Source organism: Urocitellus parryii, chromosome 11 (assembly GCF_045843805.1).
Source record: "Urocitellus parryii isolate mUroPar1 chromosome 11, mUroPar1.hap1, whole genome shotgun sequence".
Taxonomy (NCBI): domain Eukaryota; kingdom Metazoa; phylum Chordata; class Mammalia; order Rodentia; family Sciuridae; genus Urocitellus; species Urocitellus parryii.
Window position 1 is genome coordinate 20374456 of NC_135541.1, and position 62331 is coordinate 20436786.

General features: G+C 45.4%; 1 protein-coding gene and 1 long non-coding RNA gene across 7 annotated transcripts; one reads left to right on the plus strand and one right to left on the minus strand.

Annotated features, from left to right (window-relative positions):
* The first annotated feature begins 6055 nt into the window (after positions 1-6055).
* On the plus strand, positions 6056-37527 carry Azin2 (antizyme inhibitor 2). Of its 4 annotated transcripts, XM_026406829.2 has the most exons (12): positions 6056-6167; positions 6261-6381; positions 7063-7227; positions 8590-8619; positions 8709-8882; positions 16784-16956; positions 17898-18032; positions 18607-18772; positions 20246-20408; positions 21652-21764; positions 33894-34105; positions 37204-37527. In XM_026406829.2, the coding sequence occupies exons 3-12, from the start codon at positions 7123-7125 to the stop codon at positions 37340-37342; spliced, it is 1410 nt and encodes a 469-aa protein (XP_026262614.2). In that variant the 5' UTR covers positions 6056-6167; positions 6261-6381; positions 7063-7122; the 3' UTR covers positions 37343-37527. The 4 variants fall into 4 exon arrangements, with proteins under 4 accessions (XP_026262614.2, XP_026262616.2, XP_077647295.1 ...); XM_026406831.2 differs by lacking the exons at positions 7063-7227; positions 8590-8619; XM_077791169.1 differs by lacking the exon at positions 8590-8619 and having other exon boundaries at positions 6084-6381.
* On the minus strand, positions 22510-42594 carry LOC113195332 (uncharacterized). Of its 3 annotated transcripts, XR_003302384.2 has the most exons (6): positions 42443-42594; positions 42215-42343; positions 40727-40876; positions 37521-37642; positions 27451-27596; positions 22510-22990 (listed from the first exon to the last, which is right to left on the minus strand). It is a non-coding gene; the product is annotated as an uncharacterized LOC113195332 (long non-coding RNA). The 3 variants fall into 3 exon arrangements; XR_013342151.1 differs by lacking the exons at positions 42215-42343; positions 42443-42594 and adding an exon at positions 42157-42213; XR_003302385.2 differs by lacking the exons at positions 42215-42343; positions 42443-42594 and adding an exon at positions 42012-42139.
* Positions 42595-62331: the final 19737 nt, after the last annotated feature.

Sequence of the window (62331 nt, forward strand, 5' to 3'; positions counted from 1 at the left end):
GGGCCAGAGAGCAGAGAGACGGGTGAGTGGGGTGGGGCCGCAGGAAAGATGCACCCTTCCAAGGCAGCCCGCAGTGACCCACCTCCTATGGCCACATCCTACCCATAGTCCATTTAAACTAGGATGGGCTGGTAGGTTACAATTCTCATCACTTAATCATTTCATTCTTGCATTAACAGGAGTTTTTGGACCCCTCATGTCCAAATTGTAATATACATCAATCTTAAAATGACTCTGCACAATAAAAATCACTCTACGCATGTTAGTTACTATTATTATGCACATAGCACGGTGCCTGGGATACAGCCAAAGCTCAAAAAGTGTGGCTACTCATATGGGTTTCCATCCTTAACCTTGCAAGAAGCCCCAACCTCAGACAGTAATGAGGCTGTTGTTCCCGGTTTCTAGATGCTTCAGAGAATCCACCTCACTGATGCCTTCAAGGAGTTTGCAGTCCTGGCTTTGGGTTTGAGCTCTTTCTGCCAGTTCATTTTGTGTCTGACTTTGAGTTTCAACAGCCGCTCAGGTCTTCTGCTCTTTGCTTTTGATCTGTTCTCAGAATTTTTTAAAAAATATTTATGTCTTAGATGTAGTTGGACACAATACCTTCATTTTATTTGTTTTTATGTGGTGTTGAGGATCGGACCCAGGGCCTCGAACATGCTAGGCGAGTGCTCTACTGCTGAGCCACAACCCTAGCCCATGTTCTCAGCATTTTTGTTCTGGCTTCATGCCTTATTCCCAGGGCAGATCTCACTGGCATTAAGTCACACAGACCAGAGTCAAGTGCCTGCTCTATTACTCAGTAGCCATGTAATCTTAACAAAGGATTTAATAGATTTTTCTCATCTGTAAAATGGGACTAGTAAAATGCTTATCTTGCAGGGTTGCTTAAAGATTATATGCAGTCATTTGTTTGTAAACATTCAGCCCAATAAATGGTGCTCAATAAATGCTTATTTTCTTGTATCTACTTCTTCCATAATCATCTGAAGTTAGTATATTGATATTTGTTTGTTATTTTTGACAAATGTGCTTCAGCCCTGAGGCACATTCCAAACCTTTTTAAAAAAAATTGTTTTGAGCCAGGGTCTCATTAAGTGGCTTAGGGCCTCACCAAATTGCTGAGATTGGCTTTGGACTTGTGATCCTCCTGCCTCAGTTTCCCAAGCCATTGGCATCGCAGGCATGCATCATGGTACCTGGCTGGTATATTGATATTTAAAAGGGAATGTAATCTTCCCTACTTGTGGCTGAGACTACCAGTCACCACACAATACCCAAGAATACTTCCTTAGTATTTTGACCTTATTGCAATGTGGGAGGCACAGGAATATACCCAACTAAAGACTAGGTCTTGCCACCTCCCTTCCCTTGAAGCCAGATGTTATCATGAATCTATTTCATGGCAATGACTTGATAAGAAGTGTTCAGCTGTGGTATGGGCTAAATTGTGCCTCCCCCAAAAAGATGTGTTAAAAGTCCTGACCCCAGTACTGCAATATGGGAGGTGGGACAATGTCCAGGGGGGCTCATTAAAGGGTCTTTCTTTCTGCCTAGGATAATCCAAGCCACCCTGAAACTTAGAATCTCAAATAATTAGTAAATAACAAGGCACAAATACTCAGAAATATATTTACAGAAAGTGAAGCCCATGCTAGATCTAGTCCACATGGGTTCTAGAAGTAGACAAAAGACAACATGGCTCTGATGGTTTATTTAAGGGGGTGCATCAAAGGCAGGGATAAGGTTTCAAGGATGGAGTCTTACTTCCGGATGTCTTGCAGTCCTCAGGTTGATTGACATCTTGGCAGGTCACACCCATCTCAGGTGCTGTGTGGGCCATTGGCAGAGCGGGGATAGAGATTCACATTGTCCCTGGGTAACTGACCAGAGGAAATGTCCACTGCTCATTCCCAGTCACCAGATGTCTCTTTCCATGAGGCTTCTATGCACAGTGACCCACATGCAACCCATGGACGGCTCCCGATACCAATCTTATTTAGAAATGAGGTTTCTAAATAAGATGCAATCTTATTTAGAAATGAGGTTTCCCCCTCTCCAGAGGTAAGCAAATTAAAATAAGATCATTAGGGTAGGTTAGGATACAACTAGTACCCTTCTTTAAAGGGGACATTTGGATTCAGAGACAGACATGTGCAGTGAGGATGACATGAATACAGATGCGGAAAAGACAGCCATGTGACTGGAGTGATGTACCCACACACCATGACCCGTAAGATCGCTGGCAAACACCAGAGGACGGAAGAAGCAAGGAAGGATTCTCCCTAGAGGCAGCAGAGAGAGAGCACGAGCCTGCCAACACTTTGACTGCAGACTTCTGGCCTCCAGAACTGCTCGACAATACATTTCTGTGGTTTACACCATCCGTGGTTGGTATTTTCTTTCTGGGAGCCCTAGGACATTAATACAGGTAGAATTTTAGGAAGCCTGAATAAACACTGAACAGGAAAGTATTTTGCAATTCAATGCATCTTTAGGCATTTTGATTATTGCAATGTTCATATATGACTGATTTAAGAGGAATGGGTTGAAATTGGATGAGACGATCAAAGGCTCTTTGTTCTGCTTTAGCTCTGAGTTCTTGAGGGCCCCGCAGAGCAACCAGGGAGGGTCAGATTTTAGTGATATGAGAGACTTCAGGAGAGGAACCTTTGGGAGGAATGCTATCAGGGTGACTGGGTAGCTTTTATTGAGCTGGGGCCAGAATTCTCAGCTACTCATTGGCAGTCACAGGTATAAAGGTTAAGGGTCAGGACAGATTTGAATTTTTTTTTTTTCTGTGTTGAGGATTGAACCCAGGGTCTTACACATGCTAAGTCTCTCAGTCAGCTTTTTGTCCCTGTGACAATATACCTGAGGAAAACAAAGGAGCAGCTCACCTTGTGGCCTACAAGGAGAGAGGAAGGGAGGGAGGGAGGAAAAGAGTGGTGGGGATAGAAGGAGAGAGAGGTGGCACACACCTGTAATCTCATTGACTCTGGAGGCTGAGGTAGGAAGATTGCAAATTTAAGGCCAGCCTCAAATTTAGTGAAGCTCTAAGCAACCTTGCCAGACCCTGTCTCAATTGAGGGCTGGGGCTGTAGCTCAGTGACAGAGTACTTGCCTAGCATGTATGAGGCACTGGGTTTGATCCTTAGGACCACATGAAAATAAACAAATAAAATAAAGGCATTCTGTCCATGTATAACTACAATTTTTTTTAATTGAATGGACTGAGTGGGTGGTAAAGGCCTCCTGGGTTTAATCCCTAGTACAGAAGGTGGGGGGAGAGGAAGGGCTAGGGATAAGATTTACTAGTCCCACCTTCTAAAAGTTTTCACTATTTCCTAATAGTGTCATCAAATTATGAATCCATCAATGGATTAATCCGTAATGAGGTCAGAGCCTTCATGATCCAATCACTTTCCTTTGAACTTTGCTGCATTGGAGACCAAGCCTTCAACACATGAGCCCTTGGGGGGGGCATTCTAGATCTGAACTATAGCACTAGGCAAGCACTTTACCATTGGGCCACATACCCCTCAGACCAGACTTGCATTTAAATCTGGGCTTCACCCTTACTTGCTGTGTGATCCTGGGCAAGCTACTGAATTACTCTGAGCTTCGGATTCCTTATTTATAAAATGGAACAATTATAGCTCCTATGACATAGGGTTCTCATGGCGATTCAATGACGTAACATGTCCAGTAGAAAAAAAAGATAAAGACACATCCTATCTTTACCCAATCCAGGATGTAGATTTTTCTGCTCTGATTACCTACTCTTACAGATTACAAGTGGACAGACTGGATTCTGTCCAGTTTGTTTGTTCCTTCTTACCTATGTGGACTCATTCAGTAAACATGCTAAATGTACCTACTATGTGTCTACTACATAACAGGTGATGAGAAAATGTGGTGAGCCAGACAATAGCATCCAAACACAGACAACTCAAAGGATGATTAAAAAGTAGAGGCAAAGTTGTTTGGGTGCCCTTCCCCTCCTCTCAATATCATATTTTGAGATTTCTGCTATGGCTGTCCTGTTCTACTGAGTCTCAGTAGATGCGTCTTCTCAGGAGGACTTTGCTCTTCTTTTTAGAATTTTTTTTGTGTACATATACATGACAGTAGAGTGTATTTTAACACACATACATGGAATATAAATTACGATACCATTTTGTGGGTGCACATGAGAACTTGCTCTATTGAGAGAGGATAAAGATGTTGAATGTTCTCGGGGCTGGGATTGTGGCTCAGCGGTAGAACGCTTGCCCAGCACGTGCGAGACCCTGGGTTTGATCCTCTGTACCACATAAAAATAAATAAAATAAAGGTCTTGTGTTCAACTACAACTAAAATATTTTTTTAAAGATGCTTGTTCTCATACTATAGAGTAAATAACTACTAATCTCTTGAAGGAGGAACCTGCAACTGAGCCTCCGGTAAAGCTGCTTGCTTCCAGGAAGGTTCTTCCTATGCATGGAAAGCACCAAGTTTCCAGGCAGGAAGGCCCAGAGAAATCTGTCTGAACTCTGAATCCACAGCAGGGAATCTAGCCATGCAGAAGTGACCTAGGTCCAGGCAGTGACTCACCAAGGATACTCAGTTGTCCTGTGTGGCTTGGTTGAGTAGGGAGCAGAAAATGGCCCTCCCTGTCTCCATGGTCACTACCCTGCCTCATCTGTGTACCAAGCATGTTCTGATTAGGTTTCACAGAATGTCCTAGGGAGATACTGAGGCAGGACAAAATTATAGCCTGAATGGGGACATGATCACACATGGTAGACTACCAGATCTTTTCCCTACTGATTGTAAATGCTGCATTCATTGTGTATCAAGTTCCCCAATGTATACAGAACTGTTCTAGACTCTGTTCTATCCTTCTGTTGTCTCTTCCTGCTCTAGCATCAGGCTGTTTTAAAGACTGTCACCTAATAAAAATATTTTTTGATATCTAGTAGAGAAAATTCTCTCTCTTCTTTTGCAAGAATGTGTTGACTATTCTTCAATGACTGTTCCAGATGAACTTTTGAAATTAGCCTTCGAGCTATCAGAGCATCTTGTTGAACACCTGCATATGCCAGGTGCTGAGCACTCTGCAAAGCCAAGCTCTGGATCCCTGTCCTTGGGGCTCAAAAACTAGCTGAGAAATGTTGCCAGACAAATGGAAAGTAACAACAGGAATTTCAGTTACAGATAACAAGAGTCAAATGAGTGGGAAGTCGGGGTAGACAGAAGTAGTGGAAGTTCCATTGTCCCTTAGGTAAGTCATGGAAGGCTCAACAGAGGAGGTGACGTTGGACTGGACTCTGATGAATAAGCAGGAGTTTGTTGGTACAGGAGTCAAGAAATGCTTTGTTTTGAGGAAGTCAGAGAAAGCTTCTTGGAGGAGACACATTTCACTTGAGGACCACGAGTTTGCTAGATTCGGAGGGTGAAGGAGGGAGGGACCACTTGAGCCTGGAATGTCACAAAAAAAGGCTTTCTGAACACATTTGACTTGGGTTTCGATTTGGTGGAGTCAGAAAAAATCTCTGGAAGAGGCAATTTAATAAAAAAGATTTTATTTGAAAGTAATATAAGGAGATGACATTTATCCTGGCTTTAGTGGGTGAGCGAACACTTCACAAGGGGGAGAAAAGAAGAGAAAGGCACCAGGGAGTTCGACCAGACTCAGAAAAGGCTTCTTGGAGCCACTTCAAGGGTGGGCTTTCTGCCCACCCTCCAAGACCCAAGACGTAGGATCTAAAGGTGCTACCTGTGTAGACGCTGTGAATTCCGAGGTGGTGGCTCTGCCGTTCCGACTTCCCAGCTTGGGTAACCTCTGAGAAGGATCCGCGAGGGACTGCGGCGCAGGTTTGCGGAGCCCACAAGCAGAGCTGAATGCTTTATGTCCGAATCGACCAATGGGCTAGCGGCACCCGGTTGCCAGGGCGACGGAGCTAGCAGGGGCGGAGTTAGGACCCTAGGGGCGGGGCCTGGGCGGGGCTTATATAAGCGGACAGCAGGCGGAAGGCGGGGCGTGGGGTCGGTGGCTGCTGGGCGCGCGGGGCGCAGGCCGCGGGGCCGGAGCCGGGGGGAGCGAGCGAGCGGAGGCGCCGAGGATCCGATTCACTCGCTAGGGAGACCTATGGGCCGAAGCCGTGTAAATGCGTTTTAAGGCGAGTGCAGGGAGTGGCTTGGGGAGCCTCGGGGAGCGGGCGCCCTCCGCTTCGGTGCTGACCTGCCTCCTGGCCCCTCTTGCCTCCTCTCAGCAGGGGCCTCGGCTCCGCAACTGCCACTCCTTCTCGGGGTGTTGCACAAGTTTCGAGGTCACCGGCGACCCCCCCTAGCAGCGCGCCTGGCTCTGGCCCCCGCGAAGGAGGACGGGGCTTGGTAAGGGGGTATGGGGGTTGGGACGGAACCTCAGCCCTGCTCTCGAGAGGGGTCAGTCGGGCAGAATCCCGGCTTTAGATTCGCGCCCCAGAGCCCGCGGACCCCGCCCACCATGTGGCACCTTCATGCTTGCTTAGAATTCTAGCATGACAGGACCAACCATTTACAAACGGGGAAACCGAGCTCTGAGAGGGGTCGGAAAGTACCCAAGGTCACTTAGCAGAGAGCGGACTCGAATCTAAGCTGCTGTTTTCAGGCTGAGAATCTTTGGCTTGACCGAAGGCATCCTCTCTAGGTGGGCGTGGTCAGGATTGGGGGCGCCTTGGAAACTTCCCCACCCAGATGTCTTAGATTTCCTGCCCTCTTGTTATTTACCTCTTTCCAAACCCAGAATTTGGGAACTGGAAATGGTCTCCAAAACAATCCATCCATTTTACAAGTGGGGCAACTGAGGCTGACAGACATGACATTTAGGCATACAATGTTTTGTCCCATCCAGAATTCCTGATCGTCCCCAACGTTCCCAGTGAACCCAAACTCCCAAGCTTGTCCTGGGGGCGGGGCGTGACGGAATTTGGAAGGCGAGGGGCGCAGCGGATCATGCCTCTTAGCTGTGCCCTCCATCTCTCCTCCTCCTCCTCCTCCTCCTCCTCCTCCTCCTCCGCCCCCCCCCCCCCGCAGTGTGTTGCATACTTTCTAAGGCGGAGGCGGCGGCGGCAGCGGCGGCTGTTCCTGCTCAGTATGGCTGGCTACCTGAGTGAATCGGACTTTGTGATGGTGGAGGAGGGCTTCAGTACCAAAGACCTGCTGGAGGAACTCACTTTGGGGGCCTCACAGGCCACCACGGTGAGAGGCTGGGAGTGGGGGATGGGTCCCCTGTCCTCTCCTCTGGAGGGGCTCCTAGGGCCCTCATATTATTCTTCCACTTATTTGGTATTCAGTCCTAAATATTTGCCAGAGACTGGCTCATTTTATCTCCAGTTTCCAAATCTGCCCCTCCTGTGTTCTCTGCCTTGATGAACAAACAGTATCAATGCCTTGTACCCAGCCTTTCAGTACAGCAGACTGGGAGTTCTCTACTTTTCCTCCTTTACCTCCCACATGTAAACATCACCCATCTCTGTGAGGTCTGCCTCCTTAAATAACCCTCCAGGGATTCAGTCCTCATCATGTAGTTCAGTCCTCATCTCTCTAAAGGCCTCCTGAGCAACAACCCCCTGTTTCATCCCACCTTTCTAACTATATCATAGCCCTGCTCAAAATCAGAATTCTGTTGCTACAGGATCAAGTCTGTTTCCATTGCCCCATTTCTGCCTTTATATTCCCACAGTATGTATTATGCTCCATCAGAGCTGAACTACTCTATTCATATTTCCCAGTGATGCCTTATGTTCTATTGCCCTGACTTTACCCAGGCTGTCCTCTCTGTCTGGAACATCCAGACAGAGAACATCCAGAAAGCCTCTCCCCTTTACCCATTTCTAGTATTCCTTTCTTTTCATCTGTGTTGCTTTTTCCTGATTGCCCCAAGCACAGATTTTATTTCCTTCTCTGTGGCCCCCAATACATTTTGTGGAAACATACTGCTAGCACTCACTGAAGGGGTCTCTTCTGACCGAAGCCCCTTTAGGGCTAGAGACCTGTCTGATCATCTCTGTCCCTTAGCAGCCTATCTAATACGAAAAATGGGCATGAGGAAAAAAATGTTGCAGGAAAAGGAAAATGAGTCTCAAGGAAGGTCTAAATAATGTATCTTACCCAGGCTCATACATGTTCAGCCTTCAAGCCAGTTTGTGATAACCAGTTGTCCATAGGTGTTGCTTGTGGTGGCGGTGGGACAACCTCAAGGCTTCATGAGCAACTGTGTGTGGAAGATGGTGGGCTGTAGGCCACAGCATCTGCCTTTCCTGGTGCAGACTGATGTATATGCAGTTCTGTTACTTTGGAAGCACATGCAAAATGCAGCAGCAGCATTCAAGGCTAAGTTGCTTCACAGGTTTGGGGTAGGTGGCATTTGGAAGGAGACCTGAAGGTAGATTGGGATTTTGCTAAATCCAGTGGAGGAGTCGGTGGGAACAAAGGCTTGGAGGTAGAAAAATGATCCAGCCTATAGTTGGCATTTTAGCTGTGTTGAGGGGAGGGGTGAGAGCTGGATCACAGGGCCTTGAATGCCAGGCTAAGGAGTTTGCCTTCCATCCTACACAACAGGGTAACTTTGTGGCCAGAACTGAACTGGAGGTAGGTATTTGGAATGATTATGGATGGCTTGCATCGGGAGGGAGCTGGGTATTGTAGTGTCTCACATCCATCCACCTCTTGTTGTGCAGGGCGAGGTTGCTGCCTTCTTCGTGGCAGACCTGGGTGCCGTGGTGAGAAAGCACTTTTGCTTTCTGAAGTGCCTGCCTCGAGTCCGGCCTTTTTATGCTGTCAAGTGCAACAGCAGCCTGGGTGTGCTGAAGGTCCTAGCTGAGCTGGGGCTGGGCTTCAGCTGTGCTAACAAGGTGAGCTCCTGCCCTCACCTGGGCACTGATCTTTGATGCCTACTGATTGTGGCCCTGATGGGTGGTTGGGCCCTGGGAAAGAGTGATCTGCAGTTGGTCCCTACCTTCTGGGAAAGCCATCCACTCAGGAGGAGGCTCCAGGGATGAGGGAGGAAGAAATGAGCATGAAATTTATTAGATTTGAAATTCCAAATTGGAACATTGTGTGTCCCTGGGTAGATGGGTCTCTTTTTTAACGGAGGTTTTTAAATGTCTTGGCATAGAGCTATATGTGGTATTCTTCCAATTAAAACAAAACAAAACACATCTACATTGTTGGTTTTATTTTTTCTTTTATAATATTAATGTGTGAATGTGCTTTTCTTTAATCCTTTTACAATTTTGTTGTTGCTGCCAATTTTACTGGCTTTCTAATTTGATTTCTGCTGTTATCTTAATTCCTCCTACTGGCTTTTGATCAACTTTGCTTATGTACTGTCACTCAATAGTCATTGAACCACAATTGTGACTGCTTGGTAGAGCTAGAGGTATAGCATTGCACAAGACAAACTCTGTTGTCCTTGAGTAGAATGCCTACTTCATCTATTTTCATTCTGTTCTGACTAGATTAAAAAGCCTTTAAGCTATAAAGTATCCTCAGGGTATGGTTTTGAACATATCTCATTTATTTAGCAAATATTTATTGAGCAGCTAGAGTGGGGCCAAATATTATTCTAGGTGGGTATTTAGCCATGAATCAAACAAAACAAAAAAGCCCTTCCTTCATGGAGCTTGCTTTTTAAAAAAATAAACAAAGGAAACTGTGAAAACAGAGTGTTTTAGGTTGTAAACGCTGGGGTGAAGAAGCAGGAAAGAGAAGTAGGGAATGCTGGGCGAGAGCATTGCATTGTTTTGGCCAGGGAAGGCTGTGCTGAAATTTGAATGCAGATCTGAAGGAGGCAGGGGATCAAGCCAGGTGGATAGCTAGGGGAAGAGCATTCCAGACAGAGGGAACAGCAGGTGCAAAGCTCTGAGATAGGAACAGGCCTGCTGAGCATTGTTTTGGGATATTGTTGCTGTTCTCAGTTTCTAGATGGTTAATAATGGTTGTTTTGAGGGAACTCCCTTTTAAACCCTGATGGGCAAGGTGGCTGGATGTTGTGAGGAGAGTTCTAGAAAGGACTGCTGGAATAGACAGGAAGAGATCCAGCCTGGGCAGGATGGTGGGGAGAGGTGTGCATGGGGGTGGAGTGATCCGAACAAGGTCCTTTGCTGGGGAGTGAATGTTAATACTCCTGCTCTTCTTGGTGGTGAGTCTCTTGCTCTTGCTTTGCACATCTCATGTTATGTGTGTCTTACATAAAGCCCTGTGAAGCTCGTGGCAAGAAATCCAGAGCCAAGACTTTTGTCCTCCCAGCCACCTCCTGCAGCACACTGGGCCTCCACTTGGGGCGAGAAGGAACAGGATCCCTTGGTTCCCCTAGTCTAGAGGTGAAGGATAGGACAAAACCTCACTGACTGAAGTGCTGTGCTTCTGGAAACCCAGGGAGGAGGTGCCTGGCTTTTTAGTCTCTGGGGCTGGCCTCCAAAGGGCAGAAATGCTAGGTGCTAGGGTATAGGAGACCTTGAAGATAGTAGAAATTTCTACTGTTTGCTGAGGGCATCTGCTGTGCCAGGCACTTTGCCAAGAAGTTTCTGTACATGATCTCATTTTTTTCTCGCAACAGCTCTCTGAGGTCATTATTTTATCAGGATTCTGACAACAGTCTTGTGGAGACACATTACACATATAAGGAAATGAAGCACAGAGGTTGAGGGATTTGCTCAGGGTCATGCATTGTGAGGTGACAGCTTGAGTCTAGCAATGTGATCTTCAACTCCATTGCTGTTGTCTTTTCCAAGGTCCTTGGAAAAGGAGGTGGCTGAGCTGGTACTTGACTAGTGTTGTCTGCCCTCATTTCCCTATAAGGGCAAGTAGAGGTCTGAGCTCCCTCCTGTGGTTCGGATCATTCAGACCCTTTGGGGCATCATTTACAGAGAGGTGGCTCCTGGGAATTAAAAGGTTTTTTTTTTTTTTTCTTTGCAGCACTGGAGATGGCCTCCTACTTGTTAGACAAGCACTTTCTCTTAAGCTCCATTCTCAGCCCGACTTAGAATTTTTCTTAAAGGGGAGAGGCTGCCCTCTTCTGGTTGATATTAGTGGGTGGCCATGCTTAATGGCACCATGCCATAGTGGACATTGACCAAGGGAAGGGCCTGGCATAAGCTAGGGCTGGATGTATAGACAGACACCCATTCGACATGTTCCAGAGCCAGGAGCACAGGCCATGGCTAGCACAGGGCTCAGGTCCATCTGGCTTCTTCCCATGGACCTTATATCATTGTTCCAAACCCATCCCTTGTCCTTAGCTGACTCCCTTAGCTTCCTTGTATCCTTAGAAGCCTTCCTTGGACACTACATCCTCCTCCAGCCCAGTGCCTTGCTCCCCCACGATGGTCAAATCAGCAGGGTTGTCTGCATGCTTGCCTGTCCCCACTCAATGCCTTGTCCCCCAATACCGCTCCTCAGGCCACTGCTGCCCAGCCTTCACTCTCACTGCTGGAAAGAATTTCCTGTTATCAAGGTACCCAAGGACCTTCAAGATCCAATGAGCACTTTATTTGAAGCAGTAATTTGTGAGTTATTCAGATAATACATTGATTCATTCACCCAAAGATAAAGTAGGGCATCAGTTTTATGTCTCCATAGATAATGACCATTATGGGTTTGGTGGATATATAGCATCTACAAAACACATCAGCGAGTCACAGAGAGTATATAAAATATGTTGCAATTTTCTAACAGTATATAAAAAGCACTCGTGGTAATACTGTTCCACACAACTTTAAACTCAGTAGGTATTGGAGATATGTCCATGTTGACACATCTGGACCTGGTCTGAAGATACTCCTTGCTCCTCTTTTTATCTGACATCTTTTATTATTTATTTATTTGGTATCAGGGATTGAACTTTGGGGGATGGGGGCTTAATTACTGAGCCACATCTCCAGCCCTTTTTATTGTTTATTAGAGACAGTTTTTTTCCAAGTTGCTTAGGGCCTCGCTAAGTTGCTGAGGGTGGCTTTGAACTTGTGATCCTTCTGCCTCAGCCTCCCGAGTTGCTGAGATTACAGATGTGTGCCACCCCCCAGGCACTATCTGACCTCTTAACTGCATTCTACTCAGCAACATATTCTTAAAAATAACATTCACGTGTGCCCTAGAGAGTTCAGAGATACGTAAGAGGACAGAGTGTGCTGCAGGGCCGCCCCACCTTCGCTAGGCGCTGCTGCTCATTGAGAATGGCATTATCATCTGTGGATTTGTCTCCCTCTTCTCTTCTCCTGAGTCCTTGGGCCAGGCTTCTCCCATCATCTACTGCTTTCCAAATGGTAGCATTCCTCCTTGTTCTGTCTTAGACCCCCTCTCTTGTAAAGTCTTCCTCCTCTTAGAGAATTTCATCTCGTCTCAATGCTTAAATACCATCAGTATGCCAGAGCCTCCCACATATTAACCTCCAGCTCCTACCTGTCTGTCTAGCTGACTGGCCAGCAGAGGCCTGGACCAGGTTGCTCACACACACCCCTGATCTCCCCCTCTTCTTCTCATGAGGATGCCTAGGTCTGCTGGGAGTGTGTGCGCCTCTCACATATCTTCACCCCTCATTCCTACATGCTGTCCATCATCAGCTTAGTAGCCAGCCTCTGGAACACATCTCCCAGTCTTTCCAGAGCTGGTTATATCATCTCTCCCAGGGCAATTATGACAGCCAGTGACCACTCTCCCCAGAATCCCCTCAGGCCCCTCCTCAGGTGACAGAATAATAAACACTTAGACCTTGTGTTTAAAATATAGTTCTGACTGTGTCATTTCCCTTCTTGAAACTCTTAAAATTCTTTCCATCATCTTCAGGGTAAACTATAAACCTACCAGCAGTTCCTTGGTTTTTCTCGGGAGCTCTGCCCACCTCCTGACCTCATCTTCCTCACTACATGTACCCTGCCCAAGCCAAGCCAACAGCCTCTGTTCTTTGGTTTGCCTGAGCACCTTCTTGCCCCAGAATCTCTGTCCAGGTTGCTTTGTCTCCTGGAAACCTTCTTTTCTTCCTTCTTGGTCTGGCAGAGGCCCGCTGCAGGCTTTGCTTCAATTCCTGACCCCCAGAAAGGCTGTCCTTTATCCCTCACATCCAGGTCTCTTGGTCCAGCATTCTCTAGCATACTGTACTTTTTCTTCAACCTTTTAATAATTTATAATTCCACCATTATTCAGTATTCATCTGTGACTGCCTGTCTTTCCCAGCAGCTTGAAAGCTCCATGGGGTCAGACGTGCTGCCTGACTTGTTTTCATTAGCACCCATCAGAGAGCCTTAGAACTCAATAAATTCACAAGAGACTCCTGTCAGTGCAGGTTGAAGTATGGCAGTTGCAGTCCCAGCTGTGTCTTCATTATAAACTCTGTGACTTTGGACAAGTCACCTAACCTCTTTTGAGTCTCTTACTTACAAGAGTATTATGAAGGTTAATTGAGAATGCATTTAAAATTCAAACTAAATGCAATGGCTGGCATATAGCGAGCCTTTATAAATGATAATATTTAAGTATTTATAATAAAAGCTAAATCACAGGTGTTATCATTGTTTCTTCCCCTCACCTCATGTGGCAAGGCAGGGAGCAAAAACACACTTTCACATGCACTTGACCTCATGGTGGAGGCCACATCCACCTCTGGGAAGCAAGCTGTGGGGGGACTGAGTCTGGCTCTGGAGCTGGACCTTTGTGTCCTACTCTGCTACTTACTGACAGTATCTTCATAGGCAGGTGCACCTCTCTGAACTCAATTTTGTACTCTGTGAAATGTGGCCAGTAAATACTTCATAGGATAGGTATAGGCACTATATGAAATAATGCATATAAATACCTAGTGCTAAAAATTTGCTAAATAAAAAATTAGAGTTTAATTACAAACTCAGATGGTTACAAATGGCTCTTATGTCTCCTGCCATATTTCAAAACTGGCTCGCTCTTGACTTCTTTCACTTATTCATGAAGAGTCAGACTTGAATTTGAAAATTGGTTTTGCCATCTATGGGTTCCATAGCCTCTTTGAGCACCAGTTTCCTTCTGTGTAGAATGGAGCTAATACCCGCCTGAATGGGTTATTGTAAGGACTGAATAAACTGATGCATTTAAAGCAGGGGTCAGCAAACTATGGACAGTGGTCCAAAGCCAGCTTACTACCTGACTGCATCAAGTTTTACTGGATCACAGCCATACTCTTTCATTTATGCATTGTCTCTGGCTGCTCTGGTGCCACAATGGCAACTGAATAGTGTGACAGAGATCACATGATGTGCAGAGCTTGAAATATGATTCAGACCTTCTACAAAAAAAGGTCTACCAACACTTCATATCAAGCACCTCTGTCAGGGCAGCTTGTGGCAGGTGCTCAATGAACATGGCTACTCCCACAGCCGCCACCACTGCCTCCACCACCAGCCATCATTGTCTGTACCATTAATGCAGCAATCAAGTAGTGCTGTATTAATAAAGGTGAGGAAGAGCTGGGGGTGTAGCTCAGGGCAGAGCATTTGCCTAGCATGCTCAAAGCTCTCCGGTTCCCTCCTCAGCCTTGCAAAAAAACCCCCCAGAAAAACCAAATAAATAAACAAAAGGTGAGGAAGAGGAGGCCTTAGGGGAGAGGGGCTGAGTTGGAGTCACCCAGCATGGTACCCTGCATAGCATAGACCTTTGGGGCTGGGTGATCTCCCAGAAATCTACTCAGTCTTTTTTTGGGAGGTACCAGGGATTGAACTCAGGGTCACTCGACCACTGAGCCATATCCTCAGTCCTATTTTTTTTTGTACTTTATTTAGAGACAAGGTCTCACTGAGTTGCTTAGCACCCCACTTTGGCTGAGGCTGGCTTTGAACTCATGATCCTCCTGCCTCAGCCTTCTGAGCTGCTAGGATTACAGGCGTGTACCACTGTGTCCAGCTAGGTGCTCAGTCTTATAGACTTTTTAATACACAAAGTAATGGTCTTATTTATCAAGTGGACAAAGTTATATATATTTATAAGATACAACATAATTTTTTGGGGGGTGGTACTGGGGACTGAGCCCAGGGGTGCTCTACTGCTGAGTTGCATCTCAGCCCTTTTCTTTTTCTTTTTTGGAGACAGGTTCTCACTCAGTTGCCAAAGCTGTCTTCAAACTTGCAATTCTCTTGCCTCAGCCTCCCAAACTGCTAGGATTATAGGCATGTGCCACCACACCTGGCTGCAACATAATATTTTGATATATATTTACATTGTGGGATGGCTAAATCAAACTGACATAACACATTGATGCACATATTCATTTTTTTTGTGATGAGAACACCTAATCTACTCTTAGCAATTTCCAGGCATACAGTACACTGTTCTTGGTTACAGTCACCAAGACATACAAGAGATCTCTTGGACTTATCTTTGACACTGTATCCTTTGACAACTTCTCCCCACAGCTCCTCTACCTTGCTGGCCAACACTATTCTATTCTCTGCTTCTTTTAAATTTGAGTTTTTTAGACTCTACATACAAGTGTGATCATATGGTATTTGTCCTTCTGTCTCTGGTTTATTTTAATTAACATAATGTCCCCCAGGTTCATTCATGTCATCAAAAATGACCAATTTCCAGGCACTGGGGATGTGGCTCTGTGGTAGTATGCTTGCCTAGTATGTATGCAGCCCCTGGGATCAATTACCAGCATCACAAGAGAAAAAAATTATAAATGACAAGACATCTTTCCTTTTTTAAGGCTAAAGAGTATTCCATTGTGTGTGTGTGTGTGTGTGTGTGTGTGTGTGTGTGTGTGTATAACATTTTCTTTATCTGATCATCCATCAATGAATGTTTAGGTTGATTCTATAACTTGGCTAATTATGAATGATGCTGGAATGAACATGAAAGTGTAGAAGACATGTCTTTGACATACTGATTTCAATTTCGTTCTCCTCCTTTTTTTTTTTTTTTTGGTACTAGGGATCGAACTCAGGGGTGCTTTATCATTGAGCCACATCCCCAGCCCTGTTTTGTATTTTATTTAGAGACAGATTAGATTTTACTCCCTTTTGCTGAGGCTGGCTTTGAACTCATGGTCCTCCTGCCTCAGCCTCCTGAGCTGCTGGGATTATAGGCATGCACCACCCCTTTTTATTTTTATTTAGAGACCAGGTCTTGCTAAGTTGCTTAGGTCCTCGCTAAGTTTCTGAGGCTGGCCTCAAACTTGCGATCCTCCTGCCTCAGCTTCTCAGGTCACTGGGATTACAGGTTTGTGCCACTGTGCCTGGCTCTGATTTCAGTTTCTTTGGATATATACCCAGTATGGGATTTCTGGATCCTAATAGCTCTACTTTTAATTTTTTGAGGAACTTCCATACTGTTTTCCAAGTAATATTCATTTAACATTTAAATTTGCCAGAAAAATGTATCAGAAGCCTGTCATCAGGACCATCATGAGTCCCTATAGGGCCTTCATGTGAATTAGAAAATGTACCCCTTAAGAGACTTAATTGTTATAATAAATATGCTGATTTTATAAGAATTAGATGATTTACTACCAGTGAGTTATAATAAATGTATGAAAAACCCCTCTAATTGCTGTGAATGGGACTCCTCAGGATTGTGCAGCGCACCATGGGATGGCTGTATGCAGCAGCGCAGAGTGAGTGAATCAGCATAAAGTCCTGATTTTTGTTTATCTGTTGTCTTAAAGGGATGGCCCACTTGTTATGGACCTCCCCATGAATAGCTAAGACTTTGCCCCTCACCTGTGCTTCCTTGGCTCCCATGGGCCAGCAGGCCCTGGTGCCTCCTCACCACCACCTTTGGGACCCCACAGGCAGAGATGGAGTTGGTCCAGCGCATTGGTGTCCCTGCCAGTAAGATCATCTATGCCAACCCCTGTAAGCAAATCGCACAGATCAAGTATGCTGCTAAGCATGGGGTGCGGCTACTGAGCTTCGACAATGAGATGGAGCTGGCAAAGGTGGTCAAGAGCCACCCCAGTGCCAAGTAAGCTAAGAGTCACTCATGCAGGGAGGCTGGGCTGCTGGGTGTGGGCAGGAAGGGTGGGAGGTGTGGGGAGCTGGGAGAAGACCCCGTCCTGGACCTGGCCACACTTACAGGAGGTTGAGGTGGCTGCTCTCTGACTGGGCCCAGGATGCCAGGGTCTGATTAGATCAAAGGCACTGGTTACAAGCCAGGCAGAAAAGACCCACGGTATTGGAGGTCAAGTCTCAGGCTTGAGAGAACCTGGGCGGGGGTGGGGGTGGTCAGGAAAGCTTCAAGAGGAGATGGCACATGAATTGGGCCCTGAGGAATGAATAAAATTTGGGAAGGGCACATAGTGAACTACATGAGCAAACAGACTGGTGTTGGAAACAGTATGGGTTATCCAAGGAATCTGCAGCAATGTGATGCAGCTGGAATACGCCATGATGGGCAGAGCACACAGTGAATGACATGCAGACGTGGATTCTGGAAGGGGCCAGGGCTGGACATTTTGCTCTGGCTGTGGCTTTTACAGGTTACTAGGTACCCTGGGGATCCAGGAAGGAGCCCTGGGTGAAGAGCAGGTTGAGTGGCAGGCCACTCTGGTTTACCCAAAGCGGCTTCCATCGTGTTACTAGGGTTCTTCATAAGGCTTTTTCAGCAAAATGTTTCCCCTCATGCTTGAAATGTCTGAAAACTCTGCCAGGTGTGGAGGCTGAGTTGGAAGGATGGGAGCTGCCCAGGGGAGGTAGACCAGGAATGTAGGAATGGGTCCTAGGACACTTAGAGAGTGGGTTATCCAAGACTCAGAGGTTGATGGCTGAGCAGGAGAGGAGGGGTATGGGAGGCTGTGGACTCAGTTGGCTCTGAGCCACGAGTCCCCAGCTCTGGGTTCAGAGGAGACCTGGTTGGGGAGGCGAAGGCAGGATTCACCCAGCAGGGTGCACTGCTTGTTTCCTTAGGATGGTGCTGTGCATTGCCACCGACGACTCCCACTCCCTGAGCCGCCTAAGCCTGAAGTTTGGAGCGTCGCTGAAATCCTGCAGACATCTGCTTGAAAATGCCAAGAAGAGCCACATGGAGGTGGTGGGTGTGAGGTGTGCACCAGGATCCCCACCACCCCCACCCATGCTCAGTCCTCTGCCTGTTTCCCAGGAATTAATCATCCTGTATGAGACTTTGCCCAGAGCTTCCAAGCATGGCCTACCCCTGGGCCTGGAATTTTGCCAGTTGAGAATTTCCTCTCTCTGAAAAGAAGGTTTGGAATGTCCCCTTCCCTAACTCCACAATCTCCAGAAGGTCTTATTCCAGAAGGTTCTTCTCAGGGACCTGGCCTTGGGGAAATTAAAGTAAGGCAGGCTGAATAACTTGTCCAGGCCACATAGCTGAGGGGCAGGCATGTCTGGATCTGGGTTTCTTGGGGCCCTAGTTCTTATCCCTTAATGTTCCTCTCCAGGGGCAGCATGGGGGCATGGGAGGAGCACTAAGTGCCTCCTGTCTAGTCCTTACTTGCCACATGGCCCTTTGCAACCCATTTAACGGTTCAGGCCTTCAGTCATTGTACCTTTAACATGGGTACACTGTCCCACGTGTCTGCCCAAGGCTGTTCCTCACTGGAACTGGGGCGGGGGGGCTCTTCATGTAAGCTGAGTCTCTTCCTTCCTTTCCCAGTTTTCATGTTGGCAGTGGCTGTCCTGACCCTCAGGCCTATGCTCAGTCCATCGCAGATGCCCGCCTTGTGTTTGAAATGGGTGCCGAGTTGGGCCACACAATGCACATTCTGGACCTTGGTGGAGGCTTCCCTGGCATAGAGGGAGCCAAAGTGAGATTTGAAGAGGTAACCCTGGCGCTAGTAGTGTCTTGCTGGGCCCTCTGGGTAGGGAGCAGGGGGACACAGTGGAGGGATACAGTGATCACAAGGATACTGTGAGTGGGTCCTGTGTGACACATGCTGTTCTCGTTGCTTTCCCTGGATCATCTCACTACTGTTAACCTCATGCTAAGGCTGAGCAAACCAAGTCTCAGAGGTTTTGACATTTCCTGAGTCCACAGCAGAGCTGGCTGCATACCAGGCTCAGCCTGGTTCCAGAACCCGCTTACCAAACCTGTGTGAGGCTTAGCCAAAACCTAGTTGCATGTCATAAGACTCTTTGAGGGTCTGAGTATGCCCTGTCCACCCTCAGGTGAGCTGACAAAAAATAAGGTGGGAAGGCAGGGGAAGGAAAAACAACCTTGGATCCACTCCCAGTCTGTGTCTCCTTCCACCTGTGAGATGAAGGCAGGAAAATGTCATTGCAATCCTTATTCTTACCACTAGGAGTCACTTTTTCTTAGAAAGAGGCCTTTTCCGGAATCTCCACAGCTAGGAATTGACCCAGAGGAGCTAATACCAAATGGACCCAAAGAATTAGCCTCATAGACCAGAGTTGCAGCTTTGCATATAATCAAAATTGAGTGCATTTACCTAGACCATCTAATACTTGGGATTGGTTAGATTATAAATCTTTTTTTTTGGCACTGGGATTTGAACCCAGGGGCACTTTACCACTGAGTGACATCCATAGCCATTTATTTTCAGACAAGGATTCGCTAAGTTGCTTAGGGCCTGCCTCACTAAGTTGCTGAGGCTGGCCTTAAATGTGAGATCCTCTTACCTCAGCCTCTGGAATTGCTGGGATTACAGGCATACACCACCACGCCTTGGCATGGAACATTCTTACGATGAAAATATTCACTCACGTGAACATATTCTCAATCTACTGAGTAAAACAGGCAATCAGAACATATACACAGACCCATCTTGTTTATAATAAAAAATGTTTGCATAAAAAGAATTAAAGGAGTTTCTCTAGAAAGCTCACAATGATTAGGTTCCTTGACATGATAAAATTAGGATGTCTTTTATCTTCTTTTTCCTCCTTGGTTGTTTTAAAAATTTTTTTCTCTAATTTAATGTATTATTTAATGAACTGGTTATTTATGAAAGAAAGATCCATCCACATCAGGGCTTCTGGATTTGAGCACCTAGCAAAAAGGATGCTCCTCCCCTTTATGAGGGCACTGAACAGGGTGATTTATATAAGCACGAGGGTCGTGATTCAGCCCTGTCCCCCTCCCACCTGTCTAGCTGCCCCAAATTACTAGCTGGGGCCTTAGCAGCTGCCAAATCCTTCTTCCTGAAATCAAAGCAGCTTTCAAGAAACAGACTTGGACCTGTAGCAGATCTTTAGCATAAACCTCACCTTGCAAACCAGAATAGGCTTCCAGTCTATTTTGAACACATAATTGTCCCCTCATCCCCTCTCACCAGATTGCTTCTGTGATCAACTCAGCCTTGGACCTGTACTTCCCAGAGGGCTGTGGTGTGGACATCCTTGCTGAGCTGGGGCGCTACTATGTGACCTCCGCCTTCACCGTGGCAGTCAGCATCATTGCCAAGAAGGAGGTTCTTCTGGACCAGCCTGGCAGGGAGGGTAGGTGCCAGATGGATAGCAGAGCCCCATTCTTCCCTAAAGCTGGGGACAGTGGCTGGCTGAGCAGCGTCTAGATTTAGGCCTAGAGGTGGGGGTGGGGGAGTCTGGAGAATGGGTGCTTGCTGTAGGGAAAATTACAATTGGGTCCACTCACCCCAAGACACTTGTTTAGCATCCTTTTTCCAAGGCATGTTCATATTTTGTGCAGATTGAGATCAAGATGGACATAGAATAGATTCTTTACTGACTCCATTTTTGTTTGATGAGGAAACAGAGTTAAAGGGAACACAAGTGAATTGCTTAATAGCTTGTAAAGAGGTAAAGCCTGTGTTTGACCCATGTCTGTCTCCTCCTCATGTCTTGTTCATTCATCCTCATAATTTAATAAAATAATTAACAACAACTTATATTTGTTAAAGTCCCCTTTATGGATGAAAGAATGAAGGCAAGGAGAGGTTGGGTTAGCAGCCTAAGGTCACACAACTGACAAGAGGCAGTGCTGGAATTCAAGTTCAGGCTGGGCTGATTCAGCTTGTGTGTCCATACCACCAGTGTAAACATTCTTCTCTGCCCTTCCAGATCGACAAATCAGGCCTCCTCGGCACCTCTCTTTGCTCTTTGAGGGAGAGGTGTCAGAGACTCTGATCTTGGGCTTTGCCGTTTCTCTGTCCTTCCAGGACTCTAGGGAGAGCTTCAGGGATGATTCACATGGCAGGGTGGTGGGTTCCAGGTAGAGATGTTGCATGTGTATGTGTGTGTGTGTATGTGTGTATATGTGTGTACGCACGCGCACGTGTGCAGGAATGACATTCTGGCCTCTGTCACAGATCTGGGGGGATTAGCCTACCTAGTCCAGTCAGAAGACCTGGCTTCTCATTCCAGCTCATCCACCACCCTGTTATGTGCTTCTGAACAAGAGGCTTAACTTCTTGGGGCCTTGAATTTGGGTGGGCTACTCTTCTGCTTTTGCTAGGACACCTAGGGGCTCAGCTGCAGGCTGGTAATGTGTCCCAGGCAGGAACGCTGCAAGGGTGGGTGTTCCCAACACAACCGTGAACCCATGTCATCAGAAGGATGGCTGTTGGTAGCTCCAATTGCAGGACCCACCCCATAGTTGAGGAAGAGGCAGCCCTCTGGCTTCACAGACCTGTCATGCTTGCTGGGCCCACCATGGTACCAACTCCCCACTCTCAGGCCCCTTACATTCTGCTTGTGTTGCCCCTGACCCTTCCCCTCCCTGCAGAGGAAAATGGTTCCGCCCCCAAGACCATCGTGTACCATCTTGATGACGGTGTGTATGGGATCTTCAACTCAGTCCTGTTTGACAACATCTGCCCCACCCCCATCCTGCAGAAGGTGAGCCTACCCCTTGTGGGCCTGTTTTCACCTGTGTGTGTTTCAGTAACCTGTTGTGTTTTTACCTAATTTTTCTTTTTTGTGGTGCTGGGGATTGAACCCAGGACCCTTGAGCATTCTAGGCAGTTGCTCTATCACTGAGCTATATCCCCAGTCCTTTATCTAATTTTTAAAAAGAAAAACACATTCATTGTAGAAAATATACAAGGACAAAATTATTGCCCATAACCTCACTATACTAAGATAGACTTCTTGTGCATTATATTTATTTCTGTTCTTTTAAAAAATGCATTGTAGGGGCTGGGAGTTGTGGCTCAGTGCTGGAGCCCTTGCCTAGCATGTGTGGGGCACTGGGTTCGATCCCTAGCACCACTTAAAAATGAAAACAAAATAAAAGTATTGTGTTTACCTACAACTAAAAAAGATATTTTAAAAGAAATGCATTGTAGCCTGGAGCAATGGCACACATCTGTAATCCCAGCGACTAGGGAGGCTGAGGTAGGAAGATTGCAAGTTTAAGGCCAGCCTCAGCAATTTAGTGAGCATCTAAGCAACACAGTGAGACCCTGTCTCAAAATAAAAAGGGCTGGGGATATATCCCAGTGGTTAAGCATCCCTGGATTAAATCTCTAGTACCAAAAAAAAAAAAAACCCCAAAACAAACAAACAAACAAACAAAAAAAACCCAAAAGTAATGTACTCTGTTTTCATTGAGTTAAAATCATATTATCATGGGGCATAGTTATTTCCATACCATTAGTTAATTTTTATTGTAGTTATAGATGGATACAATACCTTTATTTTATTTATCTTTTTTAAAAAATATGGACACAATATCTTTTCTTTCTTTATTTATTTTTATGTGGTGCTGAGGATCAAACCAAGTGCCTCACATGTGCAAGGCCAAGTACTCTGCCGCTGAGCTACAACCCCAGCCTCATATTTTATTTATCTTTATATGGTGTGGAGGATTGAACCCAGGGCCCCACACTAGCTAGGCTAGCACTCTACCACTGAGCTACAACCCTAGCCCCCCATTAATTAATTTTTGATAACATGTTTTTTGATGACTACATAGTATTTCAACACATCTAACTCCAATGGGTGGCCATGTAGTTTCCTGTATTTTTTTTTTTTTCTTGTACTGGGGGTTAAATGGCTTCTTGTTTTGAGCATTGTGAATGTATCTTGGCACACACCCCTGTTTATTGCTCTGGGGTAGATTCCTAGAAGTAAAAAGAAACAGTTCATCTGTAATGAGTTTTTTATATCAACAGGGGAACAAGAATAGAAAACACTTCAGGCTCCAGCAGCTTTACTGGGTATCAGACACATCATTGTATTTTCGTGTCTCTGGGACTTTGTGCATGTGGTTCCTCTTCTGTTCAGATCAGTCTTGAAAGATCCTATTGGGAGCTCTTCCTACCCTTATGCCACTGCAGGCAGAGGGAACCCCCACCATCTCCCAGGGGCCCCTGCACTGTGTGGGGCTTAGGGTGTTCTCATTTTGTAGTTATATATGGCTATGTCTGCTCAGCTGAGTCAGCTCCCCTACTGTGCTGAGGAATTCAATTTTCTACTCACATTAGCATTGCCTGCATTTCTGTGGTAGCCCACATCCTTCTGCATGGAGAAGGGACCAGGCTGAACCTTGGCCAGCCAAGCCCAAATGGCAGTCAGGCAGGGCCCTCTTCTTCCAGTCCCCCTTTTCCTGTTGCATTTCATCGCTGACCCACTCTCCAGTCCCTTCATTGGCTCCTCAAAATAACAGGACTGTGGTCCCTGCCCACTGACTTGTAGATGTGCCAGGGTCTCTGCTTTGACAGATCCTTAATTGGCATTTCTGACTTGGCCACCAGGATGTGACCTACTCTTTGTGGTCTATGCTCTTCCCTCTCTGGAGGGTGCCTCCGTTTCCTCCTTCAACCATTTACCCAGGGTGGCCCTGTGGGAAGAGAGCCAGGGCATGGCCCAGTTTGGTGCTGGAGACCTTGCTATATGTAATTTAGATCCAGCCATGTGGGGAGGGTATCAGGGGGACTTAGCCCAGCCAGGGTTGTCTCCACCTTGTTCTCCAAGAAATGCACTCCTCATGAGTTGTTAAGACAGCTTTGTGTCCCTACTCTTCCTTTCCAGGGACTTTGGTTTTAGACTTCGGGTATAAAAAGTTGTAGGGAATAAGGATTTACTTCTGCTTAGCCCTCTGATTTTACATTTCCTCTTTTTTTAATTCAACAAAGTATTGTGCTGAGGTTGGCAGATGATAGTAGGTAAGAATCTTTTGTGTCTTGGAAATACAGTCCTGTTGGATTGTGTGTGTGAGTGTGTGTGTGTGTGTGTGTGTGTGTGTGTGTGTGTGTGAGAGAGAGAGATTAGCACACAAATTAGAATGTCATGAGGAAAGTATAGGACAAGTATTACTAGATTTTTAAAAAAATTTTAGTTACATCTCTAAGAGTTAGACTTTGAGAAAAATTACAGTTCCATCATCAAATTAAAAAACTAACAATTTAATAGTGTCCTTCATTAGTTTTCAAAATGTCTTATAAGTGTTTTTTTTTTTTTAATAGTTGACTTGCTGGAATCAGGAGCCAAAGAAACTCCATATAGTACATTTGGTTTCTCTCTCTCTTTGGTGCTGGAGATTGAGCCTAAGGCCTCATACATGCTAGGCAAGCACTCTACCACTGAACTACACCCCCAGCCCCACCACATCTCTTTTAACCTATTGGTTTCCCCACTCTCTTTTAACATTTCAAATGTTTTTCATAATTTACTTGTTGATGAAACGGAGCTGTTTGCCCTATAGTGTTCTGCATCCTGCATTCTGGATTTTCCTGATTGGTGGATTTTCTGGATTTCCCTTTGGTGCTGCTGAACATGTTTTTTTTTTTTTTTTTTAATTTAAATGTAACTATTTACATTTCATGGTTAGATAGATTCCAAGTTTTTTGAATAAAAATACTTCATAGGAGGCCTTGTCTTTGTTTCCTTGAGTGTAATAAGCATCCTTATCATTTTACGGCCTTATCCCTTTGTCACCTCCCATGCAAAGTAACACTATCTGACTCATGCATTACCAGTCTCCTGCTTTCTTAAGTATAGTTCATTACATACAAATCTATTCCTGAAAAGTATTTAACATTTATTACACTTGTTTTTTACTTTATAAAAATGGCATTATGATGTATGCAACCTTCCTGGGCCTTTTCTCCCTTCATATCACAGTTCAGGAGTCATCAACACTGAGCACAGATCTGGAGTCCATCCATTTCTCTGCTACACAGCATTCACTGATGGTAGAAATGCCACAGATTATTCATCTGTTCTCTTGAGGCATTTGAACTTTTCCTAGGTTTTTACCTCTGTGAATGCTATGAATTCTTGCACATAGCTGTGTCACATTATCAAGGAGTGAAAAGGCAGGGGATAAGGTATGTGAATGCTAATTTCATGTGACAGTGTGGAACTGTTTTCCAAAGTGGCTGTATTAATGGACAATCCCATCATCTGTGTAAGAGAGTCTGGTGGATCCACATTCCCCCAACACTTGGTATCTTGTTATCAGATTTCAAATGTTTGCCCAATGTAACTCTATAAAATAGTATCACATTGTGTCTTAATTTGCATTCCCCCCCCATCACTAAGGAAGCCGGACATCTCTTTGTATATTTATTGGCCATACATTTCCTTTCTTCCAGGGACTCTGTAAGGTGGCTGCTGCCCTTCATGTCCGACCTTCTCTACCACATGGCCTGCATTTGCTGCCTCTCCACTCAGCTCCCACTCACCCTCCAAACTTCTTCCATCTAGTGTCTGTTCAGCACTCTACACAGGACGCTTTTGAGAGTCACATCTGCATTGCTAGGTCTTCCATGTGGCCCTTCTGTCCTCAGCAGACCATCCTCCTCTGGTTTCACACCTGACTCTCTCTGGGCTTCTGTGGCAAAGTCCTGGGCTCTGCCCTGTCCTTGTCTTTCTGGTACTTACTTCTTCCACAGCCTACTCTCTCAATTCTCTCTCAGGCCTCAGTCTTGGGTCCTCTTCCTTGTCTACATGCACTTCTTAGGCAAACATGTCCAGATGGAGGCTTTCAATATAATTCCTTCTCTTGTCACTCCAAAATTTATATCTCTAATCTGGATCACACACCCGGGCTCCAGACCTGACTATCTAGCTTTGAGGGCCAAGGCTTAGTTGGACAATGCATGGCATTTTGCCAGAAGGGAGTGGTTGAGAGGTGATGCCAGGGAGCCATTGAGATGATGATGGTTATGTTAAGCTGTGTATTCAATTATATATTAGACCTTTACTGGCAGCTCAGGCTGCTACTTGGGAGTTCCCGGGTTCGAGGGAGGGAGTGCGCGCATGCGCATGCGGAGCCCGGGAGAAGAGGGAGAGTTCCCAGGGAGTGTGCATGGAGTGTGCTGGTGGAGTTCGGCCATAAAGAGTTGCTGTTTTGAACCTACAAGTGCTTCGGGGCAGCACAGTTATTTGTGCCGAGCCAGACTGCGGCATCTAGCTACCCACAAGATGGTTCTCCTGATATCCCACATCTCGGATCTAATCTGATCAGAACTGAATTCTTGATTTCCAAACCAAAACTCCTCTGAGTAAACAGCACTTCCACTAGCTAATTGTTTAAATTTAAAAAGTTGGCATTTTTCTTGATTTTCCTCTTCCCACAGGGAATCCACCTGCAGTTCTTCAGTCTAGTTTCAAAATACATTTTGAGTTCATTTCATTCTTTCTCTGACACCATCCTAAATGAAAATCACTAACTCCACCTGCCTGGACCATCAGATAACCACTAATTGCTCTTCTGGCCCTTCTTCCTGCCATCTTACAAACCATTCTCCACAATGCAGACAAAATGATCTTTTAAACATCCAAAGATCATATTCCTTCTTGGCTTAAAGCCTTCCATGGGCTTCCCATTACTCTCCAAATAAAATTCTGACTGTTCACCCTAGTTAGTGAGGCTCCTGCCCATCCTTCTAGATGACTCTCCCCACTCTTCCCTCTCACTCACCTGATACACCCCACTGACCTCTTTTCTGTACCTGGAACATCTGAGCTCTTTCTGACCTCAGGGCTTTTACACTTGTTCTGCTTAGAATGTTTACTTATTCCTGAGATGACTGTCTTACTCTCTCCCTTTATGTCTCATCTCAGATGTCATCTCTTCAGGAGGTCTTTTCCTCATTACCCTTTCTAAAGCAGGCCTCCAACCATCAGATAATTTGGTCACCCTGTTTATTTTCCGTATAATGTCTATAATTATCTTGTTTTTGTTTACTTACCATTGGTCTGTTTTCTACACTAGCAGGTAGGCTTTATGAAGATAGTTAGCTTGTTCAATTGTTTCCTCTGAATTTTCAGCACCTGGCACACAGTAGGTGCATAACGTTTATTGAATGAATTATGACTAAATGAATCATCCATTATACTGTGAGACTCCTGAAGGCAGAAATTATTCATACTTGTTTTCCCAGTATAGAACCTGGCAAACAGTAAGCACTTAGTATATTTTAGAATTGAATTCATTTTATTTTTTGAGATGGGTTTTCTCCATATTGCCCAGGCTAGTTTTGAACTCATGGGCTCAAGCAGTCCTCCCGCCTCCAATCTCCTGAGTAGCTGGGACTAGAAATGTGTACAGCTGCACCTGGCTACATCAACTTACCTTCCTTCTTCCCTTCCATTCTTTCTTTCTTCCTTCTTTGAGATGAGGTATCACTGTGTTGTCCAGGTTGGCCTCAAACTCTTGTTCTCAAGTCATCCTCCTACCTCAGCTTCCATAACTGGGACAACAGGCTTGTAACACCACTTCTAGAATTGAATATATTTTTAAAAATTATATAAGCAACTTAAAATTTAAAGGGGCTTAATCAACCCTCTGTATCCCTCTAATGGAACTCTGTTCATTGTACATTGCCCCATGTGTGCTGCTGCACGGTTGCATAGTTCACGTATATGTTGGTGTGGCTAGTCACTGTGCACTTATGGCAGCAGAGCTGCACTAAGCATTTCTCTTTTAATTTTTGCAATAATCCTTTAAAGTAGGAATTATCAATCCACTTTACAATGAGAAAATTGAGGCTTAGAGAGGTGAAGTATCTTGTTTAAAGTCACATACTTCATAAGCGGTAATGCTTATTAACTGTAGACTGCAAGACTCTGGGGGATAGGGCTTATGTCTGACTCATCTCTGATTATCTGTCTGGTGCCAAAGAAAAGCTCTTAACTACTTTTCTATAAAATTACTGTCTCCCTATAAAATTGCTGTATCACTGGGCATTTAAGCATTGCTAATTTTTTGTTATTCATGCTTCTATGAATTTTGCTCTTTGGTAATCTCTGCATGACTGGCTCATTTTATGTGCTTCAAGTGTATTCATATTTGAAAATGATTTTCTTTAAAAATTAAGAAAATTTCTTTTTATTGGTGCATTATAATCATTCATAGTAGTAGAACTTGTTGTTACATGTGCACATAGCAGGATATAAACTCTTTTCTTTTGAAGAATGTCTGAAATAAGATTACCAGGTAAAAATAGGAGAGCATTGTTCGGGCCTCTTGATACATTATTGCCACATTATTTTTTCAGCATTTTGGACTAATATCTACTGTTACTAATTGTACCCATTTCACAATAAGCTCACAGGCATTGCATATGACCTTTTCTTGTTGTCTAATTTATCTGAAATGGCATATCTCAGTATTTGTTTTATTTTCATTTTTTTTTTTTTTTTGGTGGCAATGGGGACTGAACCCAGTGGTACTCTACCACTAAGCCTAATCCTCAGCCCCCCCACACCTTTTTAAAAAAATATCTTTTTAGTTATTTATTTTTAATAAGTTACTGAATTTTTTTTAGTTATAGATGAACTAAAAAAAAATTTTTATGTGGTGCTGAGGATCAAACCCAGTGCCTCATACATGTTAGGCAAGTGCTCTGCCATTGAGCCACAACCCTAGCCCCTCCTCAGTCCATTTTATTTTTACTTTGAGACAGGGTTTGGCTAAGTTGCAGTGCAAAAGAAATATGGGCAAAAGACTTTACCAGACAGTTCACAGAAGAGGAAACCAAATAGAAAATGAAAGGTGCTCACTTGTACTCTAGGACAGGAAAATTACAATTTAAATGAGATTCCATTTTTTACCAACTTGATTAGGAAATAAGAGAATGGCAATGTAAAAGCATTGGTGAGGGTATGACATAGCTGGATCTCTTAGACACTGCTAGGTGGGAGTTGGGAAATAAATTGTCATCAGATAAAGCTAACAAACATATACCTTAAGTTCCCAGGTGAATCTTGTAAAGAAACTCTTGGCATACATGTTTGAGGACATATATCAAAGTATTCACAGAAGCAATCCCATTTTTTTTATATCGCTGAGAATCAAAAACCAAGGCCTTGTGCATGGTCAGCCAGCAATCTACAACTAAGCCACACTCTCAGCCCCAAGAGCAATCTTTATACAACAGTGGAAGCAAGTTTGTTGGCAGGGCAACCGATAAATAAATTACAGTGCATTCCATGCAGTGAATTCTTGCAATGTATTGTGAACTACGGCTGTATGTATCAATTGGATGAATTGTGGTAATGTAAGTTCCAACAAGAAAAAAGCAAGTTGCAGGGATTTCAAACTATAATTTAAATTATATAAATTTCAAAAGTATGCACAACTAAATCTATTGTTTAGGGTTAGGTACAGAGTCTTGAGAAATCAAGAAACATGTGAAAATGATTAACATAAAATTGAGGATAATGGTTGTCTCTAGAGAGATCAGAGAAGGGGATATCATTAGGGAGGGCCACAAAGGGGGTTTCAAAGATACTGGAAATTTTGTATTTCTTTTAGCTGGGTGGGAAGTATATAGGTACTCATTTTTCAGTTATTTTTTACACATGATACATTATTTTTTATGAATTAACTAACAAAAATTGAGTCAGTTATTGCTTTATTAGTATTCTGATAGTCTCAGTTATTCTTTTATCACATGGTTTCTAAGGTAAAGAAAATATCTTGGGGATTTCAATTAGTTTATTTAACCTATTTATTAGATTTCTTTCGTTTTTTCCTTTCAGTACTGGGAACTGAACCCAGTGGCATTATACCACTGATCTATATCCCCATTCCTTTTTTTATTTTGAGACAGGGTGTCATTGAGTGGTTCAGGTTGACCTTGAATTTGGGATCCTCCTCCTTCGTATCCTGAGTAGCTGGGATTATGGATGTGTGCCACTAGGCCTGACGAGATTTCTCTTTTTTGCTATGCTAATTTTTTTTTTTCCAGCTAGGAAAAGGTAGAGCTCAAGTATTTTTTTTTTTTCCCCATTGAGGTCTTATTATTTTCTTGGCCCAGGTACATCCAAGAATTTAAATTGAGTGCAAACTTCCCCTGTGGTTTTTGTGCTGAGACACTGGCTTACTTGTTAAGACTCATTGATAGCCTCTAGGAACTACCATTCCCTTTGATTTCTCAAGTGAACATATTATTTGCAATGTAATATTTTATTTCTTCATTTTCTACATACCTTTCCCCCCCAATAGTGATTGCCAGAGTTTCTCAAGATGTATAAAATAAGAATGATGATAAAAGGCTTCAGATTGGGAGTCAGAAGACATGAGATTGAGACCTGCTCTGCCATATCATAGATGAGTAACCTCAGGCCAGTTACTGAATCTGAGCCTTGCTTTTTTAGTTGGAAAATGAGGGCACTGAACTTTGCTTAGTAAGGTTGCTTTTGGTTTTGAAATGAGGCCATTTTAGTGTATTTCCATGGAGTTGGAGTTGGCTCCCCATGTACAATAGTTTCTCTTCATTGTGGGATTTTGGTTGTAGTTTTAGAGAAGCTGCAATAGGCTATTGGATACCATCTTGACGTGTTTTGGAAAAATTATCTTTACATTATAGATCTATACTTTTTGTATTATGATGAAGACAGTGGTTGACTTTGCCCATGTTGTCTTCACCTTCCACAGAGAGCAAAGCATCTGATTTCTGAAGATGATTCTTTGTATATAAGCCTGGATTTGGTTAGTTAAGGTTTCATATCAGATTTTTGCCTATAAGCTCGTGAAGGAGATTTTAAATACATGTTTTGTTCTGGCACTTGTGTGTTGCCTTTGTTCATCTCATTTTTTTCTTTTAAAATATTTCTGTACACTTTATATAATACAGGAGTTATTGATTTAATTTTTTTTTTTTTTACAAGTACATGCTTCATCCAGGGCATATACCTTTTGTGGTGTTTGACCTTGTTTCTTCTATGGAACTGTTCCCATAGTGGGTCTCTGGGGGAGGCAGCTGGATCTGAGATGGCTAAGAGTTCTGCTAATTAACTCCCTCCAGAACCTGGGACAGGTCACTTCCCTCTGAGTTTTCTCTTCTATCAGCCTCACAATGGTGCCACCTGCCTTCCAGATGAGATTTAAAGTTGTGATTGTCATGCTTTGTAAACAGTGAACTTCCTGTCTTTTCTCAGAGGGGCCCAGTGGCCAGTAGATTTGGCATCTTAGATTTTTACAGCGGCTTGTCTTTTTCTGCTCAAGTTATCAGACTTGTACACAGGGCTGAGATTTACAGTCTTGTTGCTACATTCTTTTGGATTATTTATTTTGCAGGTTCCTTTTTTAAAAAATGGATTTAAATAATTAAACAGGAGATTTGCATTATTTCCTGTAAAGCCTTAAAATATTGTTTCCATCTCTGTTTTTTTAAAAAATATTTTTATTTATAAATGGACACAATAACTTTATTTATTTATATGTGGTGCTGAAGACTGAACCCAGTGCATCACACGTGCTAGGCAAGTGCTTTACCACTGAGCTACAACCCCAGCCCTTTCCATCTATTTTTTATTTGGCTTCACTAATAAGAAGTGAAAGAACGCTAACTTACAACCCAAGAGTGCTTTTTCTCTTTATTATGGAAGAATCTAAAACCTATTTTCTCAGATTTTTGTGGATACTTTCATACAGCATATCCCCTGCCAAATTTTAAATGATTTTAATGATTTGGGCTAAGGGAAATCATTCAGAATAATGGATACTAATTTTAGTCATTAACAAAAAGCTTGTAAATAAGAACTTAAGGTAAATGAAGATCTGTTTGTTTCCTCTTCCTAGAACATGAGCTTTATGGACAGAGGAATGTATCTCTTTTGGTGTTGCCCCTCAGCTCCTAGATCAGAGCCTGGCATAGAGCAGGTGTTCAATATGTTTGATGAATGAATGAATTAATGAATATAGGACAGTTCTCATTCTTGCTTCTAATAATTTGTACATATTTTCTTTATAAACAGGACTAGCAGCTTATTAACTTTTTGTGAAATAAACATTATTTCTCCTTGTGGAAACTGTGACTTTTCTTTCTTAATTTTGCTCATTCCTGTCCCTGGCTAAGGCATCCAAATGCCTTTCCTGTTTTCTCCACCCGTAGGTCCTCACTACCTCCTCCTATCACCTGTGGATTGTTTCTATTCATGCCCCTTTTTTTTTCTTTTTCTTTTCCCACTCTCATCACTCATATGTATGTTACCCATCCATTCATTCCAAAATAATACTGCAACAAGCACCTACTGTATGCCAGATTGCAAGGTACACAAGAGGCGGGAAGAACAGATCTGACACTATCTCAGGCTTGAGGAATTTATCACCTGTCCAGGAAGCCAGTCTTGAGCAGCCACTTTCACAAATATTTAGTTACAAATAATGGCAAACATTATGAAGGCAAAACTTAGGGAGTATGGAATTTCAGGATAGGCTTCCCTGGAGTCTTGTTTCTTCTAGAATCTAAAGGGAAACAGGACTTGGCATATTTGGAACCTCAAGGAACATGACTGGAGGCAGTGGGTAGGGGAAGGGAAGCCCAGAGCAACAGGACAAACTGGAGAACATGGAGTGCAGCAGCAGAAGGGCCAAGGGGTCTTGGGGGGCAGTTAGGATCTGCATATGTCCATCCATTGGTTGTGACTCTTCCTGTAGGACCTGCCTGGCAGGAGCCCTACCTACACTGTGACAAACTGCCCTGATATCTTGGTTGCCTGCAAATGGTCTGTGTTAATTTCCTTTTCTGGATTTGGAAGTCATTCAAGAAAAAATTTAAAATGTATTGACATTGGAAATTGTGCCTTTGAGCAAATCTTTAACTTCTTAGCCTGTTCCCTGAAATGGAAGTTATTGTGTTTGCCCCATGGGGTCCTTTGTGGCCTTTGTGAGGTTACCCTGTGATGGACTGGGGGAGGCCTGCATTCCTTACAGACTTGAGGAAGGATGGTCTAACCCACCTGTGTATTTTGGGTTCCTGTCACTGGATCTGATATGAAATGAGGGGATCCAAGAAACCTTTATAGAACATGGAGTTTCAGGGGGTGGGACCAGCAGATAGGCTGGAACTGAGGATGGGAGAGGGCTGTGGTGGCATGGACATAGCTGAGGTCTGGAAAGTGTCCAGGGAAGACTGAAGCACAGATTGATAACAACAATGACTAAAAAAGCAGCAATAATAACACTAACTTCTTGGGCCTCTGCCATGTGCCAGCTGCTTTTTTTTTTTTTTTTTTTGGTTTATTTGTTTGGTACTGAGGACTGAACCGAGGGGTGCTTTATCACTAAGCTATATCCCCAGCCCTTTTTATTTTTTGAGACAGGGTCTTGCTAAATTGCTAATTCTGGTCTTGAACTTGTGATCCCCTTGCCTCAGCCTCCTGAGTAGCTAGGGTTATGGGTGTGTATCATTATGTCAGACACAAACCACTGTTTTAAATGCTTTACATATGCTAATTAATTTATCCTTTGAGTAGCCTATAGAGTAGGTACTATTTATTATTCTCATTTTACAAATAAGGAAACTGAGGCACAGAGAGATTAAGTACCTTGCCCAAAGTCACACAGCTAGCAAGCACTGGAACCTGGATTTGAGACCAGGTATTGTGGCTTCCAGTATAAGAATCAACCAATACAGAGAGGTGGTTAGAGCCTTAAATGCCAGGCTAGGAGGCTTATCCAGTCATCACCCTGTTGACTACAGGAGCCATGTAAGACTTTTGAGGGAGGAAGTGTTAAGGGTGTTGAATGGCCAGAAGAGTTGATAGGGCTCTTTTTCTCTTCTGCAGAAACCATCCACGGAGCAGCCCTTGTACAGCAGCAGCCTGTGGGGCCCAGCTGATGTCCGAGACTGTGTGGCTGAAGGCCTGTGGCTGCCGCAACTACATGTAGGGGACTGGCTGGTCTTCGACAACATGGGAGCCTACACAGTGGGCACAGGGTCCCTCCTTGGAGGGACTCAGGCCTGCCGCATCACCTACGCCATGTCCCGGGTAGCCTGGTAAGGGGCCCCTGCTGTGAAGAGGAGAGGTGGGAGGCAAGCTGGGATGAAGAAATAAGGGAAGCTGAGATCTGAGACCCTCTCCCATGTAACCTAGTTTGACAAGTAGCTGCTGGTGGCTGACTCAGCTGAGGCCTGTGTTGGGCATGTGGCTGTGGCTACAGAGGAGCTCCCCAAGGAGCTCACAGCCCCAGAGGATGCAGGGGCATAGACACGTCCTCAAGATGGCACTGCTGGGTGGGAGGTAGTGGGCAAGAGGTAGAAGGAGGTGTGCAGGAGTTCCTGGGAAGGGAACGTGGTACAAGTGTGGTGCATCCAAGGTACCACTCAAGGCACTAATGGAGGTTGGTTGTGACTGGAGAGGGAGGCAGGGCTAGATCTGGGAAGGCACTGAAGGTTGAACAAAGGACTTAAGAGTAACAGGAAGCAAGGACCTGTTTGAAGCAGGGGTAGACATGGTCTGATTTGCATTTTGTAAAGACCCCCCAACTACCTTAAGGAGGCAGAGGCAGACAAGTGACCAGCTGGATGGCAGCTGTCATACCTGGGCTAAGTCTCAGTCTTATTTAGAAAAAAGGCACAGCACCAGCCCTGCCTGCTGCCTCAGGTAGTGCTGGGGTCTAGTGAGGCAAGAGGTGTGTGACATGGAGAGTCAGGCCTGCTGAGCCCTGAGCGCACAGCTTACCTTGGACATCTACTGTTATTTCCTTTTACTCACAACTCTGGGGATCAGTGTTATCACTGGGAGAGTCACTTGCCTGATGTCATACAGCTGGGCAGTGGGAAGGGCCCCTGCTATGGGAGGGAAAAGGCTACAGAGGGCAGGGCAGTTGGGAGGGGCTTTTTTCCCCTGGGCTTTCAGATGAGTGTGGCCCATGTTCCCAGGCCCCCAGGAAACCACCAAACCCCAGACCTAATTTGGCATCAGGAGAGTCGTATTTCATTCATGCATTCTACAAACCTTTGTTGTTTTTGCTGTGAGGGCACAGGATAGGCTTTTGTGGTGATTTTGCCACCTGGGGCATTCTGACAAGGTCTAAAGACAAACTTCAAGAACAATCACCCCACAGACTTAGTATTCCCTCCCTGGCTCTGTCATCAGTAGCTGCAGGTGGAGGAGGTCACATAGAGTTGGCTGAACTCATTACTAGGAACGAAAAATGCTGACGAACTGAATGGACATGCCAAGAAATCCCCTGTAGAAGAGTGGCCTCAGCAGAATGCTTTGCTTCACCACCAGCTCTGTGCTAGGTCCTGGGAGTACAGGAGCACTGAAGAAGCCAGGGTGCAGATCTACACACAGAGATGCTGACACAGAGTGAAAACGCCACTGAGGAGGGAGGGATGGTGAAGGAGCGTGGTTAGGACAGCTTCTTAGAAGGTGTCAGCCAGGTCCAGGAGGCCAAAACAGGCCAAAGGGATGGCCAAGAGGCCTGAAAGGTCTTATTTGGTCACAAAATTGTAAGTAGCTCTCCACATGCAAGGAGTGGCATGTGGGGAAGACTGGATCTAAAAGGACCTTGAAACAATAAAAAAAAGTGGGAAATAAAAGGACCTTGGAGGTCTAGACTGGACTTGGTCTTAAAGGCAGTAGGGAGCCATTGAAAGATTTTAAGAAACTGGACCAACCCATTTTTAAAGATAAGGAGACAGAGGCTCAGTCAGAGGGTACTTAGCCCAGAGCCTTCCTCAAGTAAGGGGCCAGCATCAGTGGGCTTTGGAGACACCAACTCCTGATTTGCTACTGACTTGTATGACTCAGCACAGAGGGAGCTCTTCCTGCAGGTGAGGGTCTGGAATGTGCTAAAAGTATGAAAGAACAGAAGAGGGAAGGTCTTGTGGAGAAGCAGAACCCAGAACAAGTAAGGACAAGTGGCATGGCCCCTCCAGGTCCATGGATACTGAGCCCAGTGCTCTCCCCACCCAGTGTCCAGACAGCTCCACACCTTCCTGCCCATGAGTACTTGCTAGCTTGTTGCAGGGGCACCAGCAGGGAGTAACACAGACGTTTCCTTGTCCTGCTGTAAATGGAGAAATGTCAGGGTCACAGATATTGAAGCCTTATTGATATCAAGGAGAGAGATCCTGAGTGTAGGACTCTGCTGTGTCCTGCTCTTCTGAAGCTCTGTCACTGAAGCCAAGACAAATAGGCCAAGGAGGAATTGGTCAGGGGAGGGTTGATGATGTAGGCAGGATGATAAGCATGGGCACAGGCCTGGGAAGGGACATGTGAGAGCCTGAGAAGTGGCTAATGTGATGGCCTCTGGCGGTGTGGAAAAGCAGGGCTGTAAGCATGGAGAGGGAGGCAGGCAGGGCTGACCCAGGGCCTGAAAGTGAAGGGAAGTTACTGGGGGCTCAAGAGGAGGGTTTGACTTTTAGAAAGATGGGCCTAGGCCAGTGCTGAACTGTCTGGAGTGGGTGAGAGCAGGAGAACAGGTCAGGGAGATGTGTGGTCCTGTTGTGGTCCTAGGAGAGGTGATGTCAGTGGGATGGAGACAAGTGGGTGGTTCAGGAGCTAGACTGGGTGCAGCTTGACTGTGTTGGGACAAGATTCCCAGCTGTAGCCAGAGCAGTGGCTCAGGTGATGGAACTTTAGTCACGTGGGTGCAGAGGAGGAGAAATAGCTTGTGGGACTGTGTGAGGGGAGGAGGGAATGAGTTATTTTTAAGACCCAAGCCTTGGTATGAAGACTGTGGGCTCTAGAGTGAGAGAGCTGGGTTCAACCTAGTCCTACCACCCACAAGGGATGTGGTCTTGGACAGGCCACTCCTCAGAGTCTGTTTCCTCATCAGTAAGATAGGGTGGTAAAGGCTGTTCATAGTGTTTGGAGGAGGATAAAATTAGACGATGAAAGTAAAGTGCCTGGGGCCATGTCTGACACACAGTAAGTGCTCAACGATCATCCTATGGGTTCCTTTCTCTTCTTGGGCAGTGGGGACGGCAGTGGACAAGAGCCCTTGCCCCTGCCCTTGGCTTGGCTTAGGGTTCAGGTGAGAGCTTTATGCCTAAGGGGCCAGAGAATCCGATACAGGGGCCATCAGGAGCCCCTAGGCTTCGGGACCTGCTAGCTACCTCCAGCACCCCTTTCTCACCCTCAGGGAAGCGCTGCGAAGGCAGCTGCTGCCTGCGGAACAAGACGAAGATGCTGAAGGCATGTGCAAGCCTCTGTCCTGTGGCTGGGAGATCACAGACACCTTGTGTGTGGGCCCTGTCTTCACCCCAGCGAGCATCATGTGAGCGGGCCTTGTCCCCCCCCTCCGGAGAACCCCAGCGGGGCCGCAGAGATGTCTCTGGGAGAGGTGGGGAAGGCGGCAAGCAGGGCACCCTCTGGCCAGGACTCTGGTGCTCGCTTTGCTGCCCCCACACTCCACCTGTAGTGTTTCTGCCCTGTAAATAGGACCAGTCTTACACTCACTGTAGTTCAAGTATGCAACATAAATCCTGTCCCTTCCAGATGTGTCCGCCTCCTCTGCAGCGCAAGCGGCCTGGTCAGCCAGGCGTGGGGTGTTCTTGGGGTCTCCCTCGGTATCCTTCCTCCTTTGTAAATATGAAGCAAATAAATATTTAGGTTTTTAATACTCCAGTGGAGTCTAGCAGTTCAATTCAGAAAGAAGACTGGGCTGGGCCTAGGGAGAGACCTCCCTGCCCTGATGAGCCCATGTCCACTTCAGTCCTGACCACACTCTTGAGCCCTCGCTGAAATGTGGACATCACCCATTGGCATCCACTCTCTCTCTAACTCATCTGTGTTCTCTGAGGCTGCCACACTTGGTGCGATAAGGAAGGGTGTGCTGTGAGGTTTGAGGTGCATGGTCAGAACTGCCTCCCTTCATGAGTTCATGACAGGCCAGTGGCCTCTGTGTGAACCTGACAACTAGTCTAAGGCCTGGCCCAGAGAAGCGACAACTTAGTATTTGATACAGCACTGGAAACTCATAGGAAAGATAAAGAGTAAAGGGAAGAGTGTCCAGGAGGTTATTGCTTTTGAAGTTCCAGGGGTTGAAACCAGCGTCTCCCACTTTCTAGACAAGTATTCTGCCACTAGGCTACATTCCTGGCCCCGCATTTCCCCCTCAAGAGGTCTACAACATATTTGTGTTGCTCTAACTGCCTCGCCAACCAGTGAGAGAGTGAGGTTGCTGTGTGGTTGGCTTTGCTCATTCAGGCAGTACTGTTACGACAAGGCTGGCTACAGAGTCCTGCTGTGTCCAATGCCAACATCCCTGACAGCTCCTCAGACTGGCAGTTTTTTTACCAGGACAAATGTTCTTCATGCTGCCAGGGTCCCAAGCTATGAGCCTGAGGTATATGAGCTGCTTAGCAAAAGAGTTCAAAATTTAGATTTCTCCCAGCTGCTATTGGTAACCCTAAAGATTTTTCTTCTTAAAAAAATTGAGATATAATTTATATGCCATAAAATTCACTTTTTTCTTTCATAGTACTGAGGACTGAATCCAAGGATGCCCTACCACTGAGTCACATCCTCAGCCCTATTTATTTATTTATTTATTTATTTTTAAATTTTGAGACAGGGCCTCACTAAGTTGCCAAGGCTGGCCTTGAACTTAGGATTTTCCTACCTCAGCCTCCCAAGTCACTGGGATTGTAGGTGTGTGCCACTGCACCTGGCTAAAATTCTGTTGATCAGTGTTCAGTACATTTACAGAGTTCTGCAATGCTCACACTATCAACTCTAGAATATACTCATCTCCCCCAATAAAAGCCCCCTGCCCATCAGCAGTCACTCCCATCTTCCCTTCCTCCACCCCTTGGCAACACTAATCCACTTTCCAGCTCTATGGATTTGCCTGTTCTGGAAGTTTCACTAGGATGGTTTTCATATCCTTACTTGAGCTCCTTTTAGGGGTAAGCTGCTATCCTGCCTCAGTATCTTAGTCAATCTTGGGGCCTTCACATGGCTGTGAGGTCATCCACTGAAGCAATGTGCCTCGTGTTTGGAATGAACTATGTGCTTGCTAGAAGCACAGGTATCTCCTTTTTCTAGGCTAGGCCTACTTTTTGCACTTTGATAATGAATAGGCTGAGAACTCTGGATGGAGAGACTCAGAGGGCAATCTCAAGTGGTTACTTCCTTGCCCCTTTGGAGGTCACCCAAAGTCACGCTTTACAGACATTCATACTGTGGAACTACTGACCCTCCATCTATGAGACTATTTCTGAGACTTCCTTTATTTCAGATGTCTAGGCAGATCTGGACCCCCTCCTGCTTCTCTTTTGGTGTAGCGGATGGCAAATGCAAGTTTTTCTTCTGGAACTGGCATCTGCTGCCAGAGGTGGCAGAGGCTCTGGGAGATGTGGCTGGCAGTGCTGAGGGCCAGGCATCATGCATTACCTCACCAGAGCCAGGTCCACTGGGGCGGGCTCTCTGGGGCGCTTGAATTGACAGCAGCTGGCATGGAGCCTGAACACATATCTCAGCTGGAGCCCTTCTCGTAGTTCATATTCTCTTTGCTGTGAGAACATGGGATTTACCTTTCTGAGACAGACACAACCTTGATGAGATTTACTTGAGAATAATTGCTAACCATCATTTCTTTTCAGTTATTTTTTTTCCTTATTTCTATCTTTTTCTGAAGAAAAAGAAAAAAAAGTATTAAATGTGAAGAATGGTAAAGGCTTCAGGCCTGTGTGTGTGTGTGCGCGTGCGTGCGTGCACGCAGAAGATTTCACCAGAGGTCTCCCAGAGCCCTGGCTGCATAGGCATTTATCCCCTTGGAGCTCCCTGCTAAGTAGTCTGTTGGCAGAGGCCCTGAGACCCATCTGCTTTGGGACTTCAAGAGGGACATCCTCCTCCCAACACTGCCTACACCTGCCTGCATCACACCTCTGAAGCTCCTGTGTGTTCACTCACTCTGGGAGGTCAACAGACCCAACAGCTACAGATAGACCCCCACCCTCTCCCTCTCAGGTGAGTCCCCTCCTCTCTTACACAGGCCACCCTCACTCAGCAGCTAAATCCTGTTACTCCATTTCACCCACAATAACACTTAAAGTTCAACAACGACCTCTGACTCCCACTCCTCCCTGCCCCACTGGTCCTGATCACACCAGTCTCCTCTCCATTTCTCAAACATCCCACTGCTGGGCCTGCATTTACGCTCTCCTTTCTCTATAATGATCCTTCCTGTGGGAACTGCTTGCTTCATTCAGGTTCTGCTCAAAAGTTTCCTTTTATATAAAGCCTTTCAGAATCACCCTTTAGAAAACAGTACTTCCCAGTTTCTTTCCCCTTAACTGGTTTTCTTTTTCTTTGCAGCATTTATCACCACTTGACATACTTCACAGCATGTTTGTGTGGGTATCATCAGCCCCTGTAGGATGTGAGCTCCTTGGCAGCAGGAACCAAATTTATTTTTTCATTGCTTTGTCCTTATCACCCAGTACAGAGCAAATGCTCAGAAATATATGCCAAATCAACAACAGGTCCTAACCGGTCTGAATCTATTAACTCATTTGTAAAACACGACTGCTGAATATGTTGACCTCAGAGTTATTGTGAGGATTAAATAAGAAAATGGATATGCTAAGGCCTATCATATCCTTAGGTACACAATAAATGGCATTGGAAGGTAATTTCTTAGGCATTTATTGAGTACTTACTGGGGCCTTGTGGTTGATACTGTGATGCAGAGTTGAGTCCCTCAGTCCTCAAGGAGCTCAATGCAGAAGACTCATTGAGGGCCTTGAAAGAGTAAGCCAATTCTGAAGTAGGAAGCCTTGTATGCTTCTGAAACACAAGCATGACAGGACCTTTGGGAAGATAAATGAAAGAGTATCAAAAGGTATAGGGACAGAAGAAATGATGGACTGGTGTTAGCACATACCTCCTTAACCCTGCACCCTGCCCCCACCCTGGGAAAGGCAGGCTTAGCCCATGGGGACAGAGGGAGATAGGTTGTCATCTCTGTCTGCCCCTGCTCAGGAGGGACACACAAATAGGTTATCTCTCCATGGGAGCCATTTTCCCCACCCTACTTCCTGGAAACTCTGTCCATGCCAGCGCTTCCAGTTGTAAAGTGACCACAGGAGAGGCAATAGCATGGGGGTTTTATCCTCCCTTTGCTGCATTTTAAGTCCTTTCTGGCATCTATGAGATGAGCAGCTAAAGCCCTATAAGATGATTTGTTCTGACCTCTTGGTGGTCCAAGGGTCTTTGTGAAAAATAAATTCAATCTTGGTAGTCCTCTTCTGAAAAACCTTTCAGCTGATTCCCACAGGGATGCCAATAAAAGCTGAATTGCCAGAGACCCTTGTCTACATTACTGACTTCATCTCATGCCCCTTTCTCACATTTCAGTTCCTTAGTGTTTTTGACTAGTCTTTTAAACTAGCTCAGAGGATGGAGGATACCCCTGAATTCCAAGGAGGGGCATCTTGCCCCTTCTGCTTAGCTCCTGAGTGGCCCTAGAACGTGCAGTGACCATTGGAAGGAGCTGGGGGGTGAGGGGAGCTGAAAATAACTTCAGGGTAATTATTGGGAAGAACCCAGCTCCACACTTGATGAGACCTAAGCCGGGGGACATACATAGGCATACAGGATACCTCAATGGCTACCCTAGGTGACCCTGGGTAGGACCACCCGATAAAATTCTGAACACTCAGCTAAATTTGAATTCAGATATACGACGGGTGGTTTTTAAGTATGTGTATGTTCCATGTGATACTTGAGGTATTCTTATGATAAGGCATTACTCGTCGTTTATTTGAAATTCAACTTTAACTGGGAGTCCTGCATTTTATTTGCTAAATCTAGTAACTTTGCCCTGGAAAGTTCCTTATGCCGGACGTCCCTCTCGGGCTTTCCTTTCTCCCATTTGTGGAATGGGGACATTTCTGCGAGATCAGCCTCGGGAACTCCTCAAGGGGAAACGCTATCCACGCCCACCTCAGGGATAGTCCTCCGCTCAGAGGAGTCATGTGGAAAGCGCGCTGGTCTCGGGAGTTTCTTGCTGAGTGAATATGAGAAACCCCTTCCTCTAGGACCCTCATCTTTCTCGTTTGAACATTAAGGCTGTCGGGAAGAAACGAACCTCTTCTCTACAGCCTACCGGAACCGTGATTATAAGGCTCCTAGACACCGGAACTCACCAGCCCAGTCGGTCAAACTCGTGCATTTCCGGTGCATGACATCACTTCCGTACCCAACAGTTTCCCAGTCTTCGCGCTACGCACTCTTGCGCCCTCTATTGGCCGGGAGGAGGGACCGACTTTACCATACTGAAAGGGGAAAAAAAAAAAAAAACAGCGGAAGCTATTGGTTGAAAGATGGAGGAAACGCAGCTCTGATTCGCAAACTCCACCAATGGAAAACCGAACCTTCACTCAAGGAGGGGCTCCCACGGGAAACAGGTCAACCCGGGTCTGGGATGGCGTGGGAAAGGGTGTCCTGGTCTCTGCCGGGTTTGAAAGGCCGGGAATAGTTCCGGAAGTGGGCTCTGGCCCACTGGCTATTTCCGCTTCTACGTAGAGTAGGGATCTCCTGGAGGAAGGGCACCCGGAAGCGGTGCGGAGTAAGGGGGCTCGTCTCTGGTGGCCTCATCTCCTCCCCTTTCATGCTGGAGGGAAGACGCTTGCTGAGTCCACGCGGAAAACCCGGGGCTTTGTCGTATTTCTTGATTTCAGGCTGAGATGTTCAGCATTTTAAGACAATCAAGAATGCCTGTCTACCATGCCCGGTCCTCGCCCTGGACTCGCATTATTTCCCAGCCGATCGCGGAGTGGATTTTATGACAGGAACTCTTGACTTCTAAGTGCCGGTGTTGAAATCCTAGTTCTGCCAGTTCTTAACTGTGCCACAGTTTCCGAGTGTAAAATGGATAACAGTATCAGCCTTTCACCATAATGTAAAGATTGAATACATTAACATATTGAAAACACCAAGAACAGGACCTGGCTCATGGTGATCATCGGTAGGTAACCACCTAAATTGCCAGTCAGGAAATTGAGGCTTAGATGTGTAGTAATTTGCCGATAGTAACCAGTGGAACAGGTTGGGAAGCGACTTTGCAGTTACTATTCCCATCCAGCTCTCTTCCTGTCCTTGGAGGAAGCATGTGGTGATTACAGTTTCCTTTATAGCAGCATATGCATTTTATTTAATAGCACTTTAACACCAAATGGTTGCTCTCTGGGCATTTTAATAACTCGGATGGAGTTGGTGAGTTTCAATAGCATGTGCCCCTGACCAAGGGCCAGATTTCACGAGGAAGAATGGATGATTCTCAAGGTTTATTTCCTGCTAAAGCCCATTCATAGAAAAATCAGTAGAAATAAACTTTGGGACATGTTAAATTTGAGCTCTATGAGATGTGCAAATGAGATAATAGCATAAGTGTTATGTTAGAGGAAGACACAGGGTGCCAAATGAGATTTGATCAGGGAGCCTGTCAGCCGTTTAGGGCAGACTTGGCAGAAACAGTGGGTCTTGGTGGATGAGTAGGAGTTGACCAGATAGAAAAGCTGAGAGACTGAGAGGAGCCTTTCAGACCAGGGGAATAGTGTGTACAAAGGAATAGTGGTGAATATTTCATGAAGAAGAAGCAAAAACAAAAAGAAAGCAAAGGGAGGAACTATACTAGAAGAATAGCCAATCAAAGGAGAAACTAATTCAAATTAAAAATCAAATAAATCAAACTGACAGGAAATAAAAATCATTTCTCAATAATAATATTGAATATAAATGGCCTAAACTCATCAATCAAGAGACACAGACTGCCAGGTACCATGGCACTCACCTGTAATCCAAGTGGCTCCTGAGGCTGAGATAGGAGGATTATGAGTTCAAAGCCAGCCTCAGCAGCAGTAAGGCACTAAGCAACTCAGTGAAACCATGTCTCTAAGTAAAATACAAAATAGGGCTGGGTATGTGGCTCAGTAGTTGAATGCCCCTGAGTTCAATCCCTGGTACCCCACTGCCTGCCCCACCCCCCAACAAAAGGGAGAGACAGACAGACATACTGGCAGACTGAATTAAAAAGTAAGACCCAACAATATGCTGTCTCCTAGAGATTCACCTCATAGGCAAAGACACCCTCAGACTGACGGTAAAAGAATGGGAAAAAACATCGCTCACATGGGTCCTATAAATAAGCAGGGGTTTCTATCCTCCTATCAGATAAAGTGGACTTCAAGCCAAAGTTAATCAGAGGGACAAAGAAGGACACTTCATACTGCTTATGGGAATCATACATCAACTAGATGTAACAATTGTAAATATTTGTGCCCCAAACAATGAAGCATTTACATACATCACAATTGAGTCTCAATTTTAAGAATCAAATAGACCATACACAATACTACTGCAAGACTTGAATACACTTCTTCCACCACTGGATAGATTCTCCAAATAAAAACTAATCAAAACGCTATAGAACTAAAAAAATACAAATAATTATTTTGATTTAACAGACATATAGAATATTTCACTCACCAATGACTGAATTTGCTTTTTTTCAGCAGCATATGGAGCCTTCTCTAAATTAGACCATATCTTAGACCACAAAGCAACTCTTAGCAAATACAAAAAATAGAGATAAAATGCCTTGCATTCTATCAGATCATAATGGAATGAAATTAGAAATCAACAATAAAAAATACAAGCTACTGTAATTCCTGGAGATGAAATAAAATGCTATTGAATGACCAGTGGATAGCAGAAATTTCAGGGATGAAGTGAAAAAATACTTAGAGGTAGATGAGAATAGTAATACAACATATCAAAGGGACACTAAGAAGGCAGTTCTGAGAAGCAAATTCATTAAGCTTATTCATTAAAAGTTAGAAAGTCACCAAATAAATAACCTAAGATGACATCTCAAAGTCCTAGTAAAAGAAGAGCAAAGCAACACCAAAGCATTAGAAGACAGGAAATAATAAAATCAGAGCTGAAATCAATGAAAATGAAACAAAAGAAAATGATGAAACAAAAAATTGGTTCTTTGAAAAAATAAATACAATTTATAAACACTTAGCCAAGCTAATGAAGAGAAAACTCAAACCACTAAAATTCATTATGAAAAAGGAAATTTCATGACAGACACTACTGAAATACAGACCATAATCAAACTATTTTTGAAAATTTACACTCTAATAAAATAGAAAATCTTGAAGATATCAACAAATTTCTGGAGACATATGACCTACCCAAATTGAATCAGGAGAACATAGAAAATGTAAACGATTGGGCTGGGGCTGTAGCTCCGCTGCAGGATGCTTGCCTAGCACGCATGAGGTATTGGGTTTGATCCTCAGCACCACATAAAAATAAATAAAATAAAGGCATTCTGTTTACCTACAACTAAAAAAAAAGAAAGAAAGAAAGAAAGAAAGAAAATTTAAATGATCAATTTCAAGCAGAGCAATGGAAGACACCATCAAAAGCCTACCAAGGAAAAGCCCAGGAACAGAAGGATTCTAAACCAAGTTCTACCAGACCTTCAAGTTCTACCTTATGTATACTAACATCAAACCTCCTCAAATTATTCCATGAAACAGAAAGGAAGCCTTCAACACACATTCTATGAAGCTAGTATCATCCTGATACCAAAAACCGACAAAGGCACATCAAGGAAAGAAAATTTGAGACCAATATCTCTGATGAACATAAATAAATCAATAAAATACTGGCAAGTCCCATATAAAACATATCAAAAAGATAGTATGCTATGATCAAGTGGGCTTCACCCCAGGGATGCAAGATTTGTTCAATACCAATAAATGTAATTCATCACATCAATAGACTTAAATACAAGAATCACATGATTATCTCAATAGATGCAGAAGAAGTATTTGACAAAATACAGTATCCATTCATGTTCAAAACACTAGAAAAACTAGAGATAGTAGGAATAAACTTCAACATTGTAAAAACTATATATGTTAAACCCAAGGCCAACATTATTCTAAATGGAAAAAAATTGAAAGCATTTCCTCTAAAAACTGTAAGAAGACAAGGATGCCCTCTTTTACCACTTCTATTCAAAATCACCCTTGAAACTCCTGCCAGAGTAATTAGAACTCAAACTATCCCTATTTGCTGATGACATTATTCTACATTTAGAAGACCCAAAAAACTCCACCAGAAAATTTCTAAAACGCATAAATGAATTCAGAAAAGTAGCAGGGTATAAAATTAATACCCATAAATCAATTGCATTTTTATTCATCATTCCTGAATCAACTGAAAGAGAAATTAGGAAAACTATCTCAATAGCCTCGAAAAAAATATTTCTAAAGAAATATGACCTAAGAAAGAAACACCAAAGAAAAAAATTGAAGAGTACCTTAGAAAATGGAAAGATCTCCCATGTTTTTGGATAGGCAGAATAAATATTGTCAAAATGGCCATACTACCAAAAGCACTATACAGGTTTGATGTAATTCCTATTAAAATTCCAATGAGAGCTGGGGTTGTGGCTCAGCAGTAGAGCACTTGCCTAGCATGTATGAGGCCCTGGGTTCAATCCTCAGCACCATATAAAAATAAGTAAATAAAGGTATTGTGTCCAACTACAAAAAAAAATATTAAAAAATTCCAATGACATTCTTCCTAGAAATGGAAAATTCAGTCATGGAATTCATTTGGAAAAATATGAGGCCCCAAAGAGCCAAATCAATCCTCAGCAAGAAAAATTAAGCAGGAGACTTCACAATACCAGAACTTGTTATAATACAGAGCTTTAGTAACAAAAATGGCAAGGTGTTGGAACCAAAACAGACATGTAGACCATGATATAGAATAGAAAACACAGAGACAAACTCATATAAATACTGTTAACTCATACTAGACAAAGGCACCATAAACATACATTGGAGAAAAGATATCCTCTTCAACAAATGGTGCTGGGAAAACTGGAAATCCATATGTAGCAAAATGAAATTAAACCTTTATCGCTTATCCTGCACAAAACTCAAAGTGGATCAAGGACCTACACATTAGACAAGAGAGACCTTATGCCTACTAGAAGAAAAAGTTGGCCCAGATCTCTATCATGTCAGCTTAGGAATTGAATTCCTCAACAAGACTTCGGAAGTGCAAGAAGGAAAATCAAGAATCAATAAATAGGATGGTATCAAATTAAAAATCTTGCTCACAGCAAAGGAAACAATCAAGAACATGAACAGAAAGCCTACAAAATGGGAGAAAATCTTTGCCACCTGCACCTTTGATAGAGCATTAACCTCCAGGATATATAAAGAACTAAAAAAACTTAACACCGAAACCCCAAATAACCAATAAATAAATGGGCAAAGGAACTAAACAGACACTTCACAGAAGAAGAAATATGATTGGCCAACAAATCTATGAAAAATGTTTAATATCTCTAGCATTTAGAGAAATGAAAATTAAAACTACACTGAGATTTCATCTCACTCCAGTCAGAATGGCAATTATCAAGAATACAAGTAATAATAAATGTTGGTGAGATTGTGGGGACAAGGTTCACCCATACATTGCTGGTGGGACTGCAAAATTGGTGCAACAACTCTGGAAAGCAGTATGGAGATTCCTCACAAAACTTGAAATTGAACCACCATTTGACCCAATTATCCCACTCCTTCATATATACCCAAGGGACTTAAAATCAGCATACATCAGTGGTGTGGCCACATGAATATTTATAGCCCCTCAATTCACAATAGCTAAGCTGAGTAACCAACCTAGGTGCCCTTCAACAGATAAATGTATGAGAAAATGTGGTTTATATACACAATGTAATATTTTTTAAGAGAGGGGGGGGGAGAGAGAGAATTTTTTAATATTTATTTTTTAGTTTTCGGTGGACACAACATCTTTATTTTAATTTTTTTTTGTGGTGCTGAGGATAGAACCCAGTGCCCCGCACATGTCAGGTGAGTGCACTAGTGCTTGAACCACATTCCCAGCCTCACTCAAGCATAAAGAAGAATAAAATTATGGCATTTGCTAGTAAATGGATGGAACTGGAGACTAAGTGAAATAAGCCAATCCCTGCCCCCCCAAAAGGCTGAATGTCCTTTCTGTTATACAGATGCTAACCCACAATAAGGTGCCGGGGAGGGAAGAATAGAAGTTCATTGGATAAGACAAAAGGGAATGAAGGGAAGGGAGGGGGGATGGCATTAGGAAAGACAGGATGAATTGGACATAACTTTCATATATATATATATGAATATATCACATTGAATATCCACATCATGTACAACCACAAGAATGGTTATACTCCATGTATGCATAATATGCCAAAATATACTCTATTGTCATGTAAAACTAAAATAACAAATAAAAAATTGAATTAAAAAAAGGACTAGTGGTGTGATACTTCAGAGTTCTTTCTGGGAACTGGAGTACAGAATGGAAGAGGAGAATGGACTGGAGATGGGGGAATATTATGAAGGGTTATGTGCTGTATCAGCAAATCAACAGATAATTTTTGAGTGGTGAGGGGAGAAGAGGCCAGCTTTGCACTTTAAATGATGCACTAAGGAGGCAATAAAAGGGTGTGGCAGTTAGTCTCTAAGATGTTCCAGGTGATCCCACACCCCAGTATCTATACCCTGGTGCAATCCCTGAGTATCAGCTGGGTTTACTCATCCAATTTTAATGACTAGAATATGTTAGAAGTGATGAGTTAGGGGAGCTCTGTGGTGAGTACCTATAATCCCAGCTACTTGGGAGGCTGAGGCGGGAAGGTTGCAAGTTTGAGGTCAGTCTCCACACTTTAGCAAAATCTTGTCTCAAAATTAAAAATAAAAAAGGGTTGGGGATTACAGTCCCCAGCATTAAAAGTGAGAAGTTGTCATTTCTTAGATTAGATTAGATTAGATTATAAAAAACTGACTTCTGTCGTAGGCACCTTCTCTTACTTTCTTGCTGTTAGAAAAGACATCAACTATCTTGTGAGGTGTTCTGTAGGTAGGCTTAGGTGTCTAGAAATTGATGATTCTGACCAGTGGCCAGCCTTGAAGCCTTATAAGAGCTGCTGAGTTATAATTTGGTAACGGATCTCCCCCAGGGCAAGTCTAGGAATGACTTCAGCCCTGTAAGAGGCCCTGAGCCAGAGACACCCAGCTAAGCTACATCTAGATTCTTGACCTGAAGAAATGGTGAGATGACATATGTTTGTGGTTTTAAGTTTTACATAATTTTAGAGCAATTTGTTATACAATGATAATGAAAACAGAGGGATTAGAAGCTAAGTGAAAAAGCAGAAAGATTAGGAGAGTCAGTTTTTGTAGGCCAGGAGAGAGATGATAGGAACATGAATTAGGCAATGGTAGTGGGGTGAAGAAGGGGGGATGAATTTGAGATATATTTATAAAAAGAATGGAAGACATTTGGCAATGGATTTGAATGTGGTAACTAAAGAGAAGGCAGAAAAGGGAATGGTTCAGGGTTTGGTAATGTGGTGTTGGTGGTGATGGGTGGCATTCACTAGAATGGCCAGCATGAGGGGCACTGGGGAAGAGTTTAAAAATCTCCTGGAGATTTCTTTCTTTCTTTCTTTCTTTTAGGTCAGTAAATATTTATTGACTGGTTGTTAACTGTTAGTATGGGGTGGGGAGGGCCCACAGAGAGAGAGGTGTGTGCAGGGGGACCCTCCATCAGGACAAGATACATAATTTAGGGGGCTCAGTGCAAAAACTAAAATGCAGACCCCCTACTACAGAAAATATTATGAATTTCAGGACAATCCAGCAGAGCACTGAAGAAAGTTCTTGTGATCCCTGTGTTGTTAAGGCGAGATGGCAATAAATCACCAATCTTAAAGCTGGAGATGGAACTTTATTCACCAGTTGGTGATCTGGATCCACCAGCTGGTGGGCCAAGGGGCAGGCTTCAAGTCTACACCCTTCGACCCCCTCCTGGGGTTTGAGTCCACCTTTTATAGTTCCAAACAATATTAAAGCATAAGTGGCTGTTGCTATGATTCAAAAACATAAACAACATTATGAGGTCTAAAATCACAAGCAGAAAAGGGAGTGGGACAAAATATCCCTAGTACAAGTAAAAGAATGGTTACTAACATCTAGACAATCAATCTCTGACAGGGTGCATTGTCCAAGAAGAATGGGAACCAAAAAGAGAACACTTTTACATTGTATAAGAATTGCCATTTTGGGTTGCCAAACTTGCTATGCTAAGCAACTGTTGATGGGTACAGAGGTGGGGCTTTCTCTGGGAGTAGCATTTCTTACATGACGTGGAATCTCAGGGCAAAATGGAGACTGTTTGATCATTGCCCTTATAGCCTGGCCCATAACAGTGTGACTTCCATGGAGGCTGCCTGGGCCTCCACCTACATGTGCAACTTCGCCCCTTGCCCCCAAGGAACTCCCCAGTCGTTGGGGGAGATTATGGGGCCTGTCTGGAGAAGGGGAAGAGAGGAAGGCCGCTCAGTGTGGGTGGGCCAGGAGAAAGCAGAGGGAGGGACCCAATGACCAGCAGACCTCTCCCCCAGGAAGCCCTTCCAGAGCCAGCCCATGACTGAGAGCGGCCCTTAGCCTTCCAGCCCCTGAAGAGCTCACCTCCCACCACCAGCCAAGCCACTGGGTGGTCTGGGCACATGTGGTCACATTTAGCATTGATTGAAGCAAAATTGTTATAAGATTATAATAGTTAAGGTAACTTTAATTTCCACTGCATTACTGGGATTTTTGAAGATGGAGCTGAAAGATCCCCTGGGGGTAGAAGTGGGGAGAATGGTGGGGGCTGCTGAAGAGGACTGCATTTCCCTAGCTCTGGAGGAGAGGCCCCTGGCAACCACAAAGGAGAGAGAGGAAGAGAGCTAGACAGAGGAAAGGACTTCCCAGGAATCTCATAACCAAAAGTTGCTCCTGGAGATTTCTTGCAACAAGATAAACAGCAGACTCAAGGTTGAGCAAAGAGAAAACAGTCACTGTGGCCTGGGGAAGAAATATTGCAGTAAAGTAGAAGGGAGGAAGGAAGTACTCTCTTGGTTCAGTGGCGTACCACTCTCCCCTATATTCAATTATTTCAGCAAATATTTACTAAGTGCCTTCTCTGTGTCAGCTGCTGTTTCAGGCACTAGGGACACAAAAAGAAGAACCTGGCTTTGTAGAATTCATAAATTGGTTACAGGGAGAGAAACAAGATTTTTAGTTTTGGGATGTCACTTTCTCCAACACTGTTGTTCAGTTCTCATAATCTTTGAGGATTTTGATCACCACAGAGATGATCTGACGCCATGTCTTCTTAGTTTTTTCGACCTTTTTCAAAGATCTCATTCTCTATCCACCTCAGCTCTTCCTCAAAATGTTCATGCTCCCTCAACCTTGCCACGAATCTATTTCTCTAAGCAACGCTTTCATTACTTCCAGTTATTTTCTCTTGTCTTCTGATCCCATTGACCCTTCAACACCAGGAATTATAAACTATTAATCCTAAATTTTGTATTATGGCTCTCCATGTTAATGTTCTTTCTTTCAGTTATGTACATCAGGAAAGGCTAATCAGGATAGGCTAAGCAGGGCTGCAGGAACAAACCTCCAAATTTCAGTGTCTTACACTGTAAGTTTTAATACAATAAAGGTTTATTTCTTGTTTATGCTATTTAAACATTATGGGTCTTTAGAGGAATCTGTCAGGAGCTGTCCTGGATGCAAATACCCTTACAATATGATTGGCCAGAATGAGGCACATGGTTCTATCTAACCTCAAGTGGACAGGAAAGTGCTTTCCTACAGTGTCCAGAAATGGGGTGAAAGGGTGCCATTGGATAACTGGAAAAGGCTCTCATGGCAGCTTAAATCCCATGGCCAGTCTGTGTAGAACTCCCTGGCATCCACCCTCGACACCCCTGCCTCTCTGACATTTGTTGAACAATCTTAACAAAACTACACCCTTCATTACATAAAACTATCTGCCTACACCTGGCAACCAAAGTGTTGCTCCTCTCAGAGTGGCTGACAGACCTCCAACCCCAGTCTAACGCTCGACTGGGGATCACTGGTATTGTTCTGGCCTTTTATACTCCAGGATGGGGGCATAAGTGTAGGTGAGAGCATTCAGAGGGTTGAATGAAGGAGGAAAACATTTATTTATTGACTCCCTATAGTGAATCACTTTATCGAGGAATATTGCTTCAAAGACTGGGAAGGATTTGCCTTTTTGGTTGCCAAAGATAGAAGAAAGGAAGCTATTTGGGATCTGGCAGGGGGGAGTAGGGCTATGAAGGTGGGAGATTGCATGGCAGGGGGACAGGGACGGTGAGGCTTGTCACTGTGGCCTCCTAACCATCTCTGGAATCCAACTGCTTCTCCACATCCCTGACACCACTACCAGTGTCAAGTTATTGTTTCTCATCTCTCATCTGGATTATTCCAGACCTTTCTCCCCAACTCTTCTCAGCTCCTCTCCTGTTCATTCTTTAAATAGAAGTCGGAGTACTTTTCTTAATGAGATTTTGATCATACTACTTCCTGTCTTGAGTGTCTTCAGGGGATGCCCAGTGCTTTCGAAATGTAGCAGGCCCTACACGACTCTGAGGGCCTTAAATCTATATTATTCATTATATTAGTGACCAGACTTTGCCTGTGGAGCATTTGAAATGTGGCTAGTCTGAATCAAGATGTACAATAAGTGTAAAACACACCTCAGATTTCAAAGACAGGTCAAAAGAAGATTGTAAACTATCTCATTAATAAGTTTTAAATATTGGCTATATAACTGAAATGATAATATTTTTACATATTGGGCTAAATAAAAATATTATTAAAACTACTATTACTCATTCTTTTGCTTTTTAATATGACTATCAGAAAGTTTAAAATTATATGTCTCTCTCTCTCTCTCTCTCTCTCTATATATATATATATATATATATATATATATATATATACTGAACCACCAACTTCAGTTCTATTTCTTTGATTTTAGCTACTGAAAAGTTTTCTTCATTGAAAGTAATAGAAACTACTTTGAAGATAAAAATTAAAATTTAGGGGAGTTGATTGCAAGTGCCTTCTGAATCAATGGAAGTGTTGGTTCACTAGTCTGGGGGAGGAACAGGCAACTGAGGGGCCCTCAGTACTGGAGGTTCATAGACATTAATGTGAATTAATGTGACTGAGCTCCATTTCTGGGCTTGACATTCCCTGTTAACTCCTGAGAAGAGAGAATTTGATAAGCTCCACTTAAATCAGGTGTATCCACTCCAGATCAGTCCACTATGGCTGTGAGAAAAGGACTCAGGGGTCGCCTACTACACAAGTCCTGCTCCTGCTCCTGCCCTCCAGCTCTGTTCCCTAAGAGCAGAATAACCTCTCTAACCTGAGGGGTCAGCACACCTTTTCTTTCAAGGGCCAGAGGTAAATATCTTTGTGCTTTGTAACTATGGCACTCTGCCGTGCACAGCAAAGCAGCCAGAAAATACCTAAATGACTGGACATGGGGCTGTTCCAGGAAAAATTCATTTATAAAACCAGGAGATGGCCTACGGTTTGCCAGCCCTTCGTTATGTTTTCTGTTCCTTCCGCCTGGATCACCCTTTTGCTCTTCCTTCCAGCAAGCCCCCACCCTCTGCTTAGACTCCAGCTCTTGGAATACTTTCCTAATCCTCCTCTTCTGGCTGCTCTGTGCTCCCACAGGCCCCGGGCCTCACCCAAGCACTTTTCTTACCTTGCTGTCACTGTTCTGTTCTGACCCCGGGTTCTGGGTCAGCACTTGGCATGCCTGGCACACAGTACACACTTGGGTATCCAAGCACTGGGCATCCCCTGAAGACACTCAAGACAGGAAGTAATATGATCAAGATCTCATTTAAGAGAATTACTTCCACTTCTACTTAAAGAATGAACAGGAGAAGAGCTGAGAGGAGTTGGGGAGAAAGGTCTGGAATAATCTAGATGAGAGATGAGACCCCATGATTGGAAGAAGCCACCACCCTGTGGCCAGAAGACAACCAGAGCAGCCTGCTGAGATCTTGGGCAGTAGTGAGAATTCTGGGCTTTTAAAACGAGCCGGGTGAGAGCCACCTCTTGGGACTCCATCTCCTCAGAAAAGCACAGGTGGTGTGGCCGTTTTAAGATATGAGGAGTGGAAAACGCTAAGGGCCACAAACCCTGGGCAGTGTGACCAGCCATATCCCAGCTGGGATGAAACCAGGGATGCCTCCATCTAGTCCCTGTAGGAGGATGTCCTGCTCCTTGGTAAGGTTTCCCGTGGAGGCACCAAGCTCAGGGGGTCCCAGGGAAGTAAGGAGGCAGTGTGTGGCCAGGGACAGCCTTGCCCACAGTCACTCAGGGCCACAGCTGCAGGCATGTCAGCATGGAGCTTCCTTGATCCAAGGGGACAGTGAGTTGTGTCCAGAAGAAACCGAACAAGGAAGTCAATGAGATCAGGCGCCACGGTTGTGGTCTTGGTGGGGCTTTATCCAGTGGGGCACGTCATACTTTGGCACGTCATACTTCATTGCCTCAAGAGAGTAAGATGACTTTCTCCCCTTATGACACATCTAAATGTTCCATGTTTGAGCAATGCAGATGTGACAGGGCTTTTTCTGGGTGTTTGGCACAAGGAGACTAACAGCCAAAGAGAAATGGATCCTCTCCATCACTGTGGTCCTTGAGATGCTTGTCTGGACCCCTCATGGGGATTCTGGGCTGTAACAGGTGACCCAGGACCTCTGGTGGCACATCTTCCATAAGATATAGCTGACAACCAGAAGAGGGGATGAGCAGACCACCCACATATGGCCAGAGGGGTGGTGGCATCAGGGCAGGGATGGTGGACAGCACTCCCAGGGCAGGCTGTGCCCCTGCCCTCAGCAGTTATGACCCAGACCACACTGGGGACCTACAAGATGGAGGAGGCATGGTGCAGGACAAGAACAGACTTGGAGGCCAAGATTGAGTGGCTTTGGGCATGTGGCCAATAGTTCTTTCTCCCAGCATTTGACACTCAGTAGGTGCTTGGTCCATGTTTTTGGACTACAAGGAGAGAGGTACTGCTAACACAGGGGCTTCCCTGCCTTTCCTCTTCCAACCTGACAAGCTATCTGGGCTGTTGCCATTTACCAGAGGCTGCTTCTCTGAGATCAAAAAGTTGGTGCCAGCAGGCTCAGTGGTGCACACCTGTAATCCCAGCGGCTCAGGAGGTTGAGGCATGTGGATAGTGAGTTCAAAGACAGTCTCAGCAAAAGTGAGGTGCTAAGCAACTCAGTGAGACCCTGTCTCTAAATGAAATACAAAATAGGGCTGGGGATGTGGCCCAGTGGTCGAGCACCCCTGAGTTCAATCCCCAGTACAAAAACAAAAACAAAAAAAAAAAACCCAGCAACTCAGGAGGCTGTGACAGGAGGACCACAAGTTTGAGGCCAACCTCAGCAACTTAGCAAGGCCCTATGCAACTTAGTGAGACCCTGTATCAAAATAAAAAATAAATTAAAAGGAAGTTGGTAAGAGACAGAGGCAGGATTTGAACCCAGGTCTACACACTGCCAGGCATCTTGCTATCCAAGTGTTTCCCTGTAAGCAAGTTGTGAAACACTTACCCTGAGCCAGGCATGTGGCCCATCCTAGGAAGATAACACCTGGCACATGGGAGTCCCTGAGTAAATTCTAACTCTCTTTAGCTATTACTATTATGTTGGTGCATTTGGTCCTCCCAGCAAGGACAGATATTTTTATTTGTATTTTTCAAATGGGAAAAGAGGCTGGTGAGGTGAAATATCGTTCAAGGTTACCCAGCGGGGAGGTGGGAAGGCCATCTCTGTTCTCTCTGGGACTCTGTGAAACAGGGAGGCAAGGATGAGCAACCAGCTTTGAAACAGCCTCAGCCCTCCCAGAAGAAACCCCAGCCTGCTCACCTCTTCCCTCTTTCACCCTGTGCAGGCTTCAGCCCACCAGCCTCGCAGCCTCCTCTCTGGTCTTCCTGCCTCCAACCTTTGCTCTACCCCGCCACTGCCCTCCTTGAGTCTAGGGGCCCTCCTCGCCTCACAGTCAGGACCACCCAGGCTCCCACCTCTTCCCTACTCTGGGTCTTAGATTGACAGCGTTACTGGGAGAGCCCAGGGTCCAGGGAAGTGGCAGGGGAAAGGGGTGGGCATGCACTTCTTACTGGGCATGCAGGAGAGAAGTTGCAGGGGGGCGGCATCTCCATCAGCAGGGCACTGGGGAGGCACGGAGGCAGCAGGTGCTAGGCCCTCCCAGGGCATTTCATTCCTAAAAGGGAGTGAGTGGGAGGCAGAGGTTGCATCCTGGAGGACAGGGCTCTGCCTGCCTGCGGCGGCAGCAAGTGGGCTTCCAGGGTGCTCTGAAACCAACTTCATTAAACTGGCGCTGTCAAGGTCTATTTCACAGCATGGACGAATGTGCATGATCTTTTGTTAAGTGAAAAAAAGCCAGGCTATGGAACAATAGATAGAACATGTTTCAATTTTTTGTAAAATATAATCCTGTGGCCAAAAGACCTTAAGCCTTATCAGATTCTAGCAGTGATTACCTCTGGTCATTGGCTGAAGGGTGATTTTTCTTTGGGTGTCTTGACTATATTTTCCAAGTTTTCTACAACTAGCATGTCTTAAGAAACAAAATTTCTTAGGAAAGCAATACATGTTTTAATTTTTATGGTGCTAGGGATTGAACCCAGGGCCTTGCTCATGCTCAGCAAACACTACCACTGTGTTATATTCCCAGCCTAAAAGCAGTACATTTTAAATGAGCAAACCTTTTGACCCACAATCCCATTTGAAGGAATTTTCTACAAAATGCATAGAAAGATGAAGAATAGTATGTGAAGAATGATCATGTTTTTGTAAAAAAAAAAATTGACATTTTTGTTTATGTATAAGCATTTTGCCTGGAAGGACCCACACCAACTGTTAGCAGCTGCTGACTTCTGGGAGTAGGATGAGGGAACTGTCTACTTTCTACTCGTACATCTATTTGATTTTTTAAAAACAATGAACATAAGTTATTTTATAATTTGTTTAAAAAGCAGCCAAATCACCAGATGCAGTGGTGCATGCCTAGCGACTCAGGAGGCTGAGACAGGAGGATCGTGAGTTCAAAGCCAGCTTCAGAAAAATCAAGGTGCTAAGCAACTCATGAGACCCTGTTTGGAAATAAAATACAAAATAGGGCTGGGGATGTGGCTCAGTGGCCAAGTGCCCAAAACACCCAAACCACTTTCTGAGTCTCTGCCATTTCCCCTGGTTCTCCCTGCGCACAGTAGGGGGTGGTCAGTGAGGCTCCCCTGGTTAGCTTCCATCTGTCCATCTCTAGGAAGGGCCTGTCTCTGGTCCTTGGGGTTCCAGTTTTAACCAGCTCACATTTTTTGAGGCCCTGTCTGTACTCAGAGGCAGAAGTGCAGGCCATGATTCCTGCCTCAATACGCTCATGGTCCAGTAGCAGGGGAGACCTGAAAGGCTTCAGGGCCCCGGGCCATGAACTCTGCTGGACCAGGACAATGACACAGAGTGTCTTGAATGGGACATGAAGGGTAAGACAGTTTTTGTGTGTGATGCTGGGGGTTGAACCCAGGGCCTCACACATGCGAGGCAAACACTCTGTCCCTGAGCTATGAGCTATGACTCTAGTCCTAAAGGGTAAGATTTTAACAGGAAGGCAAAGCAGGGCCGGGCTTTCTAGGCAGAGGAGGAGGCTTGCAAAATCAGATAGGCAAAGGACAAAAATATGCTGACTCTTCTCGGTTTGGGATGCCAGACGCCTAGGTGCTCTGCTTTTAACATTATATGTAGTTTTCCCCTCCCCACGAGGAAGCGCCTGTAAACAGAAAGGTGGTGGGGTCACCATTAGGCTGTGCTGGGTGCTGGTGGGAGGGTGAGGGCAGGGGGCCAGACCCAGAGTAGGACTGATCGGCTTGGTGACCAGGAGCCCTGTCATTTCTAGCTTAGTCTGTGCCCGCACAGTGGCAGCTGCTGGAGTGCTGCCCATATGGTATCATAGGAAGCCCCTTCTCCCTCTCCATCCTCCTCGGTAATCTTTCCCCCACCTGCTTGTCACAGTGCCTCAACTGTCACCATTAGCTACGATCTGCTGGGAGTGGCTCCTATTATAAATGTGTACAGGTCAGCAAGGCAGTGACCCTGGGGACACAGGAGGGCAAGTTAGGGTGGAGGAATAAAAGGGGTGGGGGGCATTTTAGGAGTGTGACAGAGGGAGGCCCCCAGAGAGGGAAGGGAAGCGGGTGGGAACTATTAGGCAAACTCTATAAAGTTGATTCAGGCTTGCACCTTAGAACCCGGGGCTGCCAAAGCTCAGGGCCACCCATCCCTCTTGCTGACTCTTAAGGTGGAGATGAAGGGGGCCATCCACGGTCACTTGTGATTCAGGGACAAAAGCAGGGCCCACCTCAGATTTCACAAGCTTTGCCCAGGTTTCCACCCTTAGCCCCATATCTCCAGCCTGTCTCTGCTTTTCCTGGGGACTCTTAGGACCTTTATCCTCATCTCCCTACCCCAACAACAAGAACTGCCACTGGACCCCAGGGCCTTGCTCCTGGTTGGTAGGTCAGGGGGGTGCCTTGGTCTGAAGTAGCAGTGGGCAGAGAAAACAGGTCTAGTGGCTCAGCCTGCAGAGCTTGTAGGGGGGGTGGGAATCCCATTTTCTGAGGAGAAAAGACTCCTAAACCACCCAGCCACCTGAGGTCCCAGGGCTGACCCAAGCGGCCTGGTTCCCTCACTTCCTTGGGACTCCTTGCAGCTCCAGGAGCGGCCCAAGCTGAGCTGTCCTTGCTGTGGCTGGTGCTGGTTCTGGGCTCTGTTGCCACAGGGGAGGCACCTGGTGTGGGCAGCCACCAGCAGGCTGTGCCCGGGAGGAGGGTGGTTGGGGTCCAGGCCAACTCTCCCTTCTCCCTGGGGAGGGACACAGAAAGACGCCCAGCTCTTGGTACCTGGGCTGTGGGCATCCTGCTTACTCCCCTCTGCTTGGACTCCAGGTTTCCAGGGGAGAGGAGGGGGCGCCACACGGGGAGACTGGAGATGGCCTGGCCAGAGCTGGGGCTAGGAATGCGGAGGCCTGGGGCTTGGCTGGACTGTCTCGAAGGCTGGTGTCTTCCCACCTGGGCCTCAGTTTTCCTGTGTGTACAGCAGTGCATTTGAGAGCCCTGGGCTCTCCGCACCTGTCCTGGGGCCTGTGGTGCTGACTGGTATGCCCAGCTGGGCTGTCCCCACCTTAGAGTACTTCCCAATTCTGTCATCCCTTTGTCTCCTTCTTCTCATCTCAGAGGCACTGCGGCCCCCAATTCTGATAAGCACCCCTAAGCCCCTCCACCTCTGAAGAATCAAGGCCCTGCTCAGAGCCCCTCCCTCCTCAGCCCTGCCCCATCCCTTCCGGCCCACCCTTGCTGCCTCTTTTTGTTGACCAGGCTGGGGCCCTCTCAGCTGGCCATTCTCCCTGGCATGCTGGTTGGGAACAGTGACACCTGGGTTCTGGTGTCAACTCTGCCACATGCTGTGTACCTTGAGCCAGAAACTAACCCTCTCTGGACTTTTAGTGGGGCTGGAGGGTCACCCAGTCTCCTCCAGTATTCACCCTTGATCATATTCAGGTGCACTGTTTGGGGGAGTTCACCAGGACTGGGGCTCTGTGCCTGACTCCAGCTTCCTGACAGGTCCTCCCTAGTCATGATATCAGGGTAGGAAACCCCTATACCTCTGAGCCAAAGTGCCAGCCTTTCCCTACTTCATCTAATTCCTAGAGCAAGGGAGGAACATTTTGTAATCAAAATACAATAGACCTGCTGAAATTTTGAAAATGGATAGAAGACTGTTCTATTCTGTGCTTAGTGTAAAAAACACACAATTTCATAAAGATAGAAAAGAAAAACAAAAATGAACACACTTAAAAAAAAAGAATTTCCCCCTCTCTTGCTATTTTTTGGAAGTTGAGTCTCCTGATGGTGCCTCCCCAGCGCCCCGCCCTCTTCCTCCTCTGCTTTCCATCCTTTATGTGGCTCAGGATCCTAGAGAGAATCACTGTCCCTCTGTAAGGAGAAATAACCACGACCTGATGGACAGTGACGATGCGGTTCAGCACCTTGGTCAGTACCCACCTCCTCTCCCACCTTCCCACTCCCTCCTCAACCCCCACTTTCCAGCACTTCCAGCTAGTCTCCTGGGGTGAGCTCCAGGAGCGGCCCAAGCTGTGGGGTGGTGGATAGAGCCGAGAGCTAGACAGGTGGGGAGGAAGCCAGGGGTGCTGCCAAGCAGTCAGCCTCAGAGAATGGCTCCCTGGCAGGAGGGAAGGCCTGTCCCCAGAACCCTGGAGGAGAACTTGTGCCACCAAGAGACTCATCTCTGTTGTTTTCTGTCTCTGCTGCACCACAGAGAGGAGGACTCAGAGATAATGGCCTTATTAGGCACTGAGCAGGGCAAGTTAGAGGACCCAACATTAAGAAACTGGATTCTGGACCCTGGCAATCAACGAGTAGATCCTACCCTGTCCTTAGTAGGCATGGGGAAACTGAGGCCCAGCAGGAGAGGGTCTTGCTTGCAGTCACACAGGGTCTTCCTGAGTCCACCCCTGAACCAAGGAGTCATAAGACACTTTGCTGGTCATTGAGACTTGACTCACGATTGCACAACCCCATGAGGGCTGGTTTAAGCTCACTTTGAAGCTTAGGGGATTCCGGATCTGGTGGCCGCTGCCTGTTGCTGAAGCAGTCCTCAAAGCTGAAGAGCATTTCAGGAGAGGTCCAGGGAGCAGTTTGGCTTTAGCTTTGGATGGACCTGGTTTGATTTCCTGCTCTGCTCAGTAATAGCTGCCGGTCCCCTGAGAAGCAGTGCTTCCTTGCTCAAACCCCCAGATAATGACACTAACCCCATGGGCTTGTCTCAATGGTTGAAGTGTAAAATGTACCAGCACTTTGCTTGCTAACTACATATAGGGGACTCAGAGGGGGTTGCTGCCAATCAGTCAAGCCTTTCCTGCCCTGGATGAGATCCATGCTGATCCTCCTCCAGCCAGGGTTCGGCTGCCTCTGCCATCCTCTTAATTGCCTTCAACGTGGATGAGGTTCCTGGTATCAGCCTGATAACTCCCATTTTTCATTCGGTAATTCTCTGGACACTAGTGCAATCCTATCTCTTGGTGGCACCCTAATTGCCTGGAGTCCCCAGGTGGGCAGGCAGACAAGGTCCCTACAGTTACCCTATTGGAAACAGTGAAGGCTGGGAGTGGCCAGCACTTCTTGGACCTGGTGCTGAGCTGAGGGGGAAGTGCAGGAATGGCCCTGGAGGGGATGTTCCTGCCCCAAGGGAGAAGACAGAGCAGACATCCATGGAGGGAAAAGACAAGGGCATAATGGAAGGGTCTGGGAGGGGGGAGCCACAGGGATTTGAAAGGTTGGGGTGTCTTGTGGATACTCTAGTCTTTAAATCACCTCCCCCACCCCACACACACATATAGCTGCAAACTGAGCTGCTCTCCAGGGACTAATCAGGGGCCCTCCATCTACCCTGCTGTTGCTCCTCATTTGCAGCCCCTCCCTACAATTATAGTCAGGATCTGGGGGGGGGTGTGGGAGACCAACCTTGCATGTGACTGAGTCACACTCCCCGTCTGGGTGCTGAGGTGCCCAGTCGCAGAAATGTGGGAGAGCTTTCCCCACCCTTCTTGGGTTCGAGGGTCGGTGTCTCGTGCATGGGTGTGTCTTCCTACAGCCCCATGGGTGAAGCTATGCTCACCTGTTCCTTTGTAATATAACCCCTTGCCCTGTTTACAATAGAATCTTCCATGGAAGTGCCTTGTGTGTGTCCCCTTCTCTTACTGTGCCCTTGGGTGTGGCCTACCCAGGTGTCAGTCAACCTGCTGACAGTGGACATCATGAAGATAGACTCACCCCCTGAAACCTGACCCCTTGCCTCATTTGAATAGCTTCTCCTCAATAAAAGGGGTCAGCACGTGCTCTCGCTCTCTCTTCCCGTGGAGCCTTAAGGTCAGAGGAGCTGTCACAGCGACCCCAAAGAAAAAGGTATTTGTGTCTCTTGTGTGGTTATTTTGCACAGCCCAGTCAGCCCAATTTTACTGGAGTGACCCCTGAGCCTTTTAGTCACGAGAACAGAAACCTGGCGGGGGGGGGGGTTCCCTCTAGGCCACAGATGAGATCTACCCAGTGCCTCAGAGCATTGGGTCTCACCTCCCTCATCCTGCAGGTGAGGAGGTGGAAGAATGGACCGTGACAAGCCAAGGCTGGGCCAAGGACTCTGGTCCCAAGGACATTGCATTACAAATACAGAGGGGTG

Excerpts from the sequence above, each read along its gene's own strand:
- Azin2 (XM_026406829.2), top strand. The coding sequence starts at position 7,123 with ATGGCTGGCTACCTGAGTGAATCGGACTTTGTGATGGTGGAGGAGGGC. Across the intron at positions 8,620-8,708 it reads TGGCCAGAACTGAACTGGAG|GGCGAGGTTGCTGCCTTCTT; the intron begins GTAGGTATTTGG and ends CTTGTTGTGCAG. Across the intron at positions 16,957-17,897 it reads AAGAGCCACCCCAGTGCCAA|GATGGTGCTGTGCATTGCCA; the intron begins GTAAGCTAAGAG and ends TTGTTTCCTTAG.